Raw genomic sequence first — 72089 nt, forward strand, 5'->3', positions numbered from 1 at the left:
GGAAAAACATGAAAATGAAGTCAGTAGCCTAGTCAAGGAAATCCAAAAAAAAAGATGAAGAAAATAGCATGCTAAAAACCAGCTTAGGTCAAATGGATAAAACAGTTCAAAAAGTTATTGAGGAGAAGAATGCTTTAAAAAGCAAAATTGGCCAGATGGAAAAAGAGATAAGAAAACTCTCTGAGGAAAACAAATCCTTCAGACAAAGAATAGAACTCAGGGAGATTGGTGAATTTACAAGAAACCAGGATTCATTACTTCAAAACCAAAAAAATGAAAAATTAAAAGAAAATGTGAAACATCTTTCAAAAAACAACTGATATGGAAAACAGACTTAGGAAAGATAATTTAAAAATTATTGGAATACCTTGAAGTCATGATCTGGAAAAGAGCCTTGACATCATTTTCAAAGAATTACTACAGGAAAATTGCCCTGATATTCTAGAAGCAGCGGACAAAATAGAAATGGAGAGGATCCACCGATCCCCCCCCCCAAGAAAGAAATCCCCCAAAAAACCAACCCCTAGGAATATTATAGCCAAATTCCAGAACTCCCAAGTCAAAGAGAAAATATTACAAACAGCTAGGACACAGTTCAAATATCGTGGAGCTGCAGTCAAGATCACACAGGATTTAGCAGCAACTACATTGGAAGCTCGTAGGGCTTGGAATATAATATACCGGAAGGCAAAAGAGCTTAGAATGCAACTGAGAATGAACTACCCAGCAAGGCTGAATGTCCTCTTCCAGGGAAAAAGATGGACTTTCAATGAACCAGGGGAATTTCAAATGTTCCTGTTGGAATGGCCAGAGCTGAACAGAAGGTTTGATCTTCAGATACAGGACTCAGGTGAAGCATGGAGATTGGAGGAGAGGGGGAAAATATGAGGGATTTGATGATGAACTGCATGTATTCCTGCATAGAAAAATGACACTGATAATACTCATATGAACCTTCTCAGTTAATAGAGCAGGTAGAGGGAGCTTTTATAAAGTTGAAGCACAGGAGAAAGCTGAATTTGAAGATAAAATATGGTGTAAAAATGGAGTCAATAGAAAAAAAGGGAAATGTAATGGAAGAAAGAAAAAGGAGAGGGGGAATAGGCCAAGATATCTCATATAATAAGTTTTTTCTTCATTACAATGAGCTATTGCAATGATATGGAAGGGGGGAAGGGAAGGGGAATGAGGGAATCTTCTGTCTCATCAGAGGTGGCTAGGAGAGGAAACAGCATATATATTCAATGGGATATAGACATCTGGAGTAAGAAGAAAAGGGGGGGACAGGGGGAAGGGGGGGATGTGAGTGATGGAGGAGAGGATGGACCATGGGGGCGAGTGGTCAGATATAACACATTTTCCTTTTTACTTCTTGCAAGGGGCTGGGATTGGAAGGCCTGTCCAGGACCATAGGACCATGTGGATACTGGACGTAAGGGGTGGTAGGGGGGCATGGGGCCTCTTGGCCTCAGGACCAGGGATCTGTCTGCTGCGCCACTCAGCTACCCTACAGCAGAGTCAGAGTGAAAGGAGAGAGAAAATATAGTACATGGTAGTGGAGAAATATGAAAGGAGGGAGTTGTGATCAGAAATGGCAATGGAAAAATATGGAAGTAACTTTTGTGATGGACTTGTCATAAAGAATGTGATCCACCCACGATAGAGTTGTTGGTGTTGGAACAAAGACTGAAGCACCTTTATTATTATTATTATTATTTGGAGGGGGTGCAGGGCAAATGGGGCTGGGTGGTCTGCCTAGGGCCACATAGCAGGGTGATCGTTGGGTGTCTGAGGCCAGATTTGGACCCAGGTGCTCCTGGCTCAAGGGCCAATGCTCTATCCACCACCCAGACACCCCTACTATTATTACTATTTTATTTTATTTTGGGTCTTTTTTTTCTTTTTTTGGTGGCTTGCATGTCACATGGCTGGGTGATTGTTGGGTGTATGGGGCTGGATATGGGCTCGGGTGCTCCTGGCTCCAGGGCTGGGGCTCCGTCCATTGTTTCACCTGGCCATACCTACAATTATTACTATTTTTTTATTTTAATTTTTTTCTCTCCCCTTTACTTTATCGCTCAAGTGAGTCTATATTTTGTGGGGGAGGGGTATTCTGTTTACTCTTAAACAAGAATATTTTATTAATGTATAAAAAATTATTTGTACAAAAAGAGAATAAAAAAATATTAAAAAATAATAAAAAAAAGAAGGGATGTAGGGAAATTGTGACATTGATGCACTGTTGGAGGAGTTATGAAATGATTCAACAATTCTGTAGAGCAATTTGGAACTATGCCTACACTTTGACTTAGCAGTGGCACTGCTAGGTTTATATTCAGAAGAGACGAAATTGGAAGAAAAGAACTATGTACATAGGGATATTTATAGCAGCTCTTTTCTGGTGGCAGGGAGCTGGAGATTGAAGGGATGCCCAGCAGTTGGGGAATGGCTGAACAGAATTGTGTTATGTGATTGAGATGAAATGCTGCTCTATTATGGGAAATGATGAACAGGATGCTCTCAGTAAAAAACTTACCCAAGCAGATGCAATGAGAAATGTACCTTATTCAAGGTAACAGCAATTATTGCAGGATGGTCAGCTGTGAATGACCTACCTTTTCTAAGTGATGCTGACCCAAGAGAACTTTGAAGGACTTATGATAAAGAATGCTATCCATCCCAAAGACAGAGTTGATGGTGTCTGAATACATTCTGAAACCCGCTTGTTTTTTCACTTTATTTTTCTTGAGGTTTCTCTTTTTCTGTGAGGGGAAGGGGTTATGTTTACTTTTACAACATGACTATTCTAGTAATGCTTTTCATGACTACCCTTTCTCAATGAGGGGAGTAGCGTGGGAGGAAGGGAGAAAATTTGGAACTCGTGGTTTTGGAAGTAAATGTTTAAAATTGTTTTGCATGTAGCTTGGGGAAAAAAGAAAAAGGAAAATGAAAAAAGGAGGAAAAAGCAGGCTCAGTGTTCACATTAAAATTATTTGTTTTTATTTTTCTTATAAAGTAAATTTATTATTATTATTATAATACTCATTTTTATTATCATACTTTATTACATTTTACTATAGTTTATTACATTAGCATATTTTATTATTATACTCATAGGTAATATGGGTTTCATTTAGTTATAAATAAATATTAAATTCTGTATATGGCCCTTGAAAAGTTTTTTTTTAGCCAAACAGTTAAGGTTGCATACCTATGCTCTAGAGAGCATTTAGTTATAGTTCATGTCTAGTTTGCTGCAAATGTGAACAATAGGTTCTCTGTCTCCTTTAAAAGCACTGAAGTTAACCAATACAATTCATGTATGAGAAAGCCTTTATTTACCCCTCTAGAAATACAAAAAGGGTGCAAGGATTCTTAAGAGACCATAAACAGCTATACAAAGACATGTTAGTCTATGAGCTTGCCTCAGAAGAAAATTAACCTTAGGAGTGTCCAAGGTTCAGAGGATCACATATTTAGATTTCTACTAGAAAGAAAAAATATATATGTTCTACAAAATGAATAACCCCTTTTCTACAGAACCTGCATGCTGTCCAACTAATTCACTGTATGGATGCTAGTGGTGGTATTGGTAGAAAGGTGCAAATCTTTTGTTTCCCTAAGTCGTGTTGAATTGTTTTTAGTTGTATTTTACTCTTTATGACCCCATTTAGGATTTTCTTGGCAGAGCTACAGGAGTGATATGCCTTTTGCTTCTCCATTTCCTTTTATAGATGAGGAAACTGAGGCAAATAGGGGTAAGTGACTTATACAGGGTCACATAATCAGAAGTGTCTCAGGTAATACCTGAAGTCACAAAAATGAATCTCCCTAACTTCCAGGTTCCAATCCCCTGTATTACTCTGCCAGCCATGGGAACCACATGGATGAGGCTCTTTTTTTTTCTCTTTATTTCCCTCCCCCACCATTACATGCAAAACAGTTTTCAACATTCACTTCCAAAACCTTAAATTCTGACTTCTCTCTCTTCCTCCCACCCTACTATCCCTCATCGAGAAAGCAAGTTACTTGATATAGGTTAAAAATGTGTAATCATGAAAAACATTACCACAATAGTTATGTTGTTAAAGTAAACATTATCTTCCTCCCCCCACAAAAAAAGAGAAACCTTAAGAAATATAAAGTAAAAAAAGTATATTTCAATCTGTATTCAGATACCATCAGCTCTATCCCTGGGATGGATAGCATTCTTCATCATAAATCCTTCAGAGTTCTCTTGAATCACAATAATGCTGAGAAAAGGTAAATCATTCACAGCTGAACATCCTACAATATTGCTGTTACTTTGAATACAATACATTTTCCATTACATCTGTTGAATAAATTTTTCTTTTTATTGAGAGCATCCTGTTCATCTTTTCCCATACAGAACATCACAATCACATACCACATTTTGTTCAGCCCTTTCCCAACTGCTTGGGCATCCCCTCAATCTTGAGCTCCTTGTCACCAGAAAAGAGTTGCTATAAATATCCCTTCCTGTATGTCATCTCTTCTGAAATGAACTTAACAGTGGCACCACTAGGCCAAAGGGTTGGTATGGTCTTACAGAATTGTTGAATCATTTCACAGCTCCTCCAGCAGTGCGTCAATGTCTCAATTTCCCCATATCCTTTCCAACATTTGCCATCCTTCTGTCCTATTAGCCAATCCAAAAGGTATAAGGTAGTAACACAGAATTGTTCCAATTTGCATTTCTTCTATCAATAGTGAGTTAGGACATTTAAAAAAAAAGATTTAAATAGATTGAATTGATAAGTTCATCTGAAAACTGTTCATATTTCTTGCTTTTATCAATTGGGGAATGGCTCTTATTTTTTATAAGTTTGATTCAGTTCTCTTATGTTTGAGAAATAAGGTTTTTATCAGAGAAATTTGTTTCAATATTTTTTCCCATAGTTACTATAAAAACTGTATTTCCTGGATGAGGCTCTTCTTTCTTTAAGAGGCAATACTATATAGGAACCCTTTCTTATTCCCTCATTCTTTTTTTTTTTTAGGTTTTTTTTGCAAGGCAATTGGGGTTAAGTGGCTTGCCCAAGGCCACATAGCTAGGTAATTATTAAGTGTCTGAGACCGGATTTGAACCCAGGTACTCCTGACTCCAGGGCTGGTGCTTTATCCACTACGCCATCTAGCCACCCCTTATTCCCTCATTCTCTAGAAGGTTCAGTGTTCACAATCCCAATTTAGTTTCTCTTGAGATACTCCTTAAATATTATATTGCCTCCCTTTTTAGTCTAGAAGGGTAGATTCTGGAATTATGCTGCCTCTGATAGTAAAATATCACCACATTCCTCCCCCCCCCCCCCCCCCCCCCCCCGCTCCACCAACTGAAGCTATGGTTTAAGAACACTTCTTTGTATGCTCTAGCTCAGTGGTCATGGACCATCTGTTTCTGTAGCACATAGATTGTTGCCTCAGCTGCTGTCATCTCTTGAACTCACTCTCATGATCTCTGCTCTCAGGCTGCAGAAGATATGTTCATGAAATTCCCATGAGTTTTACCTAAAGTTAGACTTTTCTGGGAGGAGGAGAATTCCTATATACCCTTCTTCATTGGCCATCTGTTGTGTGTACTCATTGCCCTACTTTACAAAAATCTTCCATGATACACCCTGGTCTGTCTTCTGAATGGGGAAAAAGCAAAGGAACCAAGCATGGTCAATCACTCTTTTGTAAACTGTCAAGTGGTGCAGATGACTTCTTGTATAGTATTCAAGTCTCAGGTAATCACTTTAGGGTCAGGCCAAGGCAATGGAATCCAGTCAGGCTTTGTCAACTGTCCTTAACAAAAAGGATGTATCTGTACTAAACAGAAAGAATCTGAAGGTCACATTGAGTGGGGAAGTCCCTGATCATCACTTGCTTACTGGGGACTGTAATTCTGTCTCTTCCTCAGCTATAAAATATAGGATAATAATATTTGTGCTACTTATTTTTCACAGTTTTTATTATAAAGAAAAGTGCCTTAAAGTTCAATAGAAATAATGATTAATTTCATTATTATTTCTACCTTCATCTAGTCCACATTGACATATGGTGGGTAATCTCTACCAGAGATCAGTGGTTGGTACTATGTCTTTATAGTTCTATGGCTTATGCACCACAAATGTACAGATTAAATACAGGATAGTACTGACATAGTCTTGGAATTTATGCATGAGCTGGACTTGAGGTAGAAAGAAGTCTGGACTACTCAGCAAGAAATTTAGGTTCTAGTCAGAGCCTGGGCACATTGTCTCCTCCTCTGGGACTCTTTCCTAATCTGAAAAATCACAAGGTTGTCATCAATAAATGATCAAAGAAAATGAACAGGTAGTTTTTGGGGGGAGAGATTCAAGTCATCAGCAGTCACATGAAAAAATGTTCCAAGTCATAATATTTAGAGAAATGCAAATTAAAGTAGCTGTGAGGTTCCATCTCACACTAATTAGTTTAGAACAATTGACCAAAAATGGAAAATAAAAAACATAGGCAGGGCTGAAGGAAAATAGAAACACTGATGCACTGTTGATGGAGTTGGGAATTTGCCTAACTTTTAGAATTTTTGCCCTCATAATCACTAAACTACTCATACCCTTTTGGTCCAGGACTACCAGTATGAGGTATATATATATATATATATATATATATATATATATATATATATATATATATATGCTCTAAAGAGATTAAAGAAAGAGGAAAAGGACTCACATCAAAATATTTATAGCAATTTTTTTGTGGTAGCAAAGAATTGGAAACTGAGAGGGTGTTTTATCAATTTCAGAACAAATTCTGGAATGCAAATACAATATGAAATTGTACAGTAAGGAATGATGAAAGAGATGACACCTGGGAAGGTTTGTATGAATTGATGAAATGATGTGAGCAGAATCAAAAGATCAGTTAATACAATAACAACATGATAATGACAAATATTTTTGAAAGCACTCTGATAAATGCAGTGCTTTTCCTTCCTCCCCCCCCCACCGTGGAAAGGAGAGAAAATTTATGCTTATTAATTGGGAAAAAAAGTTAAATTCTAGAAATTAAATTAAGAGATTGGATGATATAAACTTTAAGGTAGTTTCTCATTCAAAAATTGTGAATTACTCAAACCCTGTCTTCATCATCTCTTCATTTTCTCTTTTTTCTTCTTCTCCTTTTCTTCCTCCTTTGCAGAGTTTGCTTCTCCAACTTAAAGGAAGACTAAAAACCATAACTTCCCAAATTCAATGAGGACATCTTTTTTCAGGAAGGCTGTCAAACTATGACTTAATGCTCTTGAAAAGGGGGCAATTATTTGACTTCTTTCTCCCCAGGATTTCATATGCCCTAACCGGGCCTTTCTTACCCAGAGTCCTCTATCTACATCTCATTCCTGGCACTTTAAATATTCAGGAGCCCACCATGTATATGTGTACACAAAACAAACCCACAAAAGATACTCAGGTCACACTTTGTGCAAAAGACAAACAAGGATACTTCCAACAAAGTTCATAAGTCAAAATTTTTGGTGTCATGGTGGGAAGGGACATTGAACAATCAGGCAAAATAGTATCTGAAGAACAGGAAGAAGGGAACTAAGGAATTAGTTCATTAAGAATAAAAAGGGGGGGTGGCTAGATGGCGCAGTGGATAGAGCACCAACCCTGGAGTCAGGAGTACCTGAGTTCAAATCTGGCCTCAGACACTTAATAATTACCTAGCTGTGTGGCCTTGGGCAACCTACTTAACCACATTTGCCTTGCAAAAACTTAAAAAAAAAAAAGAATGAAAAGGAAATTCTAAATTCACAGATGAAAAAACTAGAGCCCATAGAGAGAAAGTGACTGGTCATGTGTTCCATTCTCTTTCACTGGATAATTGCTCCTGGGCAATAACTTGATTTGGGTCAAGGTTCTACTACATCCTCTCTATCTGGAGATGCTCAAGGAAGGGTTCAGATGATTGGTCAAGGATGTAACTGTCACAGAGTGTATCAAAAGATACAATGATATCAATTCACTGGGATTACTAACAAACATTTATTTATGTTTCAGGAATGCAAAGGCAAAACTGAACCAGTTCCTGCCCTCAGAGATATCATGAGAACCAGAGGAGTAAATATAAAATAATTTGAGGAAGAATGCTACTGACTAATACTGGAAGGTGTTGTTATTCATTATTTAGTCCTGAAGAGGACCAATGGCATCACAAGAGTGACCTTGACTTGCATATGTATAGGATTTAAGTGAAGTCAGCCTCACTTAGAGAAAGTTTAATGGGGAGGTGGCATCTGAGAAAGTCTAGTTCCCTTCCACTTCTGTTATTTTGTGTTCTAATTCTAAGATCAACTTTTAACTCTTAAGTTCTATGTTCTCTATGCCCTTAGGTCTCTGTTCTAACATTTCCTATGATTCCATTTTGTGGAAGGACCCAGGTTAGCAAACTTCATTCCCCACCAGGCTCTGTTCCTGATTTTCAAGACTTTAAAACCCATACTTTAGCTGCTGATTTATCTTGATTTATCTGATTTATCCTCAACAACTCCTCATCTTAGAACATCCAAATATCCCTCTACTAGACCATCTTCTTTCTGCCATTAGTGAGTTCCTCCTGGAACTTCCATTTTGTGGAAGTGATTTGGCCAGTTAGCCTTCATTCCTCTCCTCATTCCTGATTTTCTGGACTCTACCCTGGATACCTTTTTTGTATATTAACTTCCTCCATCAGCATATATGCTCTTTGAAGTCAAGGGATGTCTTTTTTTCTTTTATTTGTATCTTCATGGCAAATACTATTTAATAAATGCTTATTTTCTCCTTCTTCCCTCCCCCTTCTCTTTTCCTCTCTCTCTCTCTCTCTCTCTCTCTCTCTCTCTCTCTCTCTCTCTCTCTCTTTCTATCTATCCTTTCTGATAAAGATTATAAGAGATAAAGATGAGAAGGGAGTACATTCCAGGTCTGGACAAGAGATTACGTGGGAGTCAGAAAGACGAGTTCAGGAACAGCCAAAACTCAAGTCTGATTTGGACACAAAATCTATGAAGGAAAGAAATAAGAAATAAGACTGGAAATATAAGTTTTATCATAAAGGGACATTCTGACTTTATTTCAATAGGAGAGTAACAAGGATGGACCTGTGCCTTATGTATATTTTGGCAGATGTATGAAGAATGGATTGAAAAGGGAAAGCTCAGTTAGGAGTCTATTACAACAGTCTAAATGACAGGTGATTGGAGAGGGGTCTAAATTAAGGTGGTGACCTGAATGGAGAAAAAGGATCAGATTCTCATAGGATTTTCTATGCCTAATACTATGGATAACTCACATTCCAGTTAAGCCCAATTCACAGAACTTACTCAAGAAAATGAACAGCAAAAAGGAATTCAAATATGGACATTATAAGGAAAGCCACCAATATAACCAGCCACCCTAGAGCATTACTCTTCTGCCACAATAAAGTATCACTTAGTTCTGGTACTCTCCTTCCTAAGAATATATCAGTCTAATGTAGCCACAGTATAAGGAGCAATTTAGGGATGTCTGCCCAGATACTTGGACTCTCCTTGCTTTTTTCTATTGTCTGCAAACAGCCTCAGAGTGTGGACAAGGCTAACTCCCTTGCTAGGGCTATTGGCACCATTCTACTCTCATCACTCAATTTAACTGTCTTCCTGACTGTGGAAGTTTGGCCATCCTATGACCTTTGAATTGAAGATTTCCAGAGGCTCTGATTGCATCACTTACCCAATTACTAACTATGAATTTGAGGCCACCACCCAAAGTAGACCAGTTCAAAGGCAGACAAATAGCAATTTCATTTGCTTAGCCTAGTGACTGGAACATAGGAATAGTGCTTATTCCCTTCTTTTCCCCCACTACATGAAAAATAAAAGCAACACCAGACATTTTGAATCATCTAGGTTTGATTCAATTTAAAAAACATTTGTTAAGTGATCACCATGTGACAGACATTATGCTAAGTGTTGGGGATAAAAAGGATAGTTCTTGCCCTCAAGGAGTTTTCAAGCAAATGTAGAAAGGACAACATTCAAACAAATAAATACAAAGCAAGCTATAGGATAAACATGAAATAACCAACAGAGGGAAAGTACTGGAATTAAGCATTGGAGAAGACTTTCTGTAGGAAGTAGGATTTTAGTTGGAACTTAAAGGAAGTCAGGGAGGTCAACAATCCAAGTGAAGCAAGAATAGCATGCCAGACATGAGGGAAGGTCAGAATGTCTAGAGGGGTGAGATGGAGTGCCTTGTTTACGGAAGAGCTAGGAGGTTAGAGAAGACAAGGGCCCTAGTCAAGCCTAGTCAAGGGATAATATATTCAAGCATATAGAATATAGAATTGATTCTGATCTTTCTCTTTGGGAAGAAATGACTACCACAAATAGAAGTGAATCCCTTTTACATAGGTGCTGAAGAATTTCCACTGATATACAGTATGTGATACTGGAATTTCCAATAACTTCTTATACTTTGACTAGTTAGGAGAAGAAATGGAAATTTAGGAAAGGACAAGAATGAGGAAAGCTGGGGGGGCAGTGAAAGGAGCATTATAAAAAAGCAGAGAAACTCAATTTATAAGAAAATTAGTAGAGAATTATTGGATTTTTACAGTTGGAAGAGATCTTAGATTATAAGAGAACTGTAGTGATTTATACAAAGTCACACTAGTTGTAAGGAAGTGGAAGAATTAGATGTGGAGTTGGGTTCTCTCAATTCAAATTCCAGCCTGAAAGTTGGGTTCTAGAAAATTTTTGCAGATCTTGGCCAGAGTACTTTTCCTCCCTGGACCTCAATTGTATGAACTATAAGATTAGATTAAACTAACTCAGTAGTTATCTTTTGTTTCATGAGCTTTTTTCAATAATAATAGAAAAAAGTGTTGTGAACTTCCCCAAGGGTAATTTAATATACTTATAAATTTTTAGATTAATTTATTAAATATAATAACAATGATAACTGTTATCTAAAAATCTACAACTTAAAATTTATATTACATAAATATAAAATTCTATTTTGCTTATAATTATGAAAACTCTCAGCAGTACTTATAAAATTTTCCTACCTTTTTTGCCACAGCATTTTTAATTTGTTATAGTTGTAAATCAAAATTCAGAAACTAATCTCTAATGCTTCAAAAATGCACATGTTTATTGTCCCAGAGGAAAAATATGCTATGATTGGACAAAGATACCATTAAGGAATTTTTAGATAAATTCCCCCACAGGATTCAAGAACAATTAAATGAGCAGCACTGGGCTATAATGGATCAACAAGTATCTATCAAGCACCCACTATGTGCTATGCAAAGAATGCATGATAGGTGTTGGAGATTTAAAAACCAACAAACAAAAAGTCCCTGGCCTGAAAGAACTTACTTAGATCATTTCCAAGATTCTTTCCATCAGGGGGAAGCTATGTGGCACAGTGGATAGAGCACTAGAGTGGGTAGAGTCAGGAAGATCTAAGTTCAAATCCTGCCTCAAACATGTAGTAATTACCTAGTTATGTTACCTTGGTCATGTCACATTGCCTTGCAAAAACTAAGAACAAAAAAGATTCTTTTCAGCTTTAACTTTAGCCTACTTAAAAGTCCTCTGAAGTACATCATTTGGTAAAATATGGAAAATCCTTTTGAAGCAAGAATAATATCAATATTATGTTATATATATTATATGTAATATGCATTTAAGTATATAATCTTAATTTTTTTAGAATGGTTCTTATAAAAACTGTTTTAATATCCACTTATACTAATCAACCCATTTATTTGTTATTTAATATAGATTGATTTATATTGTTATTTATTCTAATTTATTTCTATTTTTATTATTTTATTAATTTATACTCCTTGATGGCAAGAACTAAGTAGATTTCATTTAGCTTTGTTTTTGTTAGTATTTGTTTAATTAATTAATTTTGTTAGTATTTGTTTAATTAATGTTAATAATTGTTCACATTTCTATAGCATCTGATGGCTTACAAGGCCCTTTTCTCACAGTACTGTTAGGTAGAGAGAACAAAGCATGTGTGTCTGTGTGTGTGTTTGTGTGTGTGTGTGTGTGTGTGTGTGTGTGTGTGTGTGTGTGTGTGTGTGTGTATGGGGGGTATGCAATTTGAGAAGGATGGTCATAAGTCATAACTGCCATAGAGTTCTAAGATTTGAAAACTTTTAACATAGTTGAATTAATTTGATCATCACAATAATCTCACAAGGTAGATAAGACAAGTATTATTATTGTCATTTTGCAGATAAGAACAGTGGGGCTTAGAAATGTTAAAAGAAATTTTTTTAAAAGTGTCTTGTCATCTTATTAGTGCCAGTGACAGGTTTTGAGCCTAGCACATCTTGACTCCAAAACCAGTCTGCTTTCTGCTATACCCAGCAATAGTTGACATGTAAGTTGTTTTTTATTTAATCTAGAATAACCCAGGTCCAGTGATATTTTGGAGGTCACACAGTAAGCCAGTGGCTAAACCAGAATGTAAATATTGCATCCCAGAGACTTCAGATTATCAGATATCTACTAAATTGAGTTTTTCTCTGGGAATGCATTGTGCATCTGTGTGTTTTAGAAGTTTATTTTCTGATGCTTCTTTGTCATACAGAGGAGACAAATCTTAAGGAAAAAAAAAGATGGATTTGGGTTCTAGAAAGCAGAACAGCAAAGAAACTGGGCAAAAAACTTGAACACAGATCAGAGTAGCACATGGTGCCATTTTCTCCAAAAGGAAATCTAAGTCACTTCCATTGACTGGAAAATTAAATTGTGACTCTTCAACTTTACACCCTCAATAGTAGATATTGTCTGTTATAGGAACATAGGACAGTGGAAAGAGCACTGAATTTAGCGTCAGTAGACCTTGGTTCAAATCATAGCCCCTTTATTACTAGATGTGTGACTTTAGTTGAAAAACTCATCCTCTTAGAATAAGAAGTTTGAACTAGTCACTAAATGGTCTCTGAGTTTCTTTCCAGTTTCAAATCCTAGACCAGATGACTGGATCCCTATCAGAGACTTCCTTCTATGAGGTATGGCACCTGGAACCATGTTGCCTTGAATAGCTGACTTTAACAATACCAGCAACTTATGGGCATCTTGTCTGACCATAAAGTGTCAGAGGAAAGCAATGAATTCTGTAAAGGTCAATCTTCTGACCTTTACAGAGGACTCTGAGCAGCAAAACAGAATTATATAGAAAGCATTGGGCTGTTCATTCTCTGAATTCAAGAGGTGATGTCAACCTGGCTCTGGTTTCTTTAATAAATCACATATTTTACTATTAGAGGCAATTTGTTCTTAATCATGAGGCAGTTTGAAGTGAATGGGTCAGTGCACTGGATGTAGAGTCAGAGGTCAGGGGTTTGATTCTCCATTGGTATTTACTATGGAGGGACATAGTCTTGGACAAGTTCTTTGACCTGGTCCTCAGTTCATTTTTATTTCTTAAGACTGTCCTTCAGGTGTATTCAACATAGTTCAGTCCAAACAATGATTCCTGCAGACCTACCAAAGGAAATTGCCTTCAGCACTTGGCATTATGTGGTTAAACACCTTGTCTGAACATTGGAAAAAGAAGGACTAAGGAGCTTCTGGACTCCAGCTTATCCAGCTGCTATTGGGAACAGTCTGTTAGCCAGAAGAAGGCACTTGAATTAATCCCAAAACAGACAGCACTGCTGTGTAGTTTATAATTACCAAATTCGTAATAGAATTTAGGCTTAGAGTATAATGTCATTTCATCATTTTTGGTAAAATTTGTCATCTTCTAATTCTAGGAGCAGGTAAATGACTTTATTAAAGTGTTGAACCTGGATTCAGGAAAACCTGAGTTCAGTTCTAACCTCAGACATTTGTCAGATGTATGACTGGACAAGTCACTTAAACTCTTTCTGTCTCAGTTTCTTCTTCTGTAAAAATGAAGATAATTGCATAAAACTTACCAAGTCTGTAAAATACTTAGCAAACCTTAAGTGTTAGCTTTTATTATTCTATATTACTCAATATTCCCATTTATCAGAGGAGAAAATTGAGACCCAAAGAGGTGGGGTAACTAAGCAGCCCAAGTCTTAAAAGAGATCAATAGAAGATCCAAGAATATCAGAGCTGAAAAACCCTAGGAACATATCTAGTATGATTCTTTTATAAGCAGGACTATCCTCTATAGCAGGGGCATTAAACTTGTAACCTATAAGTCCATAACAGATTAAAATGGAATTGGGAAATATTTTAAAAAATTAATAAAAATTCAGCATAAAGTTGATCTTTCATTTTGGGAAAGCTTTGATCATTAGGAAGATATTTTTTTCCCTAAAAATTGACTGTGTACAAATTGACAGTATGATAATCTGAATTCAATACAATTCCACAAACAAATTTACTGGATACCAACTATGACCCTGTTGCCTATTAACCTTGATTATTGTAATCTCATCCTAAATGAGAATCAATCTCTCTCCCTTCTCTAATCCATCCTTCATTTCACTGTCAAATTGATTTTCCTAAAGATCAAGTCTTGATCTTGTCAAATCCCTTACTCATACAACTGCAATGGCTCCCTATTACCTATAGGATCAAATATAAAATTTTCTGCTTGGTTTTTTTTTAACTCACCTCCACCAACTTTCATGATTCAGTTACACATGGTCTTCCTGATCTTTGTTCTGTAGGACACTCTATCTCCCCATTTCCTTCCTTTTCATTGGCTGTCCCCTCAATCTGAAATGTTCACCTTTGTCTCCTATACTCCTGGCTTCCTTAAAGATTCAGCTCAAACTTTACCTACTTCAGGAGGCCTTTCCCATATTCCTCTCCCTTCCATATATACATATATATATGCATATATATATGTATATATGTATACATATATATAATATTTATTTATATATAATATAAAATCACCTTTTATTTCTCTTATATGCATATAATATTGTATATAGATATAACATGCTTAAATAATGTATGAATGTAATGTAATAAATAATGTATATATTTTTATGCCGTGTGTATGTCTTGTGAACATATGTCTATATAACTATACTAATTTGCATTTCTATAGTACTTAAAAATATACAAAGGGTCCCTCCTCTCCCAATATTGTGAAGTAAGGATTATAAGTGTAATTACCTCTATTTGTAGATGAGATTTAGGGATTTCCCATGGAGTGAGTCTAAACAAGCCTGCTTTGTTTCTGTTTTGTTTTATATGTATAATATTTTATATCTGAATAGATATATCTATGTATGTGTATATATCTATATAGATATATCATATCTATGTGCATATATCTGTATAGATATATCCATATCTATGTATGTGTATATATGTATCTCTATGTATGTATGTATCTGTAGAGATATATCAACATCTACATATATGTGTATATATGTTTGAGCTGTAATATGTTTATATATATACATATGTATATAAATACACATAAGTCTATATCCATGTATAGCTACATACATACTGAAATAAACTGTAAATATAATGTAATTATTTGCTCCTCCATTAGAGAATTGAGCTTGTTGAGGGTAGGGACCAGAGCAGGTCTTCTTATTCTCAACACATAGAGCAGTGATGACTTGTACATGATGAGAACATGATAGGTCCTTTTTGACTGTGTGATTTAGCTGTGGCCATCTTCTCTCCTCCCCCACCCTCATTTCAGAAGCTGTCTCAGTAATGATTCCTGGACATCCAGAGTATGAGATAATACCCCACAGACTCAGACATCTGATATATACTTCAACAGACACCTCTCCTTTACCTGGCTCACATGCATCCCAGGTTGATTCAGACACAGTAGTACCTAGTTATGAAATCACAAAAAGTGAGGGCTGGAAGGAACCTCAAAATTCATCCTAGTGTTGTGGGAAAGCTGTTAGCCTTGGAATCAGGAGGCCCAGGCTGAAATTTTGATCATAATATTTAGGTTGTGTGACCTTAGACAAGTCACAGGATCCTAAGATTTAGAGCTGGAAAATCCCTGTGAGGTCATGTGGTCCAACCTCCTCATGTAACTGCTGAGCAGAAAAGAGTCCAAGAGAAGTTAGTAATTTCCTCGAGGCAACACAAGTGACAGGTGGCAAAGCTGGGATTTGAACTTATGTCTTCTGACTCTAAATCCAGTGCCTTCTACTGCTCCATCCTGGGACTACCGAGAAAATGCTTAAGGACATATTACTCACAAAACAAAACAACAACAGAGCAGATTTATTTAGAATCATCCCATGAAATCTCCCTAAAATTCATCTGCAAAAAGAAGTTAATTATATTAGTACTCCCAACTTCACAATATTGGGTGGACAAAGCCCTTTGCAAAATTTTAAGTACTATAGAAAGGAGTAACTAGGTAACACAGTAGATGTTATGAGGCCTGGAATCAGGGAGATGTGAGTTCAAATTTAGTCTCAGAAAGCAGCAAGTCACCCTCAGTTTCCTCATCTGTAAAATGAGCTGAAGAAGGAAGTGGCAAACCACTCTAGTATCTTTGCCAAGGAAAAAACTAAATGGAGTAAGAGGGAGCCAAGAAAACCCCAAATAGAGTCAACAAGAGTAATTTAGGATTGAATGGATTCAAAAAGAATAAAAACACTATAGAAATGTAAATCATCCTCCTCCTCCTCTTCCTCATCTTGGCAGTTCAACCCCTCTCACTTTACAAAGAAGGAATTCTTGCTAAGTGAGGGGAAGTTACTCTAGGATGATTTTATCAGTGGATCATCAATTAACTGGAATATTATCAGAGGATCATCAAAATGGCTAGAAGCTATTTTGGAGAGACTATTTAACCCAACCCCATTTTATATAAAAAGATCTAAGACCCAGAGAAACTAAGTGAGTTGCCCAAGATCACCCAGGCAGTAGTCACACAGCAGCCAAAATATGATAGAGTCCACTGAAGCAAGGGCAAACTGTTAAATGTTTGGGAATAGGAATGGAGGATGGTGGGAATATATGTGGGACATATTTAAATTTGTTTTTCTGGTTTTTGTGAGACATTGGGGTTAACTGATTTGTCTAAAGTCATACAGCTAGTAAGTATCAATTTTCTGAGGTCATATTTGAACTCAGGTCCTCCTGAGACCTGACTCCAGGGTTGGTGCCCTGCCTGCCCACTGGTCCACCTAACAGCCCTTCAAACTTTTAAGCTTAAACTTCATTATTAACATTTTCTCTAACACTTTCTTTAGTGGAGGCAATCAACAAAGAAGCAAAGGAAGTCCAGATTTGTAACTTTTGTTGATTCCCAAAATTTAACAATCAATTCTCAAGAAGAGAATTGCTGGCTCCAGTATGATACTTGAGCTAGAGTCTTCTTTCCCTCCTATTCCAATTTCCTTTTCTTTACTGCCTGGGCAGTCTACCATCCCATAGTTAGGAGCCCTACTTTTTTTCTGAAATATTCTTCTCTACTTGTGAAGAGTACAGAGGGATAGAAGGGGAAGGAAAAAGGAGAAAAGGAACAAACATTTATATATCATCAAACATTGTGCTAAATGATTTATAAATCTCATCTGAAAGGTAGGTGCTGTTATTATCCTCATTTTACAGTTGAGAAACTTGAGGCATGTAGAGGTTAAGTGACTTGTTCAGGATCATTCAAACAGTTACTATTAATGAAAGATTAGCTTTTTATATATATATATATATATATACAGAACTTGCAGCAGATTACCTTCAGACCAAAGCAAATCATTAAAATCAGAGACTCTCAGAATTAGAAGAGACTTAAGTGGTCTTCTAGTCTCATCCCCATTTGAACAGAAATTCTCTCTTGTATTAAGATGGAAGTTTGTTGTCATTTTCAGTCACGTCTGACTATTCATTTGGGTTTTTCTTGGCAAATATATGAGAGTAGTTTGCCATTTCCTTCTTCAGTTCATTTTACAGATGATGAAAATGAGGCAAACAGGATTAAGTGACTTACCCAGGGTCACACAGCTACAAAATGCCTGAGATCAAATTTGAACTCAGAAAAATGAATCTTTCTAACTCCAGATCCAGAGCTCTATCCACTGTGTCATCCAGCTGCCCCAATATGAATATACATTAATTCTTTCCAAATTGGAAAAATAGAGACTGACCCATTCCAACCTACCCCAAATTTTGGGGAGATTGCTAGTCTGTGGACAGGATAATCAAGTCCCTGTGTGTGCCTCTTTCTGTAAGTGGACATTAGATACTGTGGAAGGGAAAATGAATTTAGAATCAGAAGCCCTGGGTTTGAATATTGCCTGTTTCTTATTGCTTGTGTGACACTGACCAAGTTATTTCCTCTCTTGGCTTCCATTTCCTTATCTCTAAATTGGGGGTGGGTGGGTGGAGGGAAGTTCCTTCTAGTTCCAAATCCTATAATACTGAGGCTGTGCCTACAAGATCTTAAACCTTAGACATCTGATTGTGTGGGAAAACATTTCTGTCCTATCTTCTGCAATTTGTGAAGAATGAATATATGTATCTCTATTAGACTAAGAGTTAACTTGGAAAACAGGTGAGTCAGCACCCAGCATCAAACAGTGAGTGGATGGGTGTTCCCAACAGTTATTCCAGTTAATGACCAGGAGATGAAAGCTTTGATAATATTCTTAAGGGAGGGAACCTTGACAGCTCTAGGGTTCCTTTAAAAAAAAAAGAAAAGAAAAAAAGAAGACTGGGGCCAGATCTTCACTTCCTGTTTCTCACTGGGTGGGTGGTGATAGAATGAGAATGGGGCCTCAGGGCCCAGACGTTCAGAGCTATGCAAAGAGTCAGCTACCTCAAAAAGAGGAGAGGAAAAGCTGGAGAATTACAGAATGTGGATGAAAGGGACCATTAGGAAACTAGAATCTGAAGCACTCATTCCTAAAGACTAGTTATAGTTCCTTAGCTGAATCAGCTTTCTGACTCTATGCTTCCTTTAGTTTTCCCTATCTGTAAAGTGGGTGTACAAGCAATTTCTATATTCCCTGCTACAATTTAGCAGGTAAAAATGATCATGAATACAGAGGAACTTAGGTGAATTATTATTAATTGTATGGTTATTGTTGCTAATAGCTAACACATACACTGTTTTAAGATTTATAAAGAGCTTTACCTATGTGTAGTGTCTCATTTCATCCTCACAATAGGTACAATAATTATTCTCATTTTACAGATCAGGAAACTAAATATGGGAGAAGTTAACGCGACTTGCCCAGATAAGTGTCAGATGAGATTTAAGCTCAGTTCTTCCTGATTCCAAGTCAATACTTTTCCCAGTCTGCCTGCTGACTGCTATTGCTCCTCTTCAAGAAGGAAAGAGGAACAACTACAAACTGATCTGGAGCCAGTTTGGTGCTATAGAAAGAATAACTCAAGAGATCTGAGTCCAAGTTTCAGATTTGTTCCTTAATAGCTATCGAGCCTTAGGCAAGTGACTTCACATTTCTGGACTTCATTTCCTCATGTGTAAAAAAATAACGTGTTATATTTTTATTACGATTTACAAAGCACTTTAACAATTGACCCTGGGCAGGAGGAAACCTGTGCCTTAAGAGAGAAAGTGTCATTCTATTTATACAACTGAGTCAGTTTTAGAGCCAAGACTCTAACTTGGGTCTTTCTTAGCCTAGACCTGACTTCAAGTCCGTCATACTTTTCTATGATATAGCATTGCCTCTCTATAAAACAGGAGCACCAGATTCCGATTGGACTGGGGATCTCCCAGCTCCAGCTCTATTCTTCCTTTTTTTTTTTTGCAAGGCAAATGGGGTTAAGTGACTTGCCCAAGGCCACACAGCTAGGTAATTATTAAGTGTCTGAGGTCGGATTTGAACTCAGGTACTCCTGACTCCAAGGCCAGTACTCTATCTACTGCACCACCTAGCTGCCCACTCCAGCTCTATTATTCTAAGTTCTAAGGTTTCTTCTAGCTTTGACATGCTGAGTTCAGAAGTCCTTTCTGTCCTTGGGAGTATCTTCTCATCCTTTCTAGTTCTGAGAGTCTATGACATTAGGTTATTCCAAGGCCCCTTGGAGATCTAATATTCTATAGTGAACAAATGAATAAAAACAAATTTGTTGAACCATTTAAGTGTGCCAGGTACTATGGGAATAAAAATACAATTCCACATCAAAGAACTTCTTATAGAGAAGTGATGGTCAGGGAAATAATTTGGGGCTGGAAGAGTCACTGTGATGGTGAATCAAAATCTATGGAAGAGTCAATTGATTTGATTATTGGGTGGGAGTGGGGATAGGCCATAGAACAAATATCAGAGTGGCCTGGTTAATGGATGGTTGAATATTTTGTGTGAAAATTCTTTCTAGCTCTGAAATTTTATGTTCAGTAATAATTCAGTTAGTCAACAGGGCAGCTAGGTGTTGCAGTGGATAGAATACTAGCCTTGGAGTCAGGAAGACAAGAATTCAAAACTGGCTCTGACACGTGATTCTTACTAGCTGTGTGATCTTGGGCAGGTCATTTAATCCTGACTGCCTCACCTCCAGGGCCATCTCTAGTCATCCGGATTCATATCTGGCCACTGGACCAAGATGGCTCTGAAGTATAAAGTGATGATGGTGACTTAGTGCAGCATCCTCCTCACTAAAATCCAATTCACATGTTTGTCATCACTTCCCTGATAGCATGGTCTCCTTCGAAAATGAAGGACAAACATTATAAATTAGTCAAAAAGCATTTATTAAGCAGACAGGCACCGTGCTAAGACCTAACAATACAAAGAAAAGAAAAAAGTACAGTCCCTGGACTTGAGAAGGTCACATAAGATTGTGGAGAGTTTGCCAAAAAACCCAACAACTTGTACATACAAGGTATAGACTGTGTAACTAGAAGGTAATCTCAGAGTCATTGGCTGGAAGAAAGGGAGATAGAGAGAGAAATGCTGAAATGCCTCCTGCAGAAGGTGGAGTTTGAACTTGAAGGAAGCCAGGGATGCAAAGGGGAGGAGGTGACACAAAAATTCAGAGACTGCAGATGGCAAGTTGTGTTTGAGGAACCACAAGAATGCTTGTATCCTTTTGAATAATCGCTTTGTCAAGGGGAGTAAAATAGAAGATAGGGAAGAGAGTTGTAAAGAGCTTTAAAAGTTAAAATGAAGATTTCTTTTTTGATGGTGGAGGTAATAGTGAGCCAATGCAGTTTACAAAATAAGGGGGAGAAAGGTATAACAAGGTCAGACCTGCCTTTAAGAAAATCACTTTGGCATGGAAGTAGAGTGTAGATCCAGGAGGGAGAGTTCATCAGGAGATGAACTTATCTTGATAGTTCATGATGGGGGTGTGGGGAGAAGGTTAAGAAGGGGATAGCATAGTGGTTATTTCAGTAGTGAGAAGGAGCCACATCTGGGCAGACACTGCAAATGGAAGAATGGCAGTGGAACCGATTAGACATGTAGGTATTCTCTGATATTTTGCGTTCCCACACAATCTTGATAGTTGTGATTCTATAATGATTCACCACTTAAAGCCCTTTGCAGGTTTCCTGGCTGCGGGTCCAGATTCCCACTTGGCTGGGGGGGGGGGGGGGTTCTAGCTGGCCGCGGCAGCGCAGCGTAGGCAGACCCAGGGATCTAAGTGGCCCAGCCCCCCCCCCCCCCCAAACACTGGAGGCTGAGAGACTGAAAGACATCAAATATTTCCCAGCCTTGACTGCGTTTAACCCACTGCTCTGCTGTCCCCTCCAGGGATTAGTGCAGCTGTTGTGGGGGGTGGTTTATGTAACATTTTCCTCGTTTAATTACAAGCAACATTTTCTCCCCCTCCCTTAATTGCAAGAAAAACAAACGCCCGATCTGACGCTCCATCTGGCTTTGGCTTCCTCTGTCTGGTACGAGCCCAGGTAGCATGTCCAGCGCTGGGCGCCCACGCACACCTGCCGCTTGCCAAGGCCCCGGGCAACCCGATCTGTCTGTACAGAGACCCCTTGGAGAAAGGGGAGGAGCAGCCCTCCCCGCGTGAGAAGACAGCACCCGAAGGTCCTGCCAAAAAGGATCTCAAAGCACTGATACTGGGGCCCCGAAAGAGGTGAGCTTCAACACAGTAAATATACAGGTTGCGACACAAGACCTCCAGGACAGTCAGTCACCCTTAGACTCTGGGATCCTTGAATGCAGCGACTGCTTCTATGATCCCATCTGGCATCTTGTTGGTTTAAAAGAAGGTACCTGTTATAAAACAGGGTAGAGTTATAGCTTTCTTTAGTTCCAAAGAAAACAGTGGATTTGGGATAAGACTGAATAGTTATCATCTGTAGGATGTTAGCTGTAAGCTAAATTCATGTCGCCTCTTTGGATTTGATTTCTCCCATCTGTAAAATTATAAGGTTGGCAGATTAGGAAACATAGGGTCTGGGGATTTATTTATTTATTTTTTTGCAAGGCAAACGGGGTTAAGTGGCTTGCCCAAGGCCACACAGCTAGGTAATTATTAAGTGTCTGAGACCAGATTTGAACCCAGGTACTCCTGACTCCAGGGCCGGTGCTTTATCCACTGCCACCTAGCCGCTCCCATGGGGACTTATTTTTTAAAAAATCTTTGGGAAACTATTCAATATAATTAGTTTCTCTAGGAATTTTTGGTATTTTATTTTACACATCTGAAAATAATATTTTAAAAAGGAATCCATAAACTTCACCACACTACCAAAGGGATCCCAAAAGGGGTTAAGTCCTAGACTAGATTATCTCTAAGGGCCCTTCCAGGTTTAATATTTCATGTTTTCCAATTTTTAGCCCTTTCAGCCCAAAGTTCACACCTGTTTCATACCTTTCTGCTTTGATAGTCCATGTTCTATGGTTCCTTCCAGTTCTAAGTCAATACAACAAACATTTGGGAAGTGTCTGCTTTGTGAAAGGTAGTGAGTTAACCATCCTGAGTATGCAAAGAGAAGAGAAGAACAGTCCCTGTTTTGAAGCAGATCACATTTTCTTGAAAGACCCAGCATATATTTTGAGTAAAGTATATACATGATAATTTGAGGAGAGAGAAAACACTAACAGGAAGTCAGAGATGGAATGTTATGAGCAAGGCACAGAAAGAGTTGGTGGTTGTTGATGGTGACTGCCTCAGTTTGTTCATATTGGCTGTCCCCCTTCTCAAATCTGCTCCCCTGAATATTTAGCTTATTTTCTATGTCCTTTGTTTTTTCAATGCCCAGTTTAAGTACCTCTCTTATGAAGTCTTCCCCAATCTCCCCAGTTGTTTTTCTGTCTTCATTTGTATTCCTAGCGCTTATCATGTAATAAAATCTTAATAAATACTTGTGGACTAGGAGTCAGGAATTTGAATAATGAGATCAGGAAATTACTATTTTAGGTTGGTTTGGATGTGGAGTATACTAAAAGAAATAATATAAAATAATATTGGAAAGATAGGATAGGACCCAGATTTTGGAGGACCTTAAAGTCAGACCAAAAAGTTTTATTTTATCCTAGAGGCACTGGAGGAGTCTTTGAAGGTTTTAGTACAGAACCAAGCCTTAGGAGTTTTATTTTGGTATCTATGTGGAAGATAGATGGAGAGAGGTGAGAATTCAATAAAGGGGTCCAATTAGAAGACTAAGCCTCAGGAGAGGCTTGATGATGAAGATGAAGATGATGTTTATCTTTCCTTCTTGAAGAAGATCATGACATCTGGTCAAGATGCCAGGACATGCACATGAATTGGATTTGAGTGAAGAGTTGAGTTAAGTCACCAGCCTCAATTTCTCCTCCACATCCATCTGGGTTCAATGGCCAGATATAAATTACAACAATTGGAGATAGCCCTAGAAGTGAGGCAACCAGGCTTAAGTGGCTTGCCCAAAATCACAGTTAGTGCCTGAGACCAGATTTCAACTCAGGCGCTCCTGCCTTCAGAGCTAATGTTCTAAGCACTGTTACCATTTAGTTGAGTGTGAGGGAGGAGCAATAAACTAGATTATGAATCTAGGTGATTGGGAGAGTGTTGATACCCTTAGAATAAATAGGGATGTTTAGACTAGAGATGCATTTGGGAGTGAGAAAAGATGAGTTTCATTTGGAGTACTTTGAATGCTCAATGTTCTTCCAGGGCATCCAGGTGAAGGTGTGGAACTGAATTAGGAAAAAGAGTAAGACTGGATGTGCTGATTTGAGAATTATTTACATCTAGATGAAAACTGATCCTATGGGAGATGGTGCGATCACTAAGGAAGAAGCATAGAAGAAAGAAAAGTGAACCCAGGATGAAGCGTTGGGTCAGTACCCACCCATAAATGAGGGAAGATGGGTAAACCATCAAAGGAATCTGAGAAATGAATTATTTAGGTGGGAAGAAAACCAAAAGACAGCAATGTTAGGGAAGCCAAGAGAGAAGAGAGTATTGGAGAAGAACGTCTGAGAAAAGGTCATCAGTTTTAACAGTTGAGAAAGTCTGAGCAAAGTTTCAGGGAGCAGTTTCAGCCAAGTGGTGGGGTCAGAAGTCAGATTGCAAGGGAAATGAGTGGGAGGAGAGGAAATGAAGGCAGAGGCACAGAATATAGGTTACTCTTTCTAGGAGTTTTGCAGTGAAAGGAAGGGGGAGAGAGATTTTGGGACTGAGTTTGAGGAAATGGTAAGAGTTGAGAGAATATTTTAGAGATGGGAACAAAGTTGAATATTTCCAGGAAGGAAGGAAGATGTTAGAAGACAGGGAGAGAAGGAAAGTCAGAAACTAGGGTTAGGAGAGCTCTCAGAAGAAAGAAGAGGGGGAGAGATTGCCCTAAGATTTTTCTCAGTTTTAAGCATTTTATATTTTACGCATTCTGCAAGTCTGTTGGTAATTTCTCTAAGAACTTCAGATTTAACATAATTTTCTTGTTTAACTAGATATTTTAGAATCATTCAGAAAGGAGGGAAAAAACTTACATTTAAGACTTACATACTGACATAATTGATTGACCCCCCCCCCCCCCCATTCAAAGACATATCCCATCTTGGTTGTCATTTCAGGGATCAACTTGCCCCTATGTCTATATCATCAATGTTTAAAGTCCTAACTTATCAAGGACTGTGTTCATGTTACATATGATTTGAATTTACAAAGCAAAGCAATGTGTAATAATACACCTATTGGATATTGGGTGAAGGAATATGAAAACTGTAGAACTGGTAAAAGAGACAAGAAGGTTTGGGCTAAGCATGATCTAAGCAATGGGCCTTCATTGGCCATTCCCTGCCATTACACTTGCATAAAAATGAATGCAGAAAAGAAATACAGGACAGATCAAGAGTCAATTATAAACAAACATTAAGTGACTACTGGGGGTAAAAATAATAAGAAAGACAGTCTGTACCTTCAAGAATTTATAATCTAATGGGAGAAAATCAATATATAAAAGGAACTGAAGATGGTAAGGTGAGAGGATATTCAGTGCAGGGTCATGATAACAATAGGGGGAATGGAAACCAAGATCATCAGGTGATCAAGGAGAGAAAGGAAGCTTTGGAAATTCTAAGACCTCCTCAAAAAGAGGCTTTGAGAGGAGTTATTTGCTTCACTTTCCAGCCATGCATTTAGTGGGGAGAGAGGCAATTGAGGCTACTGAGGAGGTGTTGAGTACCATAGCTGAAGCAGTCTCCATGACAATGAGATTTCTGGTGATGAGCTTATCCTGGGGGAGGTATGGTGTTCATAGAATTAAAACCAAGTGGAAGAGCTAGTAGAAAATGTAGAGATGGAAATTCTGAGAACATAAGCAGCTGCCACATAGCAAAATTTTAGTGTTGTTATTGCTAATTGACTGTCAAAATTTTCATTTCTATTTTTATACAAGTATAATGGTAGGGACTGGACAATGAGAGCCCATTGCTTAGATTTTTCTTGGATTTGCTCCTCCTGGTAGGTTATACAGAGTGTAAACTTAGGCACTGAATCCTTTTTGGCCTGCTCTCCATTAACATTCTTCCCATCCCCTGAACCTTCCATTAAAAATTTGGCGTCCTCAGCAAATCACTGGAGAAAAATCTGAACACAATGTAAACAGCACAAGTTCTAAGAATTGGGCTCTCATTGGCCATTTCCTCTATTATACAGGTATCAATAGAAGATATTTCTCAAATCTTTATCCTAATTCATTCATAATATCTTAAGATTTTAGACCTAGAAGAAACTTTAAAACTTATATAATCTAGCCACCTAATTCTATAGACTAAGAAACTGAGGCCTAGAGAGGTGGAATTATTTGCCCTAGAATCAGACAGATAATAATAATAATGATATTTGTCCTTCATTTTTGAAGACCACGACATCAGGGAGTTGATGCTATGACAAGCACATGAATTGGATTTGAGCGAAGGGGTGCTGTGCTAAGTCACTAGTCTCACTTTCTCCTCCAGAGCCATCTGGGTCCAATGGCCAGATATGAATCAGGATGACTGGAAATGGCCCTGAGGCAGTCGGGGTTCAGTGACTTGTCCAAGGTCACACAGCTTAGTGTCAAGTGTCTGAGACTGTATTTGAACTCCTGTCCTCCCGAATCCAAGGCCAGTGCACTGTCCACTGTACCATCTAGCTGCCCTAGTCTGACAGATGATGGTGATGGATGATGATGATGATGATAATAATAGTTGTGTTGGAGGGAATGCTTAAATTGATGATATCACACATCTTCTGAAATATTGAATTAAATAATATGGTAGAAGGGGAAAGTATCCTGGTCTGATAGTCAGAAGCCATGGTTTCTAGCTTCAGCTTTGAATCTTATGATTTATGTGACTCTGGTTAAAAAAAAATTCACTTCTTTGGCCTCAAGTTCCTCATTTTTAAAGTTAGAGGGTTGGACTAAATGATCACTAAAATCTCTTATTTTAACAATATTCTGTCTTCTGTCACTTAACTGCTTTGTAGTTTAGTTTCCTCAGCTTACAAAATTGAATAAAAGCATTTACTTTGATTAAAGTCTTCTTTTTATACTTTGTCATGGTATGGAGAGCATGGACTCTTAAGGATCATATATGTCAGAAGATCAAAGCTATGTGATCTTAAGTTATTTTTCTTTTCTTGTACTCAGTTTCTTTATCTGAAAAATGAAAGGGTTTGATTTATCATTCTCTAAGATTTCTATTTACTTGTACTCTCCTATGATTCTGTGGGCCTGTGATCCTCTATTCTAGTCCATCCTACCAATTCATAAGGATTTCAAATGTGTCTCACTGAAGGGTTGAGTATTTGTCTAATAAAGAACACTCTGATCAGTTTGGAGAGGCACATCTCTGTAGAGCTGGACCAACTGATGAATTGTTTCAGAACTATTAGGTCATTGAGAATGTCTATTGAGGTAAGCCATTACATTGTCTGGATTAAGAAAATGATGGCTTTTTTGGTTTATTGAAGTATAAATATATGGAGTATCCCCAGAAAGAGCCTGAGAAGTTTCCATTGAATCCTTCTTGGGTCTCTCTCTCTCTCTCTCTCTCTCTCTCTCTCTCTCTTTTAGGTTTTTGCAAGGCAATGAGGCTAAGTGGCATGGCCAAGTCCACACAGCTAGGTAATTATTAAGTTTCTGAGGTCAGATTTGAACTCAGGTCCCCTGACTGCAGGGTCAGCACTCTATCCACTGTACCACCCAGCCATCCCTTTCTTGGGTCTCTTAAAAATGGTTTAAGTGAATTCATAATTTATTCCTTCACCAAAGACCTAACCCCTTTATAAGGAGACCAAAGAAGGAAACAGGAGGTTCTTAAAAGGCTCTTCTTCAGCATATGCTGTGCTCTTACACTTAAAATTTTAAAGTCCTTGGAATCACACCAGAGTACATATGAGTACTCTGGTTTGTGCTCTCTATTTTGGAAATATCTCTAGGAATGACACTTGGAAGTCTTGACTATGGAAAGCAATTGCTTTGATCTATTTCTTGAATACTGCCCTAATGCCTACTTCCTTCTGAAGAGTCCATAGAAATATGTAAAACTTTATAGTTAAAGCCTGGAGAGGGTTTATTAGATACTCCCAAATCAATAATCCTTTATGAGAGCATCAGATCCACCCAGTGCTTTTTCCTTAGTTTGTTGAGCGGTAATCAAACATAAAATTACATTTTAAATCAAAAGGGCTTTATACTTTTGTCTGATTAATTCAGCTATTCTACATTTGATGTCTTGGTAATCTAAGTGCTTTCATGGGAGAGGAGAGAGCTCTTTTATTGTTTGTGTGTGTGTGTGTGTGTGTGTGTGAAGATCTACATATGAACTAAATTCTGTTTTCTGGGAAAATCCCATGTGGGGACAAAAGGACCCTCCCAAATTTTCTGTGAATATACTTCATGATTGAACCAATCCACGTGAATCTAGAACTTTGGTCCTGGGTCAGGGGCTTTGCATTTCCTAAGGTGTATTTGTGAGTATCAGATAAGATAGTGAAAGAAAAAGAGTTTTAGATAATTCAGGGGAAGGGCCTAGACTTGTGATCACATCACTGATGGGAACCAGGCTGGGAAATCCCTCAAAAGATAAAGATGGTTAACTTGATTCTTATTTAGTCTTAGAGAGTTAACTGAGAGACTGAAAAGTTTAGTGACTTAACCCTAGTTACACAGATTGTATGTTTCCCTAAGACTTCAGTTACATCAAACAATAATTGATCAATAATTGAACAAGCTAACCATGGATAGAATATTGGGCCTGAAGTCAGAAACATTCTAGGCAAAAACTGGCCCAGCACATTTCTTAACTGTATGACTGCCTCAGTCTTCTCAACTGTAAGGTGAGGATCATAATAACAGCTACCTCCCAGGATTATTGTGAGTGATCCAACGAGATTATATTTGTAATTTGCTTAGTACAGTCTTTGGTATGTAATAGGTCCTTAATAGATGCTTGTTTTCTTTCTTCTTGTAAGTGGCTGGGAACTGGAGAGACAAAAACAAAAATGAAATTATTCTGCCCTCAAGGAGCTTGCCATATTCTTTCTATTCTATAGCTATTGTTCTTATCAAATCACCCCTCTCTGAAGTCTATGGATCCATAGAATTTAGAGACGGAAAAGATCATAGAGCTAATCTAATCCAATTCCTTCATTTTCCAGAGAAGAAAAGTGAAGTACAGAGAGGGGAAGGGTCTTGCTCAATGTCTCACCAAAAAGAAGTGGCCACTTACTCTTTCCACTACCATGGAACTCCCTAAATGTTTTCATTCCAAGAAAAGCCATCAGTGTTTCTCTAATAGCCTTTCCCTCAACACATTTTTAGTTGAAAACCATGTTTCATATACTTCTTTTGCCCAGAAAACTGTTATTATCACTGGTGGGAAATTCAGTCAGTTAAATGTTTTGCGTACAGTCAGTGCCTCTGATTACATGTTTCTGGCTGAGCTATTCTAAGAAAAATCATAATTGCTTGAAAGATATAATCAAATCAGTTTTTTCTGTAAACAGGAGTCTGACACAGAAGGCCAGAATCTGCAACAGCTAAGAGAAGGTAGAAAGGGGAAGCATTCACAGCTTGGAGAAAAAGCTGCCATCCATATGGCAGCTGGTCAACAATTTTAAAAACAAAAACAGAAAAGGGTCAAGCATTTCTAGAGCTCTCAACATCCCTTAGAAATGAGGGAAATTACAGTTGATAAATGTGTTTGTGACAAAACTTATTTCAGAGTGGATTTAATGTACCTCTTGCCAAAACCATGGGAAACCATCTGAAAGTACACTGCATAGAAAAATTCAGTCAATTGTGACCTTGAATATGATAGAATTTCTATTTTTTGATCAGGGTGATTCATAGCATTTTAGAGGTAGAAGGTTCAGAGAACATTTAATTCAAAGCCCTTATTTTACAGATGAAAAACTAAGACACAGAAAAGGGAAATGACTTGTCCAAACCTATACATTCAACCACAAAATCAATCAATGAATATTTATTAAACATTTATGCTTGGAACTGTACCAGGGACTGGATAAAGGTCAAAATGACATGTCCCTGCATTCAGTTCTATCATGGGAAAAAGTAGGTAAATAACACCTATATACACTCACAGACATATGTTTATATGCATTATAGGCATATATTTATATGCATATAGGTATATATTTTATTTCTATAATTGCATGTAAAAACAAAATATATACAAAGTAAGGTCAAGATGGTTTGGTGAGAGAGAGCAGTAACCTGAGGAAAAATCTTATATGGGAAGTGGTATTTTTCTAACTCCAAGATTGTGGGTTATGCCTGCATTATGTTTGTCCATTATTGATTACTTGAACTCATTGAGGGCAACTCAATGATCTTAGTATCTTGTTTAAGTTTCAACTCTCTTTTGACCATTTTTATTCTGTTCTTCCCAGTCCAATGATCATTTTCCTTGTAAGAGAAATCAAAGGCAAAGTAAATGTTGAGTAGTTCTGCCTTTCTTCCATTCTGTTATTATTCCATCTATTCTGAGTAGGAGCCCTGTTCCATCTTTCATGCTCTTCCTTTTTTCCATTTCAATTAATATAATTTATTCATAGAATTTATCACCATTCCCAGATCCTTCCATGCTTTATTGCTGCTGAAATGATCCTTGAAGACATTGGCACATTTCCATTATTTGTATGCATTTCCATCCATTATAAGTCATTTTACAATCTAAATTGTTAGTGATTTTCCTATGCATCTTGTTTCACAGAGCTGGTACTTGAACTCCTTACTTCAGACCCATTGCTTCTTTGACTCTATCACCTCAGTCATCTTGATCATGCCACTCTCTCCTCCCAACAATACATTGTTGTTGTGTTCTTAAAGAGAACCAAGATGATATCACTATGTTAGATTCAAGTTACGGTGTATCATTTGTGGTTGATAAGACCATTAGGAGAATGCTCTACTACAGATCAGGCACAAATAGTCCATGTGAACATTTGGGGTGGATTCTCTAATTTGTGTGTATCACTTTTTTTGAACTACTTCAATTTTGTTTTGTTCACGGAGCACAGAACCTTCTTTGGCACAGGCATGCCAAACAGAACAATCCTTTGGCAGTGTCTCCCATGTCACGCAATCAATTTCAAACCTCTTCAGAGAGACCTTGAGAGTATCTTGTATCACTTCCACTTCTCCTGAGCACCATGTGAATGCTTAATTCTTTTTCCATTATCCATAGAATAAAATAAAAATTCCTGAGTCTGTCATCCAAGACAATGACCCCAACCCTACTTCTCCAGTCCCATATGATACACTTTCCCCTCACAGATTATATACCGGAGCCAAATTGGACCAGTAGCTATTCTCTGAGTACATGCTGTTCTGTTGGATCTCTGCACTTTTGTTCACAACATTTCTTGAATGACGAACCTTGCATAGTTCTTTCAGTCAGATCTCCGTTGATATATTTTGAGATTCGGCTCATATTTCATCTCCTCAATGAAGTCTCCCAATTCCCCTAGTTGGTAATCATGGTTTTCCCTTTCTGATCTCATAGCACTTTGCATTTCTCTTATGTGCTTACTGTCTTCTAATTTTTTTCTTGTTATCTCCATACTTGTCTTATCTCTCCAACTAGTCTGTAAACTCCATGAGATCAGAGGCTGTGCATGCAACCTGGGTTAAACAACAGAGCTTTGACCTTAATTAGCAATATGACCCTGGGTAAGTCACTTTGCTGTTTTCTAGGGCTTGGGCTACTTATCTGTAAAATGAGGATAAAAATCCTTATATGACTTCCCTTACAAGGATGTTGGGGAGGAAGGGAAGACAGAAGTGGTTTGTGTTAAAGTACTATCAGATCAAGAGCTATTATCATTTTTAGGTCCTTGACTTTTAGAACAATGTTTTGTATATAGCAAGTGGTACTTGCCTTAGCACATGTTGAATTTTCCGTTTCTATTCACTCCTTGCATTGGAGAAATTCAAAATTTTCCCTCTGGTTAGTCTCTACTCAGATTTTAATTCAGCCAAAATTCCTTCACTCAGAATAACCCCAGACTTCACCATTTAGACTTTCCATCTCATCTAAGATCATTTTAATGCCAGTGAATGGGAAGGCTAGGAATCTCAAAACAGAGACAGACTCTGTTTTCATGGTGTGGAAAGAAATGGGAAAAGAAAGACAAAGATCTGAAGACTAATATTGCTAAAGAGGATGGAGAGCTAAAAGGAAATCACACATACTCAGACACACTGATTTGTTTTGTCTCATTATATAGAGTGATTTCAAAGAAAGACTTCTCTTTGGAGTAAGGATGTCGGCAGGTAGTAGGTAGTGGTAGATGTGAAGAAAAGGTCATCAATACAACATTGTAAACAGTGCACACAATAATAAGATTCAGAAGGGGTTATAAATAAATAGAAAAATTTCTTCAAAGGTTTTTAAATTATATATTTGAATACATATATTGCATATGACACAATGTATATATATATCTTTTAAAATATATTTGTAACAGAAGTTCATGGTTATATTTTTATATGTAAATATATATATATATATATATTCTATCTTGTTATTTATTGAACAGTTTATATTTTTGAATAAGTATTAAAATTGCAACAAAAAAAAGAAAAAAAATCCAGTTCTGGATAAAATTGTACCCTGAGAAGAGCATTGCAATTGTGGTCAGGTAACCAGGTAATCCTGACTATTGTATCTACCAGACCTGTGAGCTCTAGCAAGTATGAATCTTTCTGAGCCTTCTTTCCTTATCTAAAAGAAAGGGTGCCTTCTGTATCTGAGGCTGCATGAGATGATTGTTATTATTAGGTCAGAAGCAAATTTGCCCTAGAGAAAAGAAAGCACTATAATATAAGAAGAAATGTTACCATTTGCCAAGGTCCCTAAGCATAGTCCATAAATATTCAACTCCTGGGCATAGCTGAAGGGCTATCCTAACCCAAAGAGTCCTTAAACAATGTGGAGGTATCAAGTCAACCCTCTGGAATTTACTTTCCTCTGGGCTGTTGGGATCAGCTCCTTTGTAAGGGTCTATGGTGCTAGAACACAATGGTCCCCTGAGTAGAGTTCTGGAAAACAATGAAATGGACTTTGCCCCATCCAAGGATGGAGGGTTGAGGTCACTAGTAAAGGATTAGTGTGTGCTTTTTTTTTTTTTTTAATACTTATTTTCATTGAACAAAAATCCATTTTTCTCCTCACCCTACGAAAAACAAAACAAAACAAAAGACATGTTATAAATATGTATAGTTAAGCCAAATGAATTGGTTTATATTGGCCATGTTTTGTTTTTTATTTAAATATTTCATTCTGATTCCATACTATTCTGCTGGGAGATGACTGGCCTGGTGGATAGTGTGTTAAGCCTGAAGTCAAGATGATCCTAAGTCATATCTGGTTTCAGATACTTACTAGCAGGTTTACCTTAGTCCTGTCCTTTGCCTCAGTTTCCTTAACTGTAAAATGGGAATAAAATATAAATAGTATATACCTCTTGGAGTTGTTATGAGTATCAAATAAGATGATATTTATAAAGCAATAGGTAGAGTGCCTCAAACATAATAGAAGAATCTAAAGAAATGCTTTCCTTCCTTCCCTCGCTTTGACAGATTTCATGCCTCCACAGTGTACAATGGAATCCTTCCACATCTTTTGATTTTGAGCATTGCTTGTTCATGTCCAAAAATCCTTCCCCAAAGGACTTACTTACCTAATGTGCTGGAACCTTGCTCTGGTTTATTTAATATTTCTTGAGGACCAGTGAAGCTATTGGACTGTTGTTATTGCTCACTTATCTCCTTCTTGATGATGTGTTTTATGTTATTTCTCTTACACAACTCATCACAGGTCATGTGTTGTAGCCTGTACTCCTCCCCTCTCCATCCTCCCATGAATCTTTCTTTGGATCACCTGCAACCCATGAACAGTTTTTTTTTAAAGATTTAAACTCAGAGAGGTTCCTTTAAATCCTTGAAATAGTGGCCTCCAGAAGTAACCTTATTTGTCAGAGGAACTGCCTCTGACAAACACCCTCCCCTTCTCCCTCCCCCTGCCAACTTTGCAATGATAATATAATAATATTGTATATTATACACAGTAGATGGAAATGTTATCTTTATAACTGGATTGTTTAAAATTCAATCTTCTTTTTTTTTTTTTTTTTTTTTAGATTTTTGCAAGGCAAACGGGGTTAAGTGGCTTGCCCAAGGCCACGCAGCTAGGTAATTATTAAGTGTCTGAGATCAGATTTGAACCCAGGTACTCCTGACTCCAGGGCTGGTGCTTTATCCACTGCGCCACCTAGCTGCCCAAAATTCAATCTTCCATATCGCATACATTTACCTTTGTTGAAAAAAAAAAGTTTAAAAATCAGAATAAAAAGAAGTTCCATTTCTATAGTACTTTAAACCTTACAATAACTCGTTGACAGTAGTTAGTATACTAATTATTAACATTATTATGCCTATTATATTCTGGAGAGAATTGAGGCTCAGGTAAAGTGTTTTACCTGATGATTGAAACTAAATTCAATCTCAATTCTCCTGACTCCTGGGCCTGGCCTCTTTCCACTGCTTTATGTTGATTACTTAGAATCCCAGAATTGGGAAGAGGCTTTAGGGGTTATTTCAATTCAGGTTATTGATTTTCTAGAAGAAGAAATCAAGGCAGAGTGTAGAAAGAGGTTGAATGACCCTCTTAGCATCACCCAGGTAGAGAAATAAGTTCACGTTTCCATATTCATGGTTTAATGGGCTTTCTATTACCCAACACTACCTCCCCTGTCCATTCCTATTTTTGACAAGTTTTCTGTCAAAATTATAGTGATTCTTTTTTCTTATTCTATCTTTTAGTTATTTCTCTTTTTATCTCATCTGTAACTTTATGTATTTCTATATTCTTTCATATCTTTTTCTATGTCTGTATCACTATCTCTCTTCTCTTTCTCATTCTTTCTTTATCTGACTAGTCTCATTGGAGGAAGAAACCAACAAAATCAACTATCCCATTGTGTAGTTTGACTTAACTATCACATAACCATGGGAGAACATTGCAGATTGGCTGAATTATTTCATCTAATACAAGTATCCATCTCTTGTTTCTTAAAGCCAGTATCTCAGCCCTGGATCGCTTTGAGGTCAAGTTCCCCTAGGGATGCCTTCTGGTATAAAAATTCTCATTGAGTCTAATGATCATTGGACTTTACTCTGAAGGGAAATATTATTAGATATAATCTAGCCTTATTTTACAAGTAGGGGCAGTGAGGCTCAGAAAATGGATGCTGCTAATTCTATGTCATGCCAGTAGTCAGTTCTATGTATTTACCCATTCTCTTCTTCTTTATTCCAAAAAAAATTCAGTCCTTCTTGCTAAAGTGGTATCCCTTTCCATTTTCTTCAGAAACTAGTCCTATCATTTAATCCTTATCTCTCATCTTCAGAATCTCCTTACATATCGTCTCATTCCCCCACTCTTAAAAATCCTTAACTTGACTGTACCACTATCCTAAGCTATTGTCTCTTCTCACTTTCACAGCAGGCTCCCAAGAAAAAATATTTTCCATTCCCTTATCCTGAGTTCTCACAATATAACCATTTCTTAGTCCTTTGTAATATGGTTTCTGGCCTCTCCACTGACCTGGAAAACCAGCCTAGAGAAACAAGAAGTTCCCGAAAAAGAAATTCTGAAAATACAAAGAGAAATAGTTTTTGATGAAGATGAAGAGGAGCTTATAGATCAACCTGGATGTTTAAAAATATGTACAGAAGATGGAAGCAAGGGCATAAAAGTAGTGTCAAGAGGGCCTGAGCTTAAGGTAATTTGAATCTAACAGGAAATCTAAGGAAAACAAAGGGGATTGCTTACTTATATCAGGGTAAAGAGGAGGATCAAAGAAGGGACTAGATCAAAGAAGGGAACTAGACTGCTGCTTGGGGTGAATGGGACACTGATAACAAACAACAGATAAAAGTCTAGGCTGATTAATTTTAATTTTGTTTCTGTTTAATCTGCCAGGAAGAATGATCTCTGGAAAGGGAAGCACAAGACATAAATGGTTAGTAGGAGTTAATACCTATGATAAATTGGGAGATAATAAGAATACCTATCTGCTTTTGAGGAGTTCAAGTCAACCTGCCACAGATGAACTACTTTCTAGGATTCTAGGTAGATATGATTACTTACACATTTTCTTTATTTTTTTAAAGATCTTTCAGGATAGTGGAAGATCAAATATCCTGATTACCCCCCCCCCCCAAAAGGGAAGACTAGTGAGTTTGACCTTATTTCCTCGAAAAATTCTAGAATGTATAAGAAAAATGATCGTTCATCTAGAAAAGGAAGCAATGATTATCAAGAACCAGCATGACTTCATCATGCCCTTCCTAAAATAAGATGACCAAGTAATAAGAAATCCACTCAAAGAGTCAGAACCTTTGATCCTGAATCAAAATTCTCTCTCTCTCTCTCTCTCTCTCTCTCTCTCTCTCTCTCTCTCTCTCCCATGTCCCTCCCCTTACTCTTTCAAGATTAATGAAGGAAGAAGGAAGAGGAGAAATATAAAAAAGAAAGTTGAGAGAACCATCTGGAGATGGGGAGGAATTATAAATATAGCAGTTGCCTAGGGAAGTAGGGTCCTTTAGTTCTTGAATCTCAAATTCCATGTTGAGTCAGACCTGATGCATTCATCGCTTCCCTGGTCCCTCATATACACTTTTTGTTTCATTGGGTTAGGGATATAGAGTTTCACTTTTCTACTCCCTACCCTCCACTGTGCTGAACTCTAGGTTTAGAGAAATGATTATTAGATATACCTATGCATTCCCTTTGGAGTCTGGCTCACAAACCCAGGATCTAATCTGAGACCTTGGAGAACTGTCTTCTGCCCTTTAAGAGCAAATAGGTCTAATGAAAGAGTGGTTCTTGACTGTAGCTATTTCACTGCTGATTGAAGTCTGTCTAGGAAATGACTGGTCCATTTTGACTACCCATAGTGGGGAAGGACTCTCCTTCCAAGCTCCATTCCCCTGCCCCATCAAAAACTTGGCACATATTCAGTGTCCAGAAGTTACTGTTCAGTTGTATTCTGTCTTCCCAGGCATAAGAAAATCCTTTGCAGTCAGCTTCCAGGCTGTTATGGAGGATGAGACCAGGGTCCAGTTTGGCATTCCAGAGAGCACTAAGACTTCTTAGTGTGATTTCACACTAATGTAGTTGTTAATCATTACTTATGATAATAAATAAATTTAAAAAATTAAAGAACTTTAAGGTAAATAAACACACAAGCAGAAACACATAAGACAAAGCAATAACTCCAAAACTTTCCTGGGTTTAACCCATTCACAGAAGCAAGAAATAACAGACACAACAAAATTGAACAAAAAAAAATAATAGAATATGTACCTTAAACTTTCAGTTAAAATTTACTATTAAAGATATAAGAATAAGATGAATAATTTTTCTGACTATAATAGAGATAATCAAAATAGAGTTTGGAATAAACATCTGTATTATTATTGTACTGTATTGTTATCAATCATTATTACAACAGAAAGGTAAGTACACTAAAAATATCAATAGTATATAAAATAATATAACTATTAAAATGTGCTTAATATAGGTGAGAAATAATTAACCTTGACCACAACAGAAAAAGAACAAGTCCTAATAATATGAAAACTTAAATCCTTAAAATAGGGTTATTAGACTGGGAAGTCAAGGGAAAACTGAAGATCTAGTTCACCATAGGTTAAACTTTAAAAGTTTTTAAATGTTTTACTTTTATCTTTTCTTTAAACTACAGTCACTTCCAAATAATCACTCCTCCAATATTACCTTCCTTTGAAACAGATAAGCAAAACTAAGATACAGCATCATCAACAAACATATTTTAATCAACAAGCATGCAGTAGCCCACAATCTCTCTAATGAAAGGAAGGAAATGTATTTCGTCATCAGTCTACTGGAACCTAGATTTATTGTTGCATTTCATTTGTATTCTGATATAATTTTGTGTTATTTTAATCTACATTTTTATAATCACTATATTTATTATTCTTTTTGGTTCTACTTTCTTTACTACCACTTCATAGAAGTCTTCCATGCAGGTTTCTCTGATTTTCTCATATTCATAATTTCTTAAGGCATAATAATATTTTATAAATTCATGTACTACAATTACTCAGCTATATCCTAACTGATGGGTTTCCTATTTGCTTCCAGTTTTTCCTATTGTAAAAGTTCCATGATGAATATTTTTGAGACATTTTTTTCCTGCTGTTAACCTCCTAAAAGGGGTTTAGCAGGAATTCTAGGTCAAAAGGGCATGAATGATTTAATAATTTTTAATCATTCCATATTGTTTTTCAGAACAGTCAGATGAATTTACAGTTTCGTGAACAATGAATATAACAGGATTATCATAAGGAATATGTTGCCTTCCCACAGTTCCTTTCTTCCACACCAAAAATACATCTTTTATTATCTTTGATAATATGGTAGGTATGAAGTAAAAACTTAGAGCTGATGATTTGCATTTTTCTTATTTTTACTGATATTGTAACAGTTTTCATATGATTGCTTTTTGCTTCTTTTTTCTTAATTGTTCAAATTTTTGACTATTATCAGAGAATGACTCATATATATTGAACCAATTTCCGATATATTTTGAATAAGCTTCAGAGTACTCTCCTCCCTGCTCAATCATTTCTCTTCTTATTCTAGCCAAATTTATTTTTTCCTGTTAATAGCTTTTTTGCTTTTACATCATTGAAATGGACAATTTTGTCTTTTGTGATTTCCTCTATCCCCAAGTTGATTATGAATTCTACTCCTAAGAGTGGTAAAAGGTACTTCCTTCCATTATCCTAAAACCTATTTATAATGTGACCTTTTCCATTTATTTCCATTTGAGACCTGTGATATACAAGAGTAAATTATAGTCAAAATCTATTTTCTTCCATACTGATTTCCTGTTTTCTTAGCTCTTTTTCTCAAATAGAAAATGCTTCCCCATTCCACCCTGAAGCTTATGATATTGAGTTTATCAAACTGTTCTGTTCATTTGTTTCTAGACCTTATTTATCTTGCCTACCTTACCCACATTATTTAGAATTTAGTGAAGCAAATGACAAAATCTTCCATGCTATTGTGAATGAGATGTGGACTAGATTCAACTCAAATCAACATATTCATTAAGTACTTATTCAATATGTAGATATTGAGGTAGATGGTTTGATACATGGAAGAGGAATTTGACTTGTTCAGACTGATCCCAGAAGGCAAAATTGGGTTGCAATGAGTGGGAATTACAAAAAAGTTATACAGGCTCGATGTACGGGAAAATGTCCTAATAATTAGAGGGCTATCTAAAAAATAGAATGGGTTGCCTTGGTTGGTAATGGCCTTTCTCATCGAAATCTTGGAGTAAAAGCTAGTAAGTTGTTTGCTAGGTATGTTTTTTTGTGGGGACCCTTGTTCAGGTCTGGGTTAGATCAGTGGTGTTCAACTCAAACAGAAACTGGGGATGTTGAACTGTATATAAAGATTTCTGTGAGCCACAAATTAACTTAGAAAACCGCACATCTCTGTGTGATGTGTATATATATATATATATATATATACACATATACATATATAAAATTGATGCAACTCTAATTCTGTGGTAGAGTAGAAAAGTACCCATGTAAATGTAATCTCAAGATTATATGTAAATGAATATGAATGATGAAAAATGAAATATTCTGCCTTCCCACAGCTGCTGTGGAAAAGAGAAAAAGAGAAGAAAATATTATTTCACATAAACAGATGTGAAATGGAATAAATTTGTCAATGTTTCTATAGTGATGTATTGTTATCCTTGGTAATAATGGAACTTTATCATTTGGCCTCTAATGCATTAGTACTGGGTATGATTTGTAGGTGAAAAGGGAGAATGACACTTATATAAAGGAGGTATAATGAAGTGTTTATACTTCTTTACACCTATAAGAGAAATTAATAAGGTCTGCAGTTAATTTAATTGAATTATAGAACAGCTAGTCATTAGCTAGTTAGTTGAAGATGACTTTACACAGCATCCTCTTACTCAAATCCAATTCATTTGCATATCATGGCAGAACCTCTCTGATATGCTCTTCTTTGAGAACAGACAAATAATCAATCAGTTAAAGAATCAGTCAGGACCCTCCCTGGTTGCCTCAAGGACAATAAGTAAGTTTATTAGGGGATTCATCCCTGGCAATTGAAGAGTTAGCTCTTTTAGAGATCAGTGGGGATGAGGGATAGTATTTCTCTTTGAGAGAGAGGAGGATGGCAATGTCTTCTTACAACATGATCTAAAAGAAGTGCAGAGTGGTTGATATCAGCATGTTGTCAGGAAATTTCAGGATTGGGCACCCAGTCCCTAACTTCAAAGCTACAGCTGTTATGCCAACTGGGCAGGTCAAAGACATCAGGTTTTCTGACTACAAAGGGAAATATATTGTTGTCTTTCTACCTTTGGACTTCACCTTTCTGTGATCCACAGAGATCATCATGTTTGGTGATCATGCAGAAGATTTTTAAGAAATTCACTTGTCAAGTGATTGGTGCTTTAGTGAACTCCCATTTCTGTCACCTCATGTGAATCAACCCAAAAAGCAAGGTAGACTGAAAATCATGAATATTCCATTGATGTTTGACCCAAAATACACTTTTGCTCAGAATGATGGTGTCTTCAAGGCAGATTAGAAAATTTCATTCTCCCATTGAAGGTAATCCTTCCACAGAATGTTATCAATGATATTAATGTGACTGGGTCACGGTAACTAGGTCAATTCACAGAGAAGCATGGTGCAGTGTTTGGGAGCAATATAATCAAGTCTGACTTCCAGAAAAATAAGAAATATTTTTCTATGAAAAAATTAGCTGATTTCTGCCACATAAACTGGGAGAGCAAACCTAGCTTGCTCTCTTGTGTAAAGAAGTACAAGTGTTCAATAACTTCATAATGTAAACTCCAAGGCCTTAGTAGACTTAGCCAAGATAATATGATGTGACTGTTGAGGCACTTTTCTAATAGGAACTAAGGAGTTAGGGTTCTTGGATCTCTTTTCCTTTCATCTTTCAATGATCAAAAACTATCTTAACAATGTCTGTATCTTAATCTGTATCTTGGTTTTGGACCCATTTGACATCTTGTGGTCTATTAAATTTGCCTGAAGAACACCAGTAACAAAAAAAACCCCCAACAAAATACTGAAGCAACTGGCCCAGTTGGACATGTTGGATATCTCAGAAAGCAAGTCAAGAACAGCCAACTATAGAATTGATTCATGTGAAAGCATTAGTCCTTAAAGTTAGAGGTAAGATTTAGGAAGGGGAAGTCTCAGAGAGTACAGATCAGTGACCTGATTAGCAGAGACCCAAAGGAATCAGCATTAAATCACCACAAAAAGAGAAAGGACTTTGGGGGACTGCCCAGATATAGGAGTTGTCTTAGTCACATTCATTCCTTGCAAGTGTGGTATCTACTAGAATCCCCTGTGCATGTGTGACAACCCTTTCTACTGACTTTGTGCATATTTGTGAGGAAATGTACCCTAGGTTTATGGAGAAAATGATTTATTACTATTGCTCACATTATTTTTGCTGTTTCAGTAAAATCTTTTCCTTGAGCTAATTGTGTCAACTAACTGTAAAAAATAAATATATTGGTAGGGGTTCATGATCTATAATTTTAAAAGTATGGACTTAAAGAATATAATCAATCCTCAACTTTCATGAAGGTGATGTTTTTATAAAATGGCATGAAAGTTAAAAATGTGAATGTTGAAATTTGATAAGCAGAACCAGGAGAGTATTGTACACCTTAACAGCACCATTGTGTGATGATAAAACTATGATAGATTTAGCTCTTCTCAGAAATACTGTGATCAAAGACAATTCTAAAAGACTTGTGATGGAAAATACCAGCCACATCCAGAGAAAGAACTATGGAAACTGAATGCAAATCAGAGCAATAATTTTCACTTTTTAAAATATGTTGTATGCCTTTTTTCTTTCTCATAGTTTTTTCCCTTTTGTTCTGATTCTTCTTTCACAACATAACTAATATGAAAATATGTTTAACAGAATTGTATAACCTATATCAGATTTTTTGATATCATGGGGAGGGAGTAGGAAAGGGAGGGAGAAAAAAGGAGAACTCAAAATCTTAACAAAAATTTTATGTTGAAAACTATCTTTACTTGTAATTGGAAAAATAATAATTCCCTTTTTAAAAAAATGTGAATGCTGATACATTGAAACCCATGAAAAATAGAGGTTTAGATTCCTCCAAAATGTCATCTTTCACTAGAGATAGCTGAAAAAAATACCTTTTTGAATATAATTCTATATAAAAATATTAACTTTGATAATATGCATTTTCCTAACATAGTAATCTTGAAAAATCTATAATATGTAGTATATAAATAAAATTGGTAACATGAAAAACATTTTTTCTTCCTAGTAATTCCCTAGAATTCTATGACTTTCTGTGCTAAGATCTCAATTTTTAAAAATGATTTCAGGCAATATTCACTTTTTATAGTATATGAAATCTACAATGCTGTTAATATCCTACAGCAAATAAAATTCTTAAGTATAAAACATTTTAAAATTGACTGTTATCTTCCATTCTCTCAGATGGCAGTGTGAGGGCTGTACTGCTGTAAACCTTTTCGTCTTGATTTCAGAAAAACCTGGGAAGACGTACATGAACTGATGCAAAGTGAAGTGGACAAAGGTTGGAAAACATTGTATACAGAAACAATAACATTTTGTGATGATGAACTATAATTCATTTAGCTCTCCTCAACAGTACAATGATTCAAGACAGTTCCAAAGGACTTGTGATGGAAAAATGCTATCCACAGTTAGATGGAGTTTTATTGTTTTCATAGTTTCCCCCCCTTTTATTCTATTTCTTCTTATATAATATGACTAACAGGGAAATTTGTTTTATATGATTTCATATATATATATATATATATATATATATATATATATATATATATATATATATGTATTTTAAACCTTTATAAAATTGCTTAAAAGGGGAGAGAGGGAGAAAATTTGGTATTCAAAATTTTATTTTAAAATAGTGTTTAATAGATAAAAAGATAGGTTTTTCTACCTTGACCACCTTCTAAAAACCAAGGGAGAGGTTGCTGGGATTTTAAGCACTGCTCTTGGAAGATGCTAACAACAGTGAGGTTTCAATATCACCTCTAATATTGTCCTTCACAGCTAATGGATGGCAATGAAAATTCTAAAGACATTCCAGCTTGAAATAATCAGTGACATCTGTTTCATACCCCTTTTGAGATCCCTAATATGCATCAAATGCACAAGATGCTCTTTACAACACAGGATGAATGCCACAAACTTGCCCACATTTCACTTCCCATTTTCTGTCTACTATGTATAGCCATAAATGTTCATGGTTGACAACACGAAAGTGAAAATGAGGTTACCAATAAAGTCATGCTCATGCTTGAAATCTCAAATCTAGGGAAGTTGTTTTCTGAAGGAACTCAGCCTATAAGTACAAGTTGAAAAAGTAGCCCAGAGGAGATACTGCTCTTTGGATATATTCTTAAAATTGAGAAGTCTCCATTCATCTCTTATGCTTTAACGTCAGAGAGATATATACAGACAAACCATAAAATTATCAGGAATTCCATGCTACCATTTCAGACCTAAACAGTTCTAGTAAAAAAATTAACAAGAAATAATTCTAGTAAGAATTTTAGAGGTATACTATAGAAGTGTACTTAGAAGTATACTTGGAAATGTTAGATTTCATAGATGTGACAGTTATTATTTTTAATTTAAATGTTTTATTTGTTCTTTCAACTACATACAAAAGTAGTTTTGAGTTTTATGATTTTTCTCCCTCCCTCTCTTCCCTCTCCTCTCTTCCTGACAGAAACTGATCTGATATAAGTTCTACACTTTAATCATGCCAAATATAGATCAATATTGAACATGTTGTGAAGAAAGAATCAGATCCAAACAGAAGAAAGAAAATATTAGAGGGAAAAAATTTTAAATATATAATTTTTTCCATACATACATATATATATATATATATATATATATATATATATATATATATATATATAACAATGTTTAAAAATTGAAGATAATGGGCTTTGGTCTTCATTTAAACTCCATAGTTCCTTCTCTGGATATGAATGGTATTTTCCATAACAAGTCTTTTAGAATTGTCTTTGATTATTGTATAACTGAAATGAACAAGTCCATCATGGTTGATCACCACCCCATGTTGTTAATGTATATATGTTCTTCTCATTCTGCTCATTTTACTCAGCATTAATTCATACAAGTCTTTCCAGGCTTTTCCGAAATCTCATCCTTCGTGATGCAATAACATTCTATCAAATGTGACAATTATTGAGTGAGAATCATAAGGAATATAAATATCAGTTTTGCATGGCTCCTTTATAAAAGATAATTCTGGGCTATGGCAGGAAAACATAAGCTAAAAAAACAAAAGCAGTACTGTTAAGCACATTATATATTAACTACCATGCAGTAAAATGATAATAAATGAAGAAAATTTGAAGAAAGGATTCAGAATTAAGTGGAAACAAAATAATATAATCTTAAAGAATGTATGGATGAAATCATAAAAACAATAGCTGTTTGTATAAGAGAAAATGGTAACAATGAAACCATATGTCAAAACTTTGGATTAGAGCCAAAGTAGAAAATTTCTATTTCTAATTGCATTCAGCAGCAAATGAGAAATAAAAGAAATCACTGAATTAAGCAAACAACCAGAAAAATCTAGAAAAGCAACCATCAAAACAAAAACAAAAACTAACCAACCTTAAAAAAAAAGGAAATAGAAATTCTGGAAATCAAAGAAAAAGTGAACAAAATTGAAGAAAAGATATTAAATTAATAAATGAAAACAGAAGTTGATTTTTTGAAAAGTCTAATAATATAGGCCAAATATTAGTTAATTTTAATTTTTAAAAGATAAAAAATTAATTACCAAAGTAAAAAATAAGAAATCACAGAAGATGAAAAGAAATTGTTAGAAGCTATTTTGCAAAACCACATGGTAATAAAAAATAACATATAGATTAGATGAATGCTCACAAAACTTAAAATTATCAGGTCAACAGAACAAGAAACAGAAAAATTAAATAATCTTATTTTAGAAGAGAAAGAAAAAGTTATAAATGAAATACTAAATGAGGAAAAATTACCGTAAGCAAAGATGGATTTATTACTAATTCTAAGAAATTTTATCAAAGAAAACATAAACCATTTATAAAAATTCAAAAAGAAGGTATCCTACTGATATCAAAAGATGAAATCCTTTTTTGAAATTAATATGACCATAATATTTTGATAAAATAAAATATGCATTTATTCAAGGGGAAATACTCTAGAAAGCAATAGGAATAAATAAACTTTTATTTAATCATCTATCAAATACCAAGAACTAGTATGATTTATAATGGAGAAACATCAGAGTTCTTTCCAGTAAGATTAGGAATAAAACAAATATGTTCATTTTTCATGCCTAATATTTAATATTTTTTAGAAATTCTAGTTTTAGCAATAAAACAGGACATTTAAAGAATAAGTAAAAGTAAGAAGTGGAAATCACTTCTTGATATGATATGATTTACCAAGTTTTAGGGACTCAACCAAAATTATTTGAAAAAATGAATAACCAGTGAAAAAGTGCAAACAGAAATGCTGATAACTTTGTGCATTTATTTTGTATCTAGCTATTTCACTGAAAAAAATTTGATCATTTGTTTTTGTTTTTTGCAAGGCAATGGGGTTAAGTGACTCGTCCAACTCACACAGCTAGATAATTATTAAATGTCTGAGGTCAAATTTGAACTCAGGTCCTGACTCCAGGACCAATGCCCTATACACTGCGCCACCTAGCTGCCCCTAAAATATGATCATTTTTGAGAAATCTGAGAATAACAATATTAAGAACAGGACACTGACCAAAAAAAAAAAAATGCTGAAGAAACTGTTGTATTGCAGGAAATACATTTAGGTTAATATTTTACAAAATATGTGACCAATTCCAAATGGGAATTGACCTAACAATAAAAGGTCATCTCATAAAAGAATAAGAGGAAAAGGGAAGGAGACCACATTCATAATTATGCCTAGAGGAAAAAAATTTTACTTAAGGATAGAGGTAGATAAAATGAACAAATTTTAATTGCATAAAGAGATTTAGCAGAGGTAAAAATAAAGATAGAATGAAAAGAAAAATGAGAAAAAGCTTCAAAAACTTTTCTCTAATATAGATTTAATACTCAAAACTTACAAATAATTGAAGCAAACATAAAACCATGAGCCTTTACCTAAGAGATAAGTGATCAAAAAAATTAAATACTAACTTTTTGTAAGAACAAAGAGCTGGGTAAAAAATCAGGATCCATTAGTTGGGAATTGCTAAATAAATTGTGGTATATGAATTTAATAGAAAGTTATTGATCCATAAGAAATGAAAAATATAGGAGAAGAGAAACATGGGAAGATTAACATGAACTGATGCATGGTGAAATGAGAATAACCAGAAGAAAAATATACATTATAATTGTAGTAATATGAAGGAAAATTATTTTGAAAGACCCAGAACTCTGATCAAAGAAATGAATAATAATAACATCATAAGACTGATGGTGAAAGACCTACCACCTTTTGACAGAGAGAAAAAGGTCTAAAGATATAAAATGAGATATTCATTTTCAGACATGAGTAGTGCTTTGTTTTGCTTTGCTGGACTGTCCATAATTGTTGCAAGGGAAGGTTTCTTCTTGAGTGGGTGGGTAGGTAGGTTAGTGGGCAGTGATAGTTTCCTCTCAAAAGAGCATAAACAAAATACTTTTTTTAATGCATAGAAAAAAAATCCCAAATATAGAAGGGAACAAAGAGCAGTGTTCTTATATATGCACACATGTATGTCTATATACATACATACATATATATCTATATATGCATATTCTCTGTATGTTTCAGTATATACTTACACTCTTTGTTTATGCATATTTTATATATGTGCATACAAATGCCAAGGTATTTGTGAGTATCACCTTCATCCAGGTTTGCTTTAATATATATGTGTGTAATATACATATATATATATATATATATATATATATCAGAACAAAGAAAAGCTAAAAAGTGGATTTTATTTAAAAATTCAGAACTGTTAAATAAAGCTTGTTTTTAAACTACTTAAAGAAGTAGCTTTGTGGGTAGTGGATAAAGCATGGGCCCTGGAGTCAGGAGTACCTGGGTTCAAATCTGGTCTCAGACACTTAATAATTACCTAGCTGTGTGGCCTTGGGCAAGCCACTTAACCCCATTTGCCTTGAAAAAACCTAAAAATAAAAGTAGCTTTGTGGGGGCAGCTAGGTGGTGCAATGTATAGAGCACCAGCCCTGGAGTCAGGAGTACCTGAGTTCAAATCCAGCCTTAGACACTTAATAATTACCTAGCTGTGTGAGCTTAGGCAAGTCATTTAACGCCATTGCCTTGCAAAAATCTAAAAGAAAAAGGGAAAGTAGCTTTGTACAACCTATTTATTTATGGATATTTATATATAAATATGTAATATACTATATAAATATTTTATAATGCATAATATGTAATATCAATATATTCATATATAATACAGTTAATAAAATAACAGAAAAATTATTTTCTATAAAATATAGTATATATATATATACAGAGATATATAATATATAAATAAATCAACAAGGTTATAGCAAAGATACTTCTTTGAAAATAAATTTTGCATGATGGAAGTTCACAATTTTAAAAAAGTAAAATCTTGCTTTTCTTTGTATATTGAAATATTTGCTGATAATTGTGAAGGTCAAAATAAAAATTTAAGAAAAAAATTAAGAAAAATAAAGAAGCTACCTTTCTCTGGAAACCTGGATCTAGAGAATGAACCTTCATTCTGGATAAGAATAAGGACTCCATTTCCCTTATGGTTATAAACTCTTGTGAAATTGGGTATTGGTGCAAGGAAACTTTGGGGAATGTGGCAATAGGATTGAGTCCTCTATTAGGGTTCATGACCATACTAAGAGATGAAACAATGTCCAAGATTGCAAAAGCATCATTCAGAAATCCTGAGGCTCCACAGAATCAAAAAGAGAAAATATACAGGTACTTGAGGGATTAAGTTTCTCAGTCCTTATTCCAGTTTCAGGTAGACCTTACCCTATTAAAGGGTAAGTCTTTTGGATTTAATTTCTGACAATAATCTAGGAGGAAAGAGAAAGAAATTTTATATGTTTGGACATGTGGCTGAAAGTGTTTTCTGTTACCTTACCATCAGTTTCTTTCCTAATTAAATGTTTTACTGTTTCAAAGCAGTTCCTTGCCTGGGTCTTTAATCATAGTGATTAAATAAATTAATAAGATGACAGGTGAACAGCCTGAGCTTTGTCCTGGAATCACAAAATATGAAAAAGATCTAGAAATGTTCACCATGTTGGATCTCAAGTGGAGGATTTATGGGAGGCCAGGGACAAGAGCAATAGAAGGTGAAAAGGTATGAATGGATTTTGCTCTATATTGTAGAGGAAAGAGCCATATAAATGAAATTATAGATCTGTTGAAATATCAAATAAGGCAGTGAACAGAACACTGGACTGAGAAATAAGAGATATGCTGAACTTCTGAGTCCTAGATTTATTCATCATTTGACCTTGGTTAATTAGTCCCACTGAGCTTTGTCTTTTTATCTATAAAATGGGAATAATACTACTTTGACTACTTAGCCTGCATCGTTGTTGCAAGGAACCTGTTGCTCTGTAAATCTTAAAATCCTATAGAAACGTGAGTTACTACTAATAGCCTGAGATACTGAGACCTTATCTGGAAAGAAAGATGATCCAGATCCTTTAGTTCTAAGCAGGTGAGATGCCCTCTGCTGTTTTTCTTTCATTTTCTTTTTCTGCTCCTGGGTGAAGTCTTTCTTTGTATATAAAAGGAGTCTTCCATGGCAACCACAATCTCCTTCCCAGCCTGCAGGACAAGTTCTTCCAGATAATACAACCAAGAGGTTTTCCTGACTGACACAAGGATTTTTGTGGGCCATGTTGAGTTCTACCCCAGTGTCTATCCAGGAAGCGCTTGCCAATAAACTCTTGTGAGCCCAGAGGAGAAAAGGGTCCTCTCTGGCCATCAATGAGTACCACCTTAAATTGAACTACAGAATGACAGAAACTCAGAGCAGGATGGAAACCCAAAGATCTTCATGTCCCTTTGATCCAAACAGTACTGAAATCCTTTCAAGAGTTCACCCAGATAAGTAGTGTTCCAGATTCTATTTGAATCTGGAGATTCCTAAGATGGGCAACTCAGGTGCCTCTGGAGGAAGCCTATTCCACTTTTCTTATGGCACTTGATATTTTTCAAAAATTAATTTCACATTTGTTGTCTCCTTTGCAAATTTAATTTCAGTGTGGAGTAGTAGATAGTGTTGGGTGTAGAGTTTGAGAAGACCTGATTTTAAATGCTACCTCTGATACTTACCTGCTATGTGAACTTGGGCAAGTTACTTAACCTCTATGAACTGGTTTCTTCCTCTATGAAATGAATTATAAAATTAGATCCAACATCATAAGACTCTGGAGGAGATCAAATGAGATAAGGAATATAAAAGAACTTTGCAAACTTTTAAGTACTATATAAATGCATGTACATAATGTCAACAAGAATATAAATGGGAAGAGTAAGGAAACAAGTACAGTTAAATGCTGTGAAATTACAGCTGGGGACTGATTAGTATGAATCATGAATCCCCAGGAAGTGAGTGCATTTTTCAAAATGTATACTACTTGAAGTATAATTACATGTAAAATATGATCATTGGTTCCAGTTCAAAGGTAATATGCAGTGAAAAATATTTTAAATGGATTTTAAATATTTATTAACAGTAAAAATATTTCTGATTTAAGGGAAAGCCAAATATAATATTTTTTACAAGTTTAAGTGACTAAATTTTATACCTAAAAATCTGCCTACACTGATGGTATAATGAAAACATTTTTATTATCATTTAAAATATTTTAGAAGCGTAAACTGATTGGTATTCTCTGCTATTTTCTTGAGAGCTTTTTATTAAAAAAATAACAACTTTTGGGCATATGGTACACAGCAATGCAGCACATCCACATATGACATGACAATAGGCAAGTATAGACTGACAAGTTGTTGATCATTTTCAGTCATGTCCAACTCTTTGTGATTCTTTTTGGGATGAATACTGCAGTGGTTTGCCATTTCCTTCTCCAGCTCATTTTACAAATGAGGAAACTAAGGCAAACAGGGTTAAATGACTTGTCCAAGGTCACATAGTTAGTAAATGTGTGAGGCCAGATTTGAATCCAGGTCTTCCTGATCCCAGGCGAAGCATTCCATTCCCTTTACTACCTAGCTACCCCAGATAGACAAAGTTAAAAATATTGATATGTTCATACAAATCACATTAACTGCATTTTAGTTTGTATCAAATATAACTTGTTATCATTTTATAATTTGCACCAAATGGAATCTTACTTATTTGAGGTAGCATTAATTATAAACTTGCTGTATAATAATTAAGCTAAGCTCCAAAGAAGAGAAATGAGTTGGCACTCCTGTCTCTTCATTGCAGAAATGGAGGACTATGAGAGTCTATCATTAAAAATAACATCAGATTTTTTTGATATGTTGACTGCTTTTTTCTGAATTTTTTTCCTTTTTTATAGGGGCAGCTAGGTGGTACAGTGGATAGATCGCTGGTCTTGGAGTCAGGAGGAAGGGAGCTTGAATCTGGCCTCAGACTTTTGATAACTTACTGTGTGACCTTGGGCAAGTCACTTAACCTTGCCTCATATTCAAGACAATTTACAGTTGTCTTGATTCATATCTGGCCACTGGACCTAGATGGCTCTGGAGGAGAAAGCAAGGTTGTTGACTTAGCACAGCACCCCTCACTCAAATCCAATTCACTTGCTTGTCATGGCATCACCTTCATGATATCATGGTTCTCTTCTAGAACAAAGGACAAGCATCATCAAAAGGGTGAAAAGAGGACTATATTGGGAAATGTTGGTGTTATAAAGTTTCAGTAAAGGATTCAATGAAATTTTCTTTTTCAAAATAAGAAAATAAAATGTTTTAATCTAACCTATCCTTGTAATTTGGCTGCTTTCAGGTCAGTACCAGCTGCACTGAAATATTTCCAGCTAAAGGGATATTGCCATTTCTGACTTGTTCTAGTTTATGTTGCTTTCTCATAATACTTGAACATAAATAGAGCCTCTCATCTCAAATGTAAACCTCCATCTCAAATTGCTCATCACAGTGGTTTTGAGTAGCATCAGCTTAGCAGCATACAACCTTTTGCTGGCCCATGTATGTATTATATTCATAGCAACAGTGGCATCATACCGGCTGGAATGTTTTACTCATTCAGTGGTATTACCAGAGTCCAATTGGATAATGTTTCAAGGTTTCTGCCAGGCTTTCATTGCCACTGTCATGAATACAGGGCATAAAAAGTCCCTGTTATTCCTTACCCTGGCTGGACCTCATTTATTTTGCTCATGTCCCTACTTGCAGCAGCCCCAATCCCTTGACAGATAGTGGATTGGGGTATGAAGACAATACCATTATCATCATCATCATCATCATCATCATCATCATCATCATCCTCATCACCATCACCAACACTATCGCCACCATCACCATAACTTCATTCTAATATCTTTTTTTGACGAAATGCAGATAGAAATGACCCTGAAATAAGCCATCCTGCTATCATTGTTTTATGTTGAATGTTCTATGGATTATTGCGTACATGAATAAAATGATTACTTTTTATAACTGAACAAAAGTAGTGGAACAGTGACTCATCTTTTGCAAAAGCTCACTCAAAACATATTTAGAATAATTCCAGTAGCAGACAGAATGATGGTGAGGATAAGAACTTGATCCTGTCCTCAAATGATTTTGATATTATCATCAGCATTAATAACATCATTAATAATTATTGATATTTAATAATAGACATAATGATTTATTATCTGTTTTATTGGTGATATTATTTGTGATCATTATAAAACACCCATGTGAAGAAGGCAAGGCAGATATCTTTAATATTTTTATGCTGAATAAATTGAGGTTCAAAGATGAGAAGAGTTATTCAAAGTCAAACTGTGTCATAAAGTGTTAGAGCTGGAGCAAGAAACTGGTCTCTTGATTCCCAACTCAGGATTCTTTCCTCTATACTTTTTCCTCTAGCACTGCCTGTGTTCTCAGTCCAATTTTACCTTTTGTCACTGATCAAATGGGAGCTCTTTCTCTAGCCACTGTTGGCCTCTACTATTCCAATCCAAGAAACATTGATATTCTACTAAAGGGCTTCAGGATGCTCTTGCTAGGAATCCCTGCTTCCGGACAACTGCCCTCTTCTCTTGGCCATATGACCATAGATTTAGACCTGGCTCTTCCTATCTAAAAGACCATGTACTCCACTGACCTAATTTTATGAACAAAGAACTAGGCTTTGGGAGATGACCCAGATAGCAAGTAACAGAACTGGGGCTTAGACTCATATTCTAAATCTAGCTCTCTTTCCTCTATACCATATTGTCTTATATAGTCTTATACTATACAAGTGACCTTTTTTGTGCTGTTAGAATAAAATCCATGGACCTGGATTTTATGTACTTGGATAAAACATGAAATATAAAAATGTTATTTGACACTTTGAATAATTCAACACCACTTGTATTTTCTGCCAAGTAAATGAAGATAAATAAAAAAATAAATGAAGGCCTTTGGTGATTAATTGTTGCTTATAACTAATAGGGGACAGCTAGATGGCACAATGGATAGAACTCTGAACAGATACGTGTTACCTGTGTTACCCTGGGCAAGTCACTTAACCCTGGTGGCCTCAGTTTCCTCAATTGTAAAATGAGCTGAAGAAGAAAATGCAAATCATTCCAGTTTTTTTTGCCAAAAAAACCCAAATGGGATCATGAAGAGTTGGACACAACTGAAAAAGCACAAAACAAAATAACTAATAGAAATAAACCAGTATGTTCAGTCATCTATAGATTTTTTCCATTTGTAAGGCAACAGTATAATTCTACAGAAAAGATACTAACTCAGTCTTCATGCTTGCAGCTAAATTCATTGTATACTTGTGAAAAGGGGCAAATAATACCTCAGCATTATTATGAAAATATTTCTGAGCTAGAGGATACCCTGAAAGGATGTCAGAGCTCCCCTGCCCTGGGTCAGAGGACCACACTTTTCAGATTAGTTGATCTCCAAAGAACCTTTCAGTTATAAATCCTATGTTTCTATCATCTCATGAGTATCCATCAGACCTTAGAGAGGGGGAAATACCCTCATCTCCTCATTACAATTAGTCTGGAGGAACCATGAGGATTAAACTCATACAAAGCAGAGTTAATTACATTTTGGTGTAATGAACACCAAACTTAGATGCAGAAAATCTGGATTTTCAATCCAATTCTGTCTCTGTATGACCTTGATCTAATCCCTTATCTCTCTGATATTCAGTTTCTTCTACCATAAAACAAGAGGATTAGACTAGATGATCTGTCACTATAAACAATAAAAATAACAATTCTGACAACCTCTACCTCAAATATTTATTATGAGAAAAGTGCTGATGTAAACATACTCTATAAATGGGAAAAGTTATTATTATGCCTAATGATAATAATTATAACTAACATCTATATGACACTTGCTACAGCCAGGCACTGTGCTAAGCACTTTATAATTATTATCTTATTTAGACCTCACAACATCCCTGGGAGGTAGGTGCTATTATTATTATTATTATCCCCTTTTTACAGATGAGGAAACTAAGGCAAACATGCCTGGGGTCATGTAGCTAGAATCTGAGGGCTGAATTTAAAACTAGGTCTTCCTGACTCCAGGCCCAGTGTTTTATCTACTGCATCACCTGGCTATCCCACCCAATCTGTATAGATCCTATTCTATCTTTTTTTCAGGCTTATCACAGTGCCTGACCCATTTATGGTAAGTGATTAATTGATACTTGTTAATTTGATGTGACTTGACTTTGCCTTGTCTAGGCTGATTAACTATTCATATGTTGATGAAATTGATAAAATCAATGAAGCTCTCTTCCTCTCAGGAACTTTCGGTTATCATGAAATCACTTTCCCTTGAGCTTATTGTTATTGCTTTTTAAGGAGTAGAGAAAAAATAGATAATCACTAGGTTTAATTAGATATAGTTCTACCTGAGCCAGAAGTGTCAGAGAAGAAATTTCTATCTTAGAAGGGGGAGAGATGGATTAGATAATCTTTTAAGTCCCTCTTTTATCTCAGAGATTGATTCTTGACCCCCTTCAGTACTCTGGCAGACCTATAGTTCTAAGAGTCCCAGAATAGATGCTACATGCCACAGGCTAGAAATACCTGTGAAGGACAGACCGATCTCTAAGTGGTGTTTCAGGCAACCCAAGGGATAGAGAGAGTGGTATCGAACATTGGACATCTATAGAGGCAAGAAAACCTAGGTTTGGGGGCAGCTAGGTGGCATGTGGATAGAGCACTGGCCTTGGAGTCAGGAGTACCTGAGTTCAAATCTGCCTCAGACACTTAATAATTACCTAGCTGTGTGGCCTTGGGCAAGCCTCTTAACCCCATTACCTTGCAAAAACTAATATAAAAAAAAAAAGAAAACCTGGGTTTGAATCTCAACTCAGATACTACCTGTGTGATCCTAGACAGATCACTTAACCTCACTAAATATCTTAAAGACATCTTAAGCCTGTGGAGGGTACCACTGTCTTCCCTAGATGCCCTCCTCATCTTCTTACTCTCTCTTATCTTTTCCCTTTCTCCAAACAAGTCCTGATATTTCTGCCTTGGTAACATGCTATATACCCCTTTAATCTCCTCTGATACTTCCTTGTGCAGACCTTCATTATCTCATGATAATCTATTGCAATATGCTATAGGTTGGTTTCCCTGCCTCAAGTCTCTCCCCACTCCCATCCACCCTTCATCCAGCTGCCAAATTGATCTTTCTAAAGCACAGGTCTGAACATGTTTTCCTCAGCTCCCTTTCAATCAACTGCGATTGCATCATTAAACTATAGAATCAAATTTGAAATCTCTTTGACTTAGAAAGTTCTTCATACTGGCCCCTTCCTACCTTCTTACACCTTCCTCCTTCTCAAGCATTCTGCAATCCAAAGACACTATCCTTCACACTCTTCACAAAATAGGAGAACTCCTATTTTCTAGCTGTTTTTCATGCCTAGGACTTTCTTCACTCCTCATCTCAGCCTATCAGTTTTTTTGGCTTCCTTCAAGTCTCAGCTAAAGTTCCAGCTTTCATTTAAAAAAAAAGCCAGGGCAGCCAGGTAGTGCAGTGGAGAGCAGCTAGGTAACACAGTGGATAGAACACCAACCCTGGAGTCAGAAAGACCTGAGTTCATATCAATCTAATAATTGCCTAGATGTGTGACCTTGGACAAGTCATTTAATCCCATTGCCTTAAATAAAAACTTTTTTTAAAAAAAGCCTTTCCTGATTCCCCCTAATCTTAGTGCCTTTTTTTAAGATTGCCACCAATTTATCTTATAGATCTATCTTATTGGTACATGAGTTCTTGCATGTTGCCTTCACCCATTAGACTGTAAGTTCCTTGAAAATAGGTTCTATCTTTTTGTCTTTTTTTTTTTTATCTCTACTGTACCTATGATCCTGTCTCTCTGGGAGAGATGCTACTTTTCTCAGAAATGACTGTAGACCTGTCCTTTCCATCCTCGTTGCTTCTCTGAATCAACCAGTACCCTTATAAAACAATGAAAATTCATGAGCAATGGTATTTGTACATGCTTGCTAGTATATTGACTTAAGAGTATTCCATTGCAAAAGGATTTTCATTTTTCTTTTACTTTTAATTATTTTTTATTGTAAATTTATTTTCATTTCTAAATTAAAAAAAATAAAACTATATGCATGTCTATGTGCCTATGTTCCAGAACAATCCAACATCATTTTATGTAAAGGAAAAATGAGGCCTAAACAGGTTAAATTATTTATTTAAGATTACAGAGGCACTAAGTAGCAAATCCAGGATCTGAGATTCTAATTCCAAACCTAGGTCTTTTTACTAAACCATACTGGACCATAGGTTCTGGGTCCTTCACAAGTTAGAAACAGACCCTCACCCATTCAGTGGCTCCTGCATAAGGCCTGAAATCACATTCCTGTCTCCCCCAATCAGCAGACAACCTATCTATTGCACACAGCAATACTGGGGTCCACTGTTGGGATGCTGGATAGTCATGGGCAGAGAGAGAGAGAGAGAGATTGAGAGAGAGAGAGAGAGAGAGAGAGAGAGAGAGATGGACGGACAGATGGACAGACAGACAGAGACAGACAGAAAGACACACAGACACACAGACAGACAAAGAAAGACAAGCGGGGGGGGGGGGCAGGAGGAGGGCTCACACCTGTTCCTTGTTTTTTGTCCCCTCGGATCTGGAAGTGACTTTTGGCTCCAGCTCAAGGCCAATGTGTCACCACCAGCAATGCTGGGGACGGAATGTTGCTTGTCATCTTGGGGTTGAAAACTTATCTTCCACTTGTTGCTGGAGAGTACCCAGCCAAGCTTCTCTTATTTTTGCCAGTACTGCCCCATCCTCACCCCCACCCCTCAACTCCCAGGGATCAGTCAGGATCATAGGATTTAGAACTGGAAGGAACCTCAAAGATCATCTAATCCAACAACCTCATATTTTAAAGTAGAGAGCTGTAGCTCATATTAAGGATGATTCTTGTTCAGAATCACATATGTAGTGTAGGTGGCCAACCTAGTATCTGAGATCAGTTCTTACTATCAGGAGGGTACAATGGAGGATGGGCCTAATTTGTTCTCCTCTAATCATATTAGTTTAAATTTCCATAGCATTTTAAGGCTTATAAAGCAATTCTTACAAAAACACAATGAGATAGTTAATTTAAATATTATTATTCCCTTTTCATAGATGAAATAATAATTTAGTTTCAGAGAAATTGTTTTGCCCTTGATCTCATAGTTTTTAAGTATTATAATCAATATCCTTTCCACCATTCCAAGCTTCCTCCAATTTATCTTTCCAAATTCTATCCAAAGAATCATAGAATCTTGGAGCTAAAAGGAACCCTAGAGGTTTATAGCATTTTATAACTAGAAGGAATCTTTGATATCAGTGTAAACCAATTCTCTCATGTTATAGCTGAGAGAATTAAGCCTCAGAGAATCTGACTTGTTCAAGGTCATACAGAGTAAAGAACAGAACCTAGTAATTTCAGATTTGGAAATGGTCTAATGTAATCTTAATTTGATGCATAAATCTCTACAATAGACTTGACATTTATTTATCCAGCTTCTGTTTAAATGACAGAGAGCTCACAAGCACTCAGGGGACTATTCTACTTGAGGACAGCTCTCATTATTAGACAGTCCTTCCTTAGTATTGTTCAAAATTTACTTTTCATTACTTCCACCCACTTTCTCTAGTTATAGCCTATAATTATTCTTCAAGGTCCAGAAAAATCCCACTTCTAGGAAATTCCTTGACACTCACAGTCCCTCTCATTTCTGAGCTCCTGAAACTATATTCTAAACTATATGCTCACTGTTTCAGTTGTACATATTGTTTCCCCCTATAAAATGTAAGCATCTAGAGGGCAGGAACGGTTTTGCTTTTTTTTATGTCTTTATATACCCAGCCTTGTACATAGCAGACACTTAAAAAATGCTTTATACACTTGATTAATGAATGGTGTTCAATTGATTGAGAGCAAGGACTATATTTCTGGATCCTCTGCAGGGCCTAGACAATATTGGGCCCATGGTAGATACTCAATATAGGTCCCCTTTTTGACTGGTTTACAATGATTATCTCAGCTCTCTACCTCTCAGTGGTTTTAGCTGATCATAGGTTTAGAGTTAGAAGGAATCTTGGAAGCTATCCTGTCTAGATACCTTATTTTACAGATGAGGAAACTGAAGCTCAGAGGTGAAGGGACTTCATCAAAATCACATGGTTAAATACAGACGAGTTAGAATTTGGATGCAGGTCTTATGACTCCAAAGCCAGAATTCTTTCCCCTAAGCTACCTGTCTCTACAATAATTAAATGAGATGTTGTATATAATTTCCAAACAAAGTATCGTATAAATATGAATTATAATGAAAGTAATAGGGCATACATACCAAGAAGGTTTTCCCTTCTCATTTGCAGGAAGTTTCCAGAGCACTTGGAATCATGAGAAATCTACTTTCATAAATGAGAGAAGTGGACTATGAGAAAAAAGAAATGTAAGATATCAAACTGCCTGTGAGACCTGGAGAAAGGTATATACATCTATGGCCTCTTCAGGAAACCGTGTGCACTAAGACTTTGAAGATAAATGGAAATGCTGAACTGATAATAGAACCAAAATGGAGAATAGTCATTCCATAGTCTTTCCTCTTTCTAATGCTAGAAAGATCAATCTAGAAAAGAGCCAGGTGTGCTGGGAAGCCTCTCCAAACTATCCCTTCACTGGTGCTGAGTCATATGGATTGTTTAGGTCTCCTAATAAGACTGACCATAAGAGACACGTTTCTCGACTCATTTTGTCAAAGGAGAATCATTTTCCTGATAGTCAGGGGGCTCAATTATCAGTTCTGATTACAAGTTACCCCTTCCACATCATAAGGGTTAGAGGCATAGTACCCCCATGATCTGGAAAATTCAAATTAAATTTTTGATTCTCCCCTCATACCAGAGAAGTCTGAATTATTATGGAATTAAAAGATAAAATATGCTGATATTATACAAAGTAGAGAAAGCACAAACTCTGGAGTCAGGAGGACCTGATTTGCCTTGACAAAAAAAAAAAACTGATGGGGAAAGTTGCAATGTGGAAGTGATAACCATATCTTGGTTTTTTTAATTCCTTTGGTTAAATAAAACATGTTATATGATCAAATGTTACTAGTCTGAATATTTACAGAGGAGTTCAAGGTGATGGGGGAAACAAAAAAAACTAGATATCAATGTTCCCAGGTATTTCTATTTGGGGATGCAAACTACTGAGATTTTGTGAGACTTTCCAAAATCTTACCTACTGTTATGGCAAAGAGCTTGGGCTCAATTGATGTGCATAATTTTTATGATTATTGTACAACTTCCCTTAACAAAACGGAGACTGGGGAACAATGGCTGGGATGGTCCAAGCCTTGACCATGGGGAGCTTGCTGCCTGGCAGATCAATAAAATATAAGCTCCTTGAGGGCAGGGACTGTGTCATTATTTTTGTCTTTATATTCCTAGTATCGTGCCTGGTACATGTAGATGCTCAATAAATTCTCTCGATAAAGTTCTTCTTTAAAGTTCTAAATTTCTGGGGGCAGCTAGGTGGTGCAATGGATAGAGCACCAGCCCTGGAGTCAGGAGTACCTGAGTTCAAATTTGGCCTCAGATGCTTAATAATTACCTAGCTGTGTAGCCTTGGGCATGCCACTTAACCCCACTGCCTTGCAAAAACCTAAAGTTCTAAATTTCTTCAATTGTAAGACAAGGGGGTTAGAAAAAAATAATATCAAAGGACTCTTCCAGTTTTAATAAATACCACATACTTATACAACATTTCACAATTTAAAAACCCTTTCATCAAAAGAAAGAACAAATAATAGTAATTATTTAACATATGAGGTAATTGAGACTGATGGAAAGGTGATAATTTGCCCAGGGTCACACAGTCAAGGTCATAACCAGGACAGGAAACTGGACTTTCTGATTCTGGAAACAATGCTCTTTCCATTACATTATACTGTTTTTACCTTTCTATCTCACCATGTTCTTTTTAAAATTAAATTTCCTTTTTTATTATTTTGAATTTGAACAAAATCAATAAATAAGCCTTTTCTTATATAAGAATAGAAAATGAGGATGATATAGTTTAGTGTTTATTTTTTTAAATGTTATATATTAAGTATAAAACTAATTCTGCAGTGGAACCAAGATGGAGTAAAGGCAAGAACTCACCTTAACTCCCCCCCCCACCAAGTCCCTCTAAATGCCTTTAAATAATGACTCTAAACAAATTTTGGAGTGGCAGAACCCAAAAAGGATGGAGTGAAAAAAAATTTCCTCTCTAAGAAAACTAGAAAGATCAATGGGAAAGGTCTGCTGTACCAGACCAGTTCCAGAAATCCAGGAATAGGCAGCAGGGCAACTAGATCAGTAGCAGCAGTAGTGGTTTCCAGACCTCCTTGCCCAGATACTGCCAAGGACAACTTAGAAGGTCAGCAGGAGACTTCTGTCTCACAAGGGTGAGTCTAGTCCAGCACAGACCTCAGCAGCACAGACTGGTCCCAACAAACTAGGAGCAGGTCCCAGCAAAATAGTAGCAGTGGTAGTTGCTTTCAGAGTGCTCTGCACACAGACAATAAGAGGATCAGAAGTTGATAACGGGTGTCTTTGCTATCACTGAGACAGGATTCTACTGTTTTACCCATACTCAGATGCAAGTTTCAGTCTTGGGTCGCAGTCCCAAAAAGAGGAGGAACGACAGAGTTTGATGCCACAGGAAAGTGGGGACTCTCCTCATACTACAAGGGCACCTACCAACCAGAGCACAGATCAGATGAGTAGTAAAAGCCTCTCCTTAGACTATATTACCTTGGAAGAACTGACAACTTGGGTCCCTAGGAGTAGCTCTAAAAATAGCTGCAAAAATCCTCAAAGGCTTGATACAATTCACCCTTCACCTAGGTAGCAGAACCCTACCTTAATAGAGAATTAAAATCATGTCATAGGCTGAGGAAATGAGCAAACAACAGATGAAAAAAATCTGACCATAGAAAGTTTCTATGGTGATAAGGAATGTCAAAACACACACTCAGAAAAAGACAATAAAGTCAAAGCTCCTACATTCAGAACTTCCAAAGAACCTAGGAATTGATCTCAGTCCATGGAAGAACTCAAAAAGGATTTTGAAAGTCAAATAAGGGAAGTAGAAGGAAAATTGGGAAGAGAAATGAGAGTGATGCAGGAAAAATCATGAAAACTGCGTCAGTATCTTGGTAAAGGAGAAACAAAAGAAATATTGAAGAAAATGATATCTTTTTTTTTTTAGGTTTTTGCAAGGCAAATGGGGTTAAGCGGCTTGCCCAAGGCCACACAGCTAGGTAATTATTAAGTGTCTGAGACTGGATTTAAACCCAAGTACTCCTGACTCCAGGGCCGGTGCTTTATCCACTGTGCCACCTAGCCGCCCCCAAGAAAATAATATCTTAAAAACCAGACTAGACCAAATGGAAAAGAGGTACAAAAGCAGAATTGGTCAAACAGAAACGAAGGTACAAAAGTTCACTGAAGAAAATAAGTCCTTAAAATATGCAAAGGGAAGCTGATGACTTTTGTAATAAATCAAGAAACATTAAAACAAAACCAAAAGAATGAAAAATTAGAAGACAACATGAAATGTCTCACTGGATAAAAAAACTGGTTTGGAAAATAGATCCAGGAGATATAATTTAAAAATTTCTCATTTAAGTGGATTAAATGGGTTAACTGAAAGAAGTCATGATAAAAAAAAAGAGAACCTAGGCATCATTTTTCAAGAAATCATTAAAAAAAATCCCTGATATTCTAGAATAAGAGCATAAAATAGAAACTGGAAGACTCCATCACTCACCTCCTGAAAGAGATCCCAAAATGAAAGCTCACAGGCACATTATAGCCAAATTTCAAAGGTCCCAGATCAAGGAGAAAATCTTGCAAGCAGTCAGAAAGAAGCAATATAATTATTATAGTGTCACAGTCAGGATAACACAAGATTTAGCAATTTCTACATTAAAGGATCATAGGACTTGGAATGTGATATTCTAGAAAGCAAAAGAATTTGGATTACAACCAAGAATCAACTACCCAGAAAAATTCAGCTCTTTCAGGGAAAAGATGGATATTCAATGAAATAGGGGACTTTCAAACTTTCCTGATGAAAAGAACAGAGCTGAACAGAAAATTTGGTCTTCAAATACTAGACTCAAGTGAAGCAGAAAAAAGTAAACAGTAAAGGGAAATCATAAAGGACTTGTGTTGAACTATTTATAATCCTGCATGGAAAAATGATACTGATAATTCAAACTAATATTCTTATTTATTAGGGCAGTTTGAAAGAACATATATAGACAAAGTACCAGTGGAAGTTGTATATGAAGAGAAAATGTATTTAAAAAGATGGAATTAAGGGATGGAATGTACTGGGAGAAAGGGAAAGGGGAAGGTAGAATGAGGTAAGTTACTTCACGTAAAAGAGGCAAGACAAAGCTTTTGCAATAGAGTGGAAGAGGGGGAAGGTGAGGGGGGGAATAAGTGAGCCTTACTATTATTGGAATTGGCTCAGAGAGGGAATAACACATACCCTCAATTGGTTATAGAAATCTCTCTTATCCTAGAGGAAAATGGGGGGGATGGGGGTATCATAGAAGGGAGGGCAAATTGTGGGGTAATGAGAAGCAGAATACTTTTGAGGAGAGACAAGGTGAAAGGAGAGAGAGAGACTAGAATAAAAGAGAGTAGGAGGGAATGGAGTGGAGGAAAATACAATTATCAGTAGTAACTATGGGAAAAATATTGAAACAAGTTTCTCTGATAAAGGCCTCATTTCTCAAATATAGAGAACTGTGACAAATTTATAATAAATAAGAGTCATTCCTCAAGTGATAAATGATCAAAAATATGAACAGTTTTTGGATGGGGTTATCAATGCTATCTATGGCCATATTTAAAAAAAATAACCTCACAAGTGATTAGAGAAATGCAAATTAAAGCAATTTTGAAGTAATCTCTTATACCTATTAGTTTGTCTAACAGAATAGAAAGGGAAAATAACAATTGTTGGAAAGGAAGTAGGGAAAATGAGACATTTATGTTCTGTTGGAGGAATTGTGAAATGATTCAATCATTCTGTAGAGTAATTTGGAACTATGCCCAAATAAGTATAAAATCATGCAAACCCTTTGACCTAGCAATGCCACCACTAGGTCTGTTTTCCAGGAGAAATGGAAAACAGAAAGGAAAAGTACCTATATGCATAAGGATATTTATAGCAACTCTTTCCTGGTGACAAGGAATTGGACAATGAGGGGATGCCCATCAGCTGGGGTATGACTGAAATTGTAGTGTCACAGTCAGGATAACACAAGATTTAGCAACTTTCTCAAATTATGGTATGTGATTATGATGGAATGCTATTCTGTTTTAAGAAAAAAAGAGCAGGATGCTCTCAGAAAAACCTGGAGTTATTTGTTCAGATACAATGTGAAATGTACTATTTACAAAGTAACAGCAATATTGTAAGATGATCAGCTGTAAATGCCTTAGCTTTTCTCAGTCCTGCTATGACCCAAGACAACTCTGAGGACTTATGATAAAGAATGCTATCCATTCCCAGAGGGAGAACTGATAGTGTCTGAATATAGATTGTAGCATGCTTTGTTTTTACTTTATTTTTCTTGATGTCTCTTTGGGATGGGGAACTATGTTTTATTTCACAACATGACTATTATGGAAATGTTTTGCATGACTACACATTTTTAACCTACATCAAATTACTTGCTTTCTCAATTCCCTACTCAGGGAATGTAAGGGTGGGAAGAAGAGAGAGAATTCAGTATTCAAAATTTTTTTTAAAAAGGTTTTACATAAAAGAAAATTAAATTAATTTTAAAAAGAATAAAAAATAGTGATTCAAACATGGCCTTGCTTGATCATTTTCCCTTCTGATTTCCCTGTGTGTATTAAAAAAAGAAGCTATTTAGTTGCTCTTTTATTTCTTTCTTTTCTTTTTTTTGTTATTGTGACCCCCAAATTGCCTTTCCAAAGTCTCTCTTTTAGCAAATAAATGCGGTTAAGAAAAATTGTATATAATAGCATCATGGTTTGCGTATTGTCTCTTCATTACATTATAAACTTCTTGAAGGACTTTAGAATATGGAGGTGTGGTTGCTCCTCCCCCCAATAACTGGGGGTAACATATTCATCTTAAGTATTCTGGAGTTATTATAAGTTATTTAGTTGATCTTAAGTCTCTAATCAGAACTTTCCATTTTACTTCTTGTGAGACTCTCAATCTCTTATTTGATAAAAAGAACTATTCCATTATTCATAAGTATATAAGACATCTCCTTTCTTGTTATTCCAATTTGTTTGGTGTTTATGATGATGTTTTATATCTAGGTCATATATTCATTTAGAATTTATTGTATGAAGTGAGATACTGATCTAATTCTAATTTCTGGCAGATTATCAAAAGCTGTTATTAAAACATTTTTTTTTACAGTTCAAGAACCCGCATTTAAGTCATGCTCTTTATTCCAAGGACCCTTACAGCTTCAGCATTCATATTCTGAAGTCCCTCACAGTGTTAATGTTCTGTTTTATATTCTAAAGTTCCTTATTAGTTATGATATTCTAGAAGTCTAGGGTTCATTATGTTAGTATAATATTGGATGCTGCCTTAAGATGTGACACAATCCTATTTGTGGTAAGATTATATAGTGTTTTCCCTGAACCAACACTACCACTTCAAAGTCCAGGGTCCATAACCTAGGTGGCATCATGTTGGGTGTCCTCAACAAATCTCAGGCCACTATAGTCTGAGAGTAGGTGAAGGAGCAGTGACTTCCTCTGGTCTGGCACCCCTCTCCTTAAGGGGCCTTACGGCATTTGTTATTGTCCTTCATTTTCGAAGAAGACCATATCAAGGAGATGATGCCATGTCAAGCTCATTAATTGGATCTGAGTGAGGTAGAGCTGTGGTAAGTCACCAGCCTCACTTTCTCCTTCAGAATCATCTGAGTCTAGTGGCCAGATATGAATCAGGATGACTGGAGAGATGACCCTGGATGAGAGGCAGTCAGGGTTCAGTGACTTGCCCAAGATCACAGAGCTAGTGTCTGAAGTCAAATTTGAACTTAGGTCCTCCAAGTGCTCTATTCACTGTGCCATCTAGCTGTCCCCCAATAGCATTATGACAAGAGTATACATAACCCCTTTTCCTCTTTTTTCAGGGTACCCTATTTTTGTTCCCACAGGCTGAAGAGACATAAGTGTTTGTACTTCCCATACCCCTTTTCCCCCTAGTTGGTCTCTGAGTCTAAGGGACTTCATTTCATTTCCTTTAAAAACCCACAACCCCTGTTAGGCCTCATTCTGTGTGAAATATATGTGTTTACGTCATTCACCGGCCACATGGCCCATGTTGTATCAATGGGTCCAGAGTAGGAGGAGGCAAATTTGCGTCCTGGTAATGCATAACTCCTAAGGAGGAGGGAACACCCGCTTCCTTCCTCTGTTCTGACTCCAAAACCAAGACTAGGCAGAGAGAAACCACCTGATGTCAGGAGGAGACAGGCCCTGTGCTTGTGACTCAAAAGGAAGTGGGTCTAGCAGATACACAGTCAGAAGTTCTGGTTGCAAATGTATCTTGTGGTAGGCAAGTTTGCTTTCAGGTTCCTTGCTCTCTGACCTGGGACATATGGAAGAAATGGGGCTTATGTCAGCTACCTGAACCTGTCAAGGTGGCCAAGTCCCTGGATCCCCATGATAAGACTAGACTACCTGAGAGTATGATGAAAATAGCATTGAATTTGGAATCAAATGTCCCGTGTTTAAATCCTGATTTTCCTACATATCAGGTAGGTGATCTTGGACAAGTCACTAATTCTCATTTTTCTCATCTGAAAATTGAAGGTAATGAAGTAGAATCAGTAGCTGACCTCTCAGGTCTCTTCTAATTCTAAATCTGATAAGCCCATATCCTATCAAACATTACCCTGAATTCTCTTTCCTCAGCCCCTCATAGGCTGTTTGCATATCCTCCTGCTGGGAACAAGGTTAAAATTGATTTGTCTGTGTCACACTGGACCACAGCCCTGATCAGAACACTTTGTTCAAACCCATCTAACTACATCAGCAGTTCCTAGACAGGTGGGGCAGTGGTGTGGTTTTGTTGGTTTTTTTGTTTTAAGTCTCAATGATGCTCCCCTTGCTGGGTGAAAGTTGTTTGTCTCTGGTCCTAGTCACCCCTTCTTACCTTATATACGTTTACTAGAGCATTTCAAAGGAATGAGATCCAGGCAACTCACTTGTCAGGCTTCCTTCCCAATTATTACCTAAATTATCAGGACAGGTAACAAACTCCCCTGCCTAACTTACCTAGATCTCACCTAGAGAAGCCTTGGTAGGAAGCTGCTGCTGCATACAACAGGTGCTAGCAGGTGAAGGGAGACAGAGAGAGCCTTGGTCTTTTTCATGGCAGGAGGAGGAAATGAGAGACTGGGAATCTATCTGGCTTCAGGCCAAGAGCAAGTCTGGCTGCCTAGCCACAGATAATGGGCTTATTCAAGACCTCTTCTGGGACCAGCCTGTCACACCTCGTCTACTAGTGCTGAAGGGCAGGCTTTGGCTAGAGTGCTCATATCATAACCCCATGGAGAAGGAAGTAAAGGAAGCTGCTCGTTCCATATGTCTACCCTAAGTTTAGTGAATTTAATCTTTATTGACCTCTTTGGGACCTGATTAACAGTATCATAGGGTTTAGCATTGGAAAGGATCATCGTATCCAGTTCTTTCATTTTTACAAATGAAGACCTTGAGGTCCAAGAAAGTTATGACTTAATCAAGGTCTCATGGTTAATAAACAAAAACCTAAGTTACCTGATTCTCCTTTTTCCATTAGGCTCTTCGAGGTACAGTTGAATCTCACCCATTCCTAAGGAATATTGTCATCTTGTACTTGAAGACAGAACTTTCTATTCTTTTTTTTAAAGGTTTTATCTATTTTGAATTTTACTGTTTTTCCCCTAATCTTACTTCCCTCCCCCACCCCCCACACAGAAGGCAATTTGCCAATCTTTACGTTATTTCCATGGTATACATTGATCCAAATTGAATGTGATGAGGGAGAAATCATATCCTTGAGGAAGAAACATAAAGTATAAGAGATAGCAAGATCAGACAATAAGATATCAGGTTTTTTTCGAAATTAAAGGTAATCATTCTTGGTCTTTGTTCAAACTCCACAGCTCCTTATCTGGATACAGATGGTATTCTCCATTGCAGACAGCCCAAAATTGTCCCTGATTGTTGCACTGATGGAACAAGCAAGTCCCTCAAGGTTGAACATCACCCCCATGTTGCTGTTAGGATGCACAGTGTTTTTCTGGTTCTGCTCATCTCACTCAGCATTAGTTCCTGCAAATCCCTACAGGCTTCCCTGAATTCCCATCCCTCCTGGTTTCTAATAAAACAATAGCGTTCCATGACATACATATACCACAGTTTGCTGAGCCATTCCCCAATTGAAGGACATTTACTTGATTTCCAATTCTTTGCCATCACAAACAGGGCTGCTATGAATATTTTTGTACAAATGATTTTTTTACCCTTTTTCATCATCTCTTCAGGGTATAGACCCAGTAGTGCTATTGCTGGATCAAAGGGTATGCATATTTTTGTTGCCCTTTGGGCATAAGAACTTTCTATTCTTCAAAACATTTTCCCAACCTTACTCTCAACTGAAATTGTCAGAGAAGAAAACTGAGGCTAATAAAGGTAAAATGTCTTATCTAAGATCAATTAGTAAATAAGGCTAGAACTAGTATTAGAACCTATATTTACTAAATTCCTTCCAAATTCTACTATGTGGTCATATTACTACACTACTAATACTACACCATAGTACTTCTTAGAACTACAAGTATTGAGCCTCAGTTTCCTCTTCTGTAATAAAATAATATTTGCACTACCTACTTCAACTGGTTGTCAAGAAAATATTTTGTAAACTTTAAAACACTATGAGAAACATAATCTGGTATGGTAGCTAGAATGCAAGTCTCAGAATCAAGAAGACTTGAGTTCAAGACCTATCTCTGATACAAACTTAAGGACTTTATTATTCTTTCAACATCTCAGGAAAGTCTCTGAACTTGTAAGTAGCAGAGTATATAGTAACTTGCATTCACAGATGAAATTTCCTCATCAGGAGTTTCAAATGCCAATGAAATCACATCTGTTTTAAATTTAGAAAAAAAATTATAGAAATGTGAATTGTTACCTAAAATGAAACAATGTGTTTAAAATGCTTTGCAAATTTTAAAACACTGCATCAGTTTATCTATTGTTATATCATCATGATAAGATAGCAAATAACTATTTCCAGAAAAGACCATAAAATTGTGTGTTATAAGAGCCAATATGAATCTCAGCTATTGTCTAGTACAGCCTCCACATTTTTACAGATGATGGGTTTTACAGATGAAGAAACTGAGACCCAGAAAAAAAAAAGATTTGTTCAAGGTTGAACAATAAATTAGTTAGAAAGCTAATGTTTCTTATCTTGCCCTTTCTTTTCCGAGATATTATTATTATTATTATTGATATATTTCCTATGTGTGTAGAAATGAGTCTGGAAAAATTGAATGGGCAGTCATTCCTACAGTTGGTCTTTGTCACTTGTTCCACATGTCAACTATATGTCTCTGTCTCTCTCTAGTTCTCTTTCTATCTTTGTCTTTCTGTCTTTGTCTCTATTTGTCTCTTTTTGTCTTTGTCTCTGTCTCCTTGTCTCTGTCTATTCCTGGATCTCTGTCTTTGTCTCTGTCAATCTGTCTCTCTACCTTTCTAGAATGTCTTCTTTAGGGTATGTTTTACCAAAAAGTACTAAAAGGGGTAGAAGAGAAGGAATCTCCCCAAACTTCCTAAATGGAAAGGGGGAATGCTATACAGGTAAATGTATTTGGAAGGAAAAGATGACACCAAGAGGATATCTGATAAGAAGATGCAGGAAACATAAACATTTGAACATTTCCAAGACCCTAGAAATTCAAAGTTTTTCTCAGCATTCATCAGCAAAATGAGAAATAGGATCTGTTGCCCTCTTTGGTGAAGGGAATAGTGAGCAAGATGAGATTTTTAGAGATAAGTTTTGGGAAAGGGAATCCTGGGAAAAGAATAGGAATATCCCTGGACAACTTTTCTGTCCCTTAGGTAGTGCTACCAGGAAGCAAAATCCAATAGTTTTAGAGTATATATAAATGAGGAAAATGAAACCCATAGAGGAGAATTGACTTGTCCAGTCATGTAACTGATAAAAGACTCAAACTCAAGTCTGTTACAGCAGACTGCCTTCCCTACTAAGAAACCCCATGCAAAAAAGATGAATGAGAAAAAAATCAGAAGAAAGAAGGCAATGAGGATAAAATCAACAAAGGCAGGGGAACAAACTCAGCAAGATGAGTTTTTGAAGATCTATCACCAGACAAAAACCCAGACAACCTAAACATGGAGAACTAGAATATGTGTGAGAATCCTTTGCTCATTAACTTTCAACATCATTTTTCTGTTTCTATAGGACCTTCAGTTTACCTGGATTTGCTGACTCCTGAAAAAAATGAACAGAAAGGAAGGTGGAAGCTGGGAGTCTGGGAGTTTAAAAGCTTATTCAGCTTCCCAAACAGAGAAGTCCAGATGACCCCCTGGTCACTGAACTATAGCAGCTGATGTGGGCCCCATTAGGTGCTTCCTTCCCCAGGCTTTATGAGCTGCTAAGGAGTTTTGTCCAGTGGTTACACAATCTCATTATGGACGACTGCTTCCTCCCCATTATAAATTATGTCATGAATATAGAGACTCACATTATTAAACATCAACAGAAGCCTTATCATCTGGTGCAAGTCCAACAGCAGAGTGACCTACTTCCCCACTGGATTTCAAAACTGCCTCATGTGTTTAAGTTTTATAGGGAGAGTGTAAGATTTGCCTGAACTTCTGCTAAAAATAAAAAGTAGAACTTGGGATTCTCCATCTTCCTCATTGACTGACTAGACAAAAAGTACTTCCAGAGATTGAATGAGATGATCAGCAGGTCACATAATTCAAACCCTCTTAAAATAAACCATCAGGACGGATTGACATGCATAGTCACTGAAGAATGATAAAACAACAGAGCATGAGGAAATATTAGACTGGAACCATAAAATGTTAGAGCTGGAAAGGGAACTTAGAATCTAGATTCTAGAATGCCAGTTGGAAGAGACCTAAGAACACACAATGTAGAATATGAGACCTGGAAAGGGCTTAGAACATGTAGTAACAGAAGAGGAAGAGAATTACAACCACAGAATGTTAGAACTGGGAGAGCTTTAGGATGGTGGTACTTTAGGTCAGAAAAGAATTTGGAGATGATCGGGTGTATATGTAACACCTCTGGGTTAGCCCCCCAAAGTAATTTGTTGCTCAAACTCACAGGTTGGGTACCAATTTGGGGAATGACTAATCTTTGGATTCAAGAATATATACCTCTTGTGATGTCACACTTTAAAAACTACAGCTGACAAGCCCTACCACTGTGCTTGCCACTAAATTATCACACAGTAAATGTAATTGATTCTTACTGATTATCACATAATAGTATAATTGCTCTTAGTAAAGTTGTTACTAAAAGGTATATATACACAGTGTCTTTGGGAAGGGCAGGGTCAATCATTTGGTACAATGGCAACGAGGTGTTTGGTATATGCTGAGGCAAAGATAATTCATAACACCTAATATTTCAGAGCTCCCTTGGATTATGGCATCTCTCTGCTAGGCAGGTTCCCAGTCTTTTCCTCTTTATGGTTGACCTGATTCTCTGCTTCTAGAGTTCCCATGCCTTAAAGCTGCTTCCTTTCTTGGATAACCATATCTCTGGATCCATGACTATCTGGAGTATATTTCTCTGTTCCCTAATGGTCTAGGATTTCCCTTGGATGTGACAAGACCAAATAGGGAGGCATGTAAGGAAAATCCCCCTCAGGGCCTTGCTTCTTCCACCTCTCAGTAAGGGAGGCCTCCTAAAATGTTAAGGGTTTAAACATCTCTATAGTAAGATTAAGACCATATAAGTTCTTTGTGACTTTATTGACTGGGGTGTGGTGTTAAAAAAAAAAAAGCCCTCCTTTCATTTTATAGATGGAGAAATTGAGGCCTCAATAAGTAGTAACTTCTTCAGAATCAACTAATGAATTCACACTGTGACTCTCAATCAGTTCTCATTGGTTTTGTTTTCTTTTTAGTTTTTTTGCAAGGCAAATGGAGTTAAGTGGCTTACCCAATACCACACAGCTAGGTAATTATTAAGTGTCTGAGATCAGATTTGAACTCAGGTATTCCTGACTCCAGGGCTGGTGCTTTATCCACTGCACCACCTAGCTGCCCCAAGTTCTCATTGTTTTATAAAATTTAAGAGCTAAAAGGGACCTCAGAGATTCTCAAGTTTACTCTCTTTTTTCAAAGATGAAGAAAATGAGGTGCAGGGTGGAGAAGTTACCTGGTAGAGGTTTCATAGTGATTTAGCAAAAGAGACAAAACTAGAATTCAAGACAACTCAGAAAGGAAGAAAGGAGATACAGGAAGGGAGATTAGGGGTGCTAAAGAGAAACTGACTATCTCACTAGTTTGCAGACCCAATCATGAAATCTTAAACTATTTTTTCCAAGACATCTAAAACTTATTTTTTTAAAAAAACATTAATTTTCAAACTCTTTCAAGGTAAAGAAGGGTCAGTCATCATTCTCTCCTCAATACAGAAGGGGAAGTAGATCTACCAAGACTACATTAATGTCTTGATAGACTATGTCTTGGTCCATACATTCTGGAAAGCAATTTGATACTATGTCCAAAAATTTACTCATTGTGCATTACCTTTGACCCAGTGATGCCACTACTCACCACATATACTCTAAAGAGAGAGAAGAGGAAAAGGACCCTTATGTTCAAAAATAATTATAACAACTCTTTTTATACAACAATAAACTGAAATTAAGGGGGTGCCATTCAACTAAGGAATGCCTAAACAAATTAAGACATATTATGCATATGAAGCATAAGAAAAAGCATAAGAAATAATGAAAAGATTAGTTTTAGAGAAACATGGAAAGACATATATGATCTGATTTAGAGTGAAATGAATACAACTAAGAGAATAATTTATATAATAAGAATATTGTATAGATAAGGAACTTTGAAAGACTTAAGGACTCTGATTAACATAGTGACCAGTCATGATTTCAGAGAATCCCATGATGAA

The 72089-nt window shown here is 36.5% G+C and overlaps 1 long non-coding RNA gene and 1 pseudogene across 1 annotated transcript; both read left to right on the forward strand.

Annotated features, from left to right (window-relative positions):
- Nucleotides 1-21668: 21668 nt before the first annotated feature.
- LOC141515953 (uncharacterized) lies at nt 21669-58890 on the forward strand. The gene is made up of 3 exons (XR_012476576.1): nt 21669-22018; nt 38218-38345; nt 58208-58890. It is a non-coding gene; the product is annotated as an uncharacterized LOC141515953 (long non-coding RNA).
- On the forward strand, nt 39637-40868 carry LOC141515941 (peroxiredoxin-1 pseudogene; annotated as a pseudogene).
- Nucleotides 58891-72089: the final 13199 nt, after the last annotated feature.

The sequence above is a fragment of the Macrotis lagotis genome, chromosome 1 (assembly GCF_037893015.1).
Source record: "Macrotis lagotis isolate mMagLag1 chromosome 1, bilby.v1.9.chrom.fasta, whole genome shotgun sequence".
Classification (NCBI taxonomy): Eukaryota; Metazoa; Chordata; class Mammalia; order Peramelemorphia; family Peramelidae; genus Macrotis; species Macrotis lagotis.